This window comes from Rhinopithecus bieti, unplaced genomic scaffold, assembly GCF_001698545.2.
Source record: "Rhinopithecus bieti isolate Rb0 unplaced genomic scaffold, ASM169854v2 scaffold_53, whole genome shotgun sequence".
Taxonomy (NCBI): domain Eukaryota; kingdom Metazoa; phylum Chordata; class Mammalia; order Primates; family Cercopithecidae; genus Rhinopithecus; species Rhinopithecus bieti.
The window spans coordinates 600,154-672,242 of NW_016803161.1; the positions used below are offsets into that span (position 1 = coordinate 600,154).

General features: G+C 36.7%; 2 protein-coding genes across 2 annotated transcripts; both read right to left on the minus strand.

Moving 5' to 3' along the window:
- Positions 1-4,601: 4,601 nt before the first annotated feature.
- LIPN (lipase family member N) lies at positions 4,602-22,135 on the minus strand. The gene is given in 10 exon segments (XM_017867293.1): positions 4,602-4,839; positions 7,092-7,163; positions 7,713-7,784; positions 11,269-11,412; positions 13,319-13,455; positions 15,792-15,901; positions 17,562-17,760; positions 19,837-19,954; positions 20,649-20,764; positions 22,044-22,135. Coding segments are annotated over 9 exon segments (1,194 nt in total). The 5' UTR covers positions 20,757-20,764; positions 22,044-22,135; the 3' UTR covers positions 4,602-4,605.
- A 6,988-nt stretch (positions 22,136-29,123) lies between these two features.
- LIPK (lipase family member K) lies at positions 29,124-58,515 on the minus strand. The gene is made up of 9 exons (XM_017867298.1): positions 58,411-58,515; positions 56,146-56,263; positions 52,219-52,417; positions 51,118-51,227; positions 49,749-49,885; positions 44,283-44,429; positions 41,783-41,854; positions 38,482-38,553; positions 29,124-29,363 (listed from the first exon to the last, which is right to left on the minus strand). Exons 1-9 carry the CDS (start codon positions 58,513-58,515, stop codon positions 29,124-29,126), a joined length of 1,200 nt encoding a protein of 399 aa, XP_017722787.1.
- Between the last annotated feature and the right edge of the window lie 13,574 nt (positions 58,516-72,089).

Genomic DNA, 72,089 nt, shown 5'->3' on the forward strand with positions numbered 1-72,089 from the left:
TTTTGTGTTAAGGCAACAAAAAACATTCTCAGACATTCAAGGGTGCAAACAATATTTAAAACATTTCTTCCTAAAAAAATTCCTTGAAACATATCAAATAGCTAACAGGTATATCAAAAAAGTAGAAAACAAAGTTAAAATTATATAAATATAAATAACTATGGAACTATACATATGTATTATGCCAATGCCAAAAAACACACTTGAAGCTACTGAGTATCACACTATACTTATGATATGTGCATTTTATAATAATTAAAATACACATGTGTAACTTTGTGATATGAATACATATTTCATTATAACATTAAACATTCTCTGGTTCCATGCATACCTGAGACAAGTCTTGTGGAGTAGGTGGTCAGTCATTTTCCCTTGGCTTCACCCCAATACTGATTTGTTTGCTTCTGTTTTGAATGTTCAGAATGCTTTGAACCACATACTGTTGATGTCATATTTTCATAGACTCTGGGACCAGATTTTCATTACCTAGAGTTTCCAGGGATCTTTTCTTTGAGGTAGGGGTAGAGTGGTAGGATGTAGAAGGTATTTTTAAGTGGTTTTGTTTTAATTTTAATTTTCGTGGGGGTACATAGTGGGTGTATATATTTATGGGATGTATGAGATACTTTGATACAGTCATACAATATGTAGTAATCACATCAGGGTAAATAGGGTACTCATCACCTCAAGCATTTATCCTTTGTAACACAAAGGATACTATTTGTGTTATACTCTTAGTTATTTTTAAATGTACAATTAAACTATTGACTATAGTCATCCTGTTGTGCTATCAAAAACTATAAAAGTGCTTATTTTGATTAAAACTTATTAAGACCACATCATATCCCAAATAAATAATCTTTCTTAGCTAAGTTGACTGCTTTGATAAGGAAAGAAATTCACACACAAACTAAAATGGCAAATATGCATAGAGGGTGCAAAAAGAAGAAAGGTTTGACTCCAGAATTTCTCCATAAATGGAATTTATGGACAATCTTATAGGAAATAGAATGCAGGAGAATGATGAAATTTTCTTGAAGGTGCATTCCATAGAAAGCACACTGTTTTATAGAATTTACCTTTTATATCTGTATACTAAAAATTGTTCATGCTTTTATTTATATCAATACTTCACATAGATTTTTAATGATGGTACACTATTGTTATGATTATGATTATTTTCATTTGGTTTGGTTGTGTGGGAGATATGATGATACCGATGGCGGTTTGGACAGAGCTAAAGACATGTCACATCTTGACAATGGCTGGAGGAAGGCCTTCGTAGTCAGTCAAGGTATAAATACTAGCAATCTGTTTTCACTCTACTTCAAATCACTTCTTAAATCACATTAGAACTCTAAAATGTAATGAGAACCGGGTCACTGTTTTGCAATCTCTACATGTCAAATTAAAATATGAATCAGGGATTGTGTAGTCAAGTCAGTGGGAACTCTGGCTTAACATATTTTCCCTTGAGGCAGTGTACAGATTACAGAAGATGTTAACACAGAAAAGTTAGCTTTGAGTGGGACATGCAATTAATTCAAATTAAAGAATCTGAACTGCGTGTTCTTTTTATTTTCAAGACATGTCACTAAGCAGTGAAAAGCCAAAAAGATAAAGCCAAAACTTGGAAATAACCCACATGTTTTTCAGTGAGTGAATGGTTAAACAAACTGTGGCATATATACTGTGGAATGCTATTCAGCAATAAGGAGGAACAAACGATATAAGAAACAATTTGGATAGATCTCAAGGACATCATGCGAAGTGAAAAAAGCCAATATCAAGGCCACATACTCCATAATTTTATTTATAAGACATTATAGCGATGGGGAACAGATAAGTTGTCAGGAATCAAGTTCAAGGAGAGCTGGTCATGGTGGTAGTGGTGGTTGACCATAAAGGAATAGCAAGAGTGAATTTAGTGTGGTAGTGGAGAGTTCTATGTCGTAATTGCTTCTGTTTTCAAGCTACTTAAAATGTATTAGGGCGGTAGACTTACACAAAACTCTCCAAAAAGATAATTTGGAAGCATAATAAAAAGTGATGTAGGCTGGGCGTGGTGACTCATGCCTGTAATCCCAGCATCTTGGGAGGCTGAGACAAGGTGGATTGCCTGAGGTCAGGAGTTTGAGATCAGCCTGGCCAACATAGTGAAACCCCGTCTCCACTAAAAATGCAAAAAAGTGCTGGCCATGGTGATGGGCACCTGCAATCCCAGCTACTCGGGAGGCTGAGGCAGGAGAATTGCTTTAACCTAGGAGGCGGAAGTTGCAGCGAGCTGAGATTGCACCATTGCACTCCAGCCTGGGCAACAAGAGTGAAACCCCGTCTCAAAAACAAACAACAACAAAAACAACAATAAACCCAAGTGATTTAGAAGAAGGAACAGTAATTCTAGGGCATATAGTTCACGGAAAACATTTCAGAAATGGTGGTATTGTGGCCAGACCTTGGTAAATGTGGGAAACCTTCCTTTGAGAAGAGAATGCAGAGGTGATCAAAGTTGAACAAAGCCCTGATGGTGAAACATGTGCCTTGTTCTTTGGTTAATGAGTCTCAGAAAGGCCGTCACTTGAGCAAGACTTTGCCTCTCTGAAACTGATTATACCGTTTGCAAGAAATTCACCAAAGTTCAGAGTCAGAATTTACATGTGACATAAATTTGTGTTGAATGACATTAATGTTATTATTTACCTTGTTCTATTAAAAATAGCAATGAGATATTGAGGCTTGGGAAACTAGAGTAACCTGGTGAGTCTCTTTCAAGGTTGTGAGCCAAATTTCTTGGTTTGTATAAGTAAGAAAAATAAGGAGAAACATTGTCAACATATCTAAAAATTTGTATTACAACTCTGTGGCCAAGTTCCCCATCAGTAAAGTGTTGCTAGACTCCATTCCTGCTTGAAAGTTATCTTGGTATTCCAGACAAAATAATGAAATGTATTATAATTAATCTGACTGCACCTAGCTCTAGTATTAGGACATTTTCTGGACCCTAGAGTCCTCCAAGGCATGATTCTCCTCCTGAAAGTAAGCCTTTTATGGCTTCGAAAGCCATCAATTATTTAGCCTACATAAAAATGTATAATAAAATATGTATTCTTTTATGTTTATCTTCCTTTACTGAATATTAAATTTGTGAGATTTAGACAAGTTGTAACATTATATCATTACTATATTAAAAATTAAAAAGTATAAATAACTCATGTTACTACCCTGACACAACTAATTTTATTTTTTATATTGCTTCAGTTTTCATTATATACAAATATTTTATAAAGACATAATTGTTTTAATATTTGTATATATTTGCAATCACATAGTTCTACCAGTTTCATTTTCTTCTCTTCACACATAACATTATATCATGGGTATTTTTCCATATTATCACATGGTTTTCATAGTGACCATCATTCCCCATCAATACTTATACATTAAATTGATGAATGCTAGTTTTGAGAGAAGAATGGCTCCAGGGGCCAGCAGCTTGTGGATTTGCCAGCAGAGCAGGGCAGTATTATGGAGCTGGCTCTGGATTTTCCAAGGATCATCTCTGTTAGAGAGTACAGAAGAAGGATATCAGCCTGCATCAGAACACTTGATCAGATTTACAAACTTGCTCAGAATCTTTTGTTGGCATCTTCTAATCCATTTTCTATACAGCAGCCAAAGTGATCGTTACAAAAATATGGCGATCAGGTTTCCGTTAGGTAAAATATTTTGGTGGCTTCTCATTGCCTTTAATATGAAGGAAGAAAATGCTTAATGTTTAGAGACTAACTAGCCTAGTAGTTTCTGCTTCGATCTTTAGCTTAATCTTTTATTGTCAGTTTCCTATCTGTCAGTTTTTCATGGAATGTTCAAACCCCTCAAAGAACAAAAAGCCTGTAAAGGGGGCATTACATGCTAAACAAAGAAGCCTCCCTATGATTATAAAATGATATTGATGCTGTAGAATTTATTTCTGCTTAAATAAGAAAGATTTTATACATGTATCCTATTATGGGTTCAAGATTCCATTTACCCAGATAGCCAGGGATAAGATTATAAGAGGAGATGGCTTCTCTGGAAGAATCTTTGGGGACTTTTTTGAATTTTTCATGTTGAAAATACCTAAAAAGTAAAAATGTCTAGTATACCTTCAGGATAGCTAAGAAACTTTTATAAAGAAGTTACAGGCCCTCCTCCTAATCCCACACTCTGTCCATTGCCATAGCAACCCATATAAATAAAATGACAATAGAGGTTTCCATATAGGACCTTAAAGGAATTTCACTGTTCCTTTGAAGCTTTAGACATTTCCATACTTCATGGTATGCCCTAAAAATTACAATTTAATTAGACTTAAATATCAGAGTAGCAACTTACTTATATTTTTGCCCAATCTACCTCATTGTTTATAAGGACCTGTAGATGGTCCCATGCAAAGATGTCTCTAAACATAAATAACACTAACACAATTAACTTGGAAAACAGACTCCATTGTGCATCTCCCCCAGGGTGCTGGGGGACAACATCATTGTTGGTTACTATTTTTTTTTAAAGTCCCTTATGGGCTTGGAAGTAACTTGTAACTGAAAAGTAAATGCATTGCATTTAAGAGTATGCCTTCATTAAAGCTATGATTTCACTGTACATCCGTTGAGGGGCATCGAGGCCCCAGACAAAATCAAAGTGGTTCCAATCTGGCAATAGCTTAAAGTAACGAAGACTCTTGATTTGAGGGAGTATCCTGGCCACATCTTGGGGTGTTACAAGGACATCATGTCCACCAGCCCAAATAGCAGTAGGCACTTTCATGGCAGTCAGGTCATATATAGGCGGATGAGTCTGTGGGAGAGAAAGCAAGGGCATTCATGAGAGGAGGCTCCTCAAAGCAATAACTACAAAGGCTGCTAAATGAATATGGACGATGGCCATAGTTGTGTTAGGCACCAGTGACATAGGAAGAAAACATACAATGGTCTCTACCTTCAAGAAATTTGCCAAAGAGGGAGAAAGGCAAGATAGCTAAGCAAATATTTGTATACAAAGTAAGGTATGTTAAATGCCATAAACACTCCCAAAATAAAATGGAAGTAAGACAAAAAACTATTTCCACCTGAGGGCTTCATAAAAAGAGGGGTCCTGTGAAATGACTCTTGAGGGAAGGTTGCATTTTGACAGCAGAGATGAGGGTGGGTGGGAGGCAGGAAGAGTTTGTAGGCTATGATCAGGAATGGCAAGATTCCCAATGTACCTGGAGAACAGAATATGTAAGGGGATATGATAGGACATAAACTTGGAGGCAGATAGTCAAGGTCTGAATGTCAGGCTAGGAAATTTGGACATATTTTGGAAGTTTTGGAGACAAGGTAGGGTCATTTCTCAGAGGTCTGTCTTCAGACTACCGTGTGGGCAACAGTTAATGGAATCACCTAAAGAAAGAACAGGTTGAAGGCAAGTCCTGAAAAAATCTAGATGAGTAGTAGAAATGGTCCAAATTAAAGCTATTGGGATGGCTGACTTCTCCAAGGAAGAAGGAGAGTTTTGAAGAATCCTCCGGGAATGCTAATCATTTCAGAGTGGTGAGAGGAGGAGTAGCCAGTGCTTGGGACAAAGGCAACAATCACAAACAGAAGGAAAAGTCAGACATCACTGTGGGAACAGAGATAATGCTGTGAACTTGAGGACACAGCAAACTGTTGAGACTCGTTTTTTGGAGGGAATGTAATAAAAATTGGCATCAACTAAGATTAATTCACAAAATAGGACTGGCTTGGAGCAGAGTAGGACCAGCTAACTGTGGATAAATTCTAAGGACAGTAACTTTAGTACTTGACCATAATGATCTTGAATGTGTGTGTGTATTTTGTTTCAGGTTCTTGTAAACAATTTATAAATATAGCATGTTTATTAAAAATAATGGAAGAAAACAGACATATGTGAAGTCCAAAATGAGAGTCCCTTACTGTTTCATGTCCATCCACTTCTTTTCTTCTTTCTTCCTCTCTCTGAAGATAACCACGTTAACATTTATTTTTTTTTCTAGACCTTTTCTAAGCATTTGCAAATACATGTATTTGTGTCTAAAAATAGTGTCAGCAGCAGGGAAAAAACTTTTAGGGGTGATAGAAATGTCCTATATTTAGATTGTGGTGTGGTTACACCAATAGATATATTTGTCAAAACTCATTAAATGGGACACATAAAATTGGTAATGTTATTATATGTAAATCATGTCTTCAACTGATTTTTAAAAATAAAATATACATGGTCTATCTCTTGTAGTGGTTTTAAGGATTGGTAGAATTATTCCTCTAACAGACCAATTCATTACTGAGAAATTGATTAGTCTGATTGTTTTGGTCCTCAGAAACAACTTATTAATAATTGATCTATAGTTGCACTAGTAAATAGCTTAAAATATGATAGCCTGGGAAAATGCTTAAAACAATTTAATTTGTTTAGTTCATACTTATAAGCCAAGCCCCTGGCTATGAGAACAGAAAAGTGGTGACAGGATTAATTAAAAGTACAGTGCTAAACGAGTCTACATATTTTTATGTCTTAAAGCTATATGGAAAAAGATGCCTTATGACCCAAGTCTTCAATGTTGGGTAATACTTATTCAACTTTCATGTGGAATTCTAATTTTTCTGTTGGTATTAAAACGTGTATATTCATTTATGCTGTAAAGATTTTATGAAACAATTTCTATTATTATGTAGCCATTAAAATATATTTAAAACCCCTCAGTAATGTTAGTCATCTCTTACTATAGCTTAAGTAAAATAGAAGGATTAAAAGTTGTATAAAAGTGATATAATACTGAGAAAATTGGAATAAATACACTAAAATGTTAGTACATATAGTTATCTCTGGATGGAAGGATTACACATGAGCTAATTTCCTTTGTATATGCTTCTTTAATTTATAAATTTTCTGAAATAAATTAAAATTAAAATTAAACTTTTTTTTTAAAAAAAAGTTCTATCAGTATAAATGCCACCAAATGACAGGTAGGAGTCTTTCCACCCTCAAATAATTTTTTATTATTATTTATCAAAATCAGCATTCTGGGGTTACTGTAAGTAGCTCACCTGATTGTAATGTTTCATATTATCGGCTTCATTTCCCCAGTCATAAGCTCTGAATTCGTCAGATTGGTAAAGCTGAAACAAATGTTTTTTAGAAAAAGAATATTGAGGGTAAGAATCATGAGAGCTAACAGCAAATTTTAGAAAAATACTGTATGCTAGGAAGAAAACAGGGCTCCTAGATCACCAGAAGGATGTAAATACCCATTTTACAATTATGACAAGTGGAGCTCAACAGAAAAACGAGCAATAATCCCCCTTTGGTTTAAAGGAAAAGTTCATGGAAAACCAAGCCTCATTAGAAAGAAGTTAAATCCCAGATACTTCTCTCTGGAGAAGTTTCAGTTCTCCTGAGGCTTCCCTAGTTTACCTCTTGCTTCAGTTCAGGGCCTATTTTAAAAACTCTGATTTAAGATGGTGTTCATTTGTGTCATCTACTTGGTCTGTACCATAAAATCCTTTCTGTTAAATTCCAGAGAAATCAAGGCATACAGAAGGCAGCAAGGACAAACTGGAAACAAGCTCTTAAGATTCTTAGGGTAGGCCTGTTAACAGGGTCAATTCTGTCTTTTTAAATATATTGAAAATAAGGATTGGAATGGTTTTCCATGACTAAGACTCTACCTGTTTTATATGCAGAATGTTCTGTATTGATGAACCAGTAGGAGCATGTGACATATACACATCCATTCGACTCTAAAGGAGATAAAACTCATATTACAGCAATTGCCCAACAAAATTTTGCCTTTCACAATCAGAGAAAAATGATGCACAGAAGAAACAAACAAGACTGGGGCTTCGAAAATAACGAGGTAGAATTATCTAGATAAATTACCATTTATGTCAATACTTGAATGTGAGCGAACCACAGACTGACTAATGGAATGGACTGCTTGACAGCAAACCTGTACCAGCTCTGAATCTGTAGGATAATTTGCTTATTTTCAAGTAGAAGGAACAGTAATGGTCATCATGGAGCAAAGCCAATTAGGAAAGGTTCTATGCGCAAGTGTGGGGGGGATGCGTGCATGCGCACCCAGGTGCACTGTCACAGATTAGATCAGAAAACCAGGAGTTCAGGCCCTGTTGTTGTTAATGATCAGCTTCGTGAACTTGGCCACCATATTTAACATCTTTGAGTTTCTGTTTTTTCATCTATTAAATGAACATACTAAAAGTCATACTACCAATTTACTAGGCTTTTATGGGGATAAGATAAAATATTGCAAAAGTAAAGCTAAAAACCAATTTTTTCCAAAGGTTATTTCAATATTTGTAAACATTATAGAGATGAAAATTATAGAGATAAAATAGTAATCATAATTCTATGTCTTAGAAAATAATGAATCTAAGAGAAACTATTAAAAATCTTTACTTTTGAACAAGCCAACTTTGAACAATGGTTCCTTGTGGGTTTCAGTCTAATACAATTTAGCTTCTTAGAGAATAGGAGTACAGAACAATTATCTTGCCACTGACTTCACTGTAACAGCCTCATTGGCTGCTATTTGGAATGCTAAAGACAACTATTCAACCACACCAGTCTGCGGATGTGAACTCTTCCTCCTCCTTCTTCTTGAATTCTCAATAACAGAAAATGAAGAGGTGATAAAACAGCACTGCTACTGCTTCATAAAGAGGGGATGCCATCTCCCTTCCACCTGTCCTGTTATTTTGTAGGTTAAGTGGTGAGTTTCATTTCAAAACAAAAGTCACCCACAAAGGAAGGAACATGTGAAATAAGATCAAAGTTTATCTGTGCTTCTCTCCTTTTTTAGGATTTTATTTTTAATGCAATCTATTCAAATGTAATAAATTCAAATTGACTGTAGTAAGTTGTGGCTGACTGAGAATATGTAAGAAGCTACTACCCATTATAAAACATTCATTTTCCTAAATTTTGCCAGGGAATAGAAGAATGAAGCTGCCTATTCACTTCCCCAGTCTTCATATTCAAGGTTTGTTGAGTACTTAATCTTCTATGTATAGCAGACATCTACCTTCATGGTTCCGTATAAATTTTAGGCTTTTTTTTTAATTTCAATGAAGAATGTCATTGGTATTTTGAAAGGGATTGCATTGAATCTGTAGATTGTTTTGGATAGTATGGACATTTTAACAATATTGATTCTTGCAATCCATAAACATGGAATACCTTTCCATTTTTTAATGTCATTTTCAATTTCTTTCATCAGTGTTTTACAGTTTTCATTGTAGAAATCTTTCACTTCTTTGGTATGGTTTATTCCTAGGTGTTTTATTTGTAGCTGTTATAAATGGATTACTTTCTTGTTTTTTTCTTTTTGTTTTTTTAAAAATTATTTGCTGTTGGCATATTGAAATGCTGCTGAATTTTGTATGTTGATTTTGTATCCTGCAAATTTAATGAATTAGTTCATCAGTTCTAGCAGGTTTTTTGTTGGAGTCTTTAGGTTTTCTAAATGTAAGATTCTGAGCAAAAGAAAAAAGCTGGAGCCATCACATGACCTGGCTTCAAATTATATTACAAAGCTGTAATAACCAAAACAGTATGATACTGGCATAAAAACAGACACACAGACCAATGGAACAGAATAAAGAACCCAGAAATAAATCCACACATTCATAGTCAACTAATTTTCAACAAAGGCATCAAGAACATACATTGGGGAAAGGACAATTTCCGCAAGAAATGATGCTGGGAAAACTAGATGTTAGAAATTAGATCTTTATCTCTTGCTATATACAAAAACAAAATAAAAATGGATTAAAGACAAATTTAAGACCTGAAACTATGAAACTACTAACAAACAAAAATTGCAGAAACACTCCAGGACATTGATCTGGGCCAATTTGAGGTAAGCCCTCAAATGCACAGGCAACCAAAGCAAAGATGAACAAATTAGATTACATCAAGCTAAAAAGCTTCTGCAAAGCAAAGGAAACCATCAACAAAGTGAAGTAACAACGTGTTGAATGAGGGAAAATATTTGTAAACTACCTATCTGACAAGGGATTAGTAACCAGAATATATAGAGGTCATATAACTCAAGTGCAAAAAAAAAAAAAAAAAAAAAAAATCTGATTAAACATGGGCAAAATATCTGAATAGACATTTCTCAAAAAAAGACATACAAACTTCCAAGAGGTACATTAAAAACAATGTTCAACATTACTAATCATTAGAAAAATGCAAACCAAAACTACAACGAAATACTATCTTATTCCAGTTAAAACAGCTTTTATCAAAAAGATAGGGAATAATGGATGCTGGCAAGAATGTGGAGAAAAGAGAACCCTTGCACAGACTTGTTAGGAATGCAAATTAGTACAGGCACTATGGGGAAGAGTAGGAGGGATCCTCAAAAACTAAAAGTAGAACTACCATATGATCCAGCAATTCCAGTGGTAGTTCTATATTTAAAAAAAAAAAAATCCATGGAAGAGACATTTGCAACCCCATGTTTACTGCAGCACTATTCACAATAACCAAGATATGAAATCACCCTAAGTGTCCATCAACAGATGTGTGGATAAATAAAATGTGGTACATTTTGACAGTGAAATACTATTCAGCCATAAGAATAATGAAATTATGTCATTTGCAATAATGTGGATGAAACTGGAGAACATTACATTAAGTTAAATAAGTCAGGGTATAAAAAGACAAATACTGCATGTTCTCACTCATATAGGGGAGTTAAAAAAAAAGAAACTGACCTTATAGAGATAGTGAGTAGAATGATGGTTACCAGAGACTGGAAAGGGTAGTAGGGATGGGGGAAGGATAAAGAGGCATTGGTTAATGGATACAAAAGTACCATTAGAAGGAATAAAGTCCTGCATGCACAATAGGATGACTATAGTTAACAATAATTCATTATATATTTTAAAATAACTAGAAGAGTCAAATCAGAATGTCTCTAACAAAAAAAAATGATAAATGCTTGAGGTGATGGATATCCCAATTACCCCGACTTGTTCATTACACATTGTGTGCTTATATCAAAATATCACATGTACCTCATAAATATGTACAACTATTATGTACCCATAAACATTTTTAAAAGCAAAATAAAATCTGTCTTTAAGTGTTTGGAATATCATATGAATTTATACAGTAAATAGATACATCAAAATGAGTCAAAGGAAAGCTGGAATTTCTTAAGGTATCAAATGGCCCCATAATTATCACACATACCTGATTCATATTTTTCTTGTTGGATCCAGCCCATAAGGACATAAATTCACTGCATATCAACCAGAGTATCTTATTGTTGCAGATTTTGGTAGAAGATATCTTCTTTTCTTATCTTCTAAAAGAACCCTTTGGTACCAAAACAGCCTATGAAAGTAAATAATAATTACCTTTGAATGAGATAAAATATTTGCAAACTATCCATATTACAAGGGATTAGTAACCAGAATATTTAAGGAGCTCAACTCAATAGCAACAACAACAATGACAAGAAGCCCAAATAGCAAGAACAAAAAACCAGAATTCAAGAATCATCTTCAGACTTCTTGACATTTCCTTCCTTCTAGGAAAGAGCCATGCTTGGGGATCTATTTGTACTCCTGATTCAGTCAAGGAGACCAAATTATTCAGGAAAGGTGACTTAGGAATCTATCTCCAAATGAGGAAGATTATCAAACATTACTTACAAGGAGATTGCAATAAAGGCTCTCAATCCCAAATGCACTTCTCCATAGTGAAGCTTCCCTGTATTCTGCCCAGTCAATGCTTGCCAATATATTTTCTCATTAATTGGTACGAAATGTAAAACAGTTTTTCTTAAGGTCAAATAATACCTTGAATATGAGGGAAAATCGGGGTTTTCCATGTTACCCATGTGCACATTGCATTCGAGTACTGTCCCAGATTAGCCAGCTCTCAGGCTGAAAAATAGAGAATGGCGAACCAAAGAGAAGGAACCATTGAACAGAAAAGATATGATAATGTCGCAAAGGCAGCAAAATTGAAACTTCCAGCACTTGGGAAAGTAAACTTGGATGGGGATTCCTGATGGGGTCTTGGAGCTTCTGGGGGAAACTGATGGAAGAAAAGAGCAGGAAATGGGACTTAAAAGTAGCAGGAATATTGACAGTGGGAAATGTGAAACTGAGCTAACCCAGGAACATTATTTGCCTTGTAGCTGACCTATGTAGGAAGAGCAACACATACAACACATATATGTATTTACAGATAGATGTGTCTCTCTCTGAATTTAATTTAACAAATTAGTTTGCTCATGCTGCCCAAATATAGAAAACATTAAAAACTAACTGATGGCAACACATTTTGAAATAAACTAGAAAAGCTATTGAATAAGGAAGTTACATCATTTGTGCTCTCAGTAAACAATACAATGAAATTGTTATCAGACCAATCATTAGGCCCTATGGAAATTCTTCCTTGTGTTAGCTCACAAATAATTTTTTTTTTCCATTCCTACCACTCCACCCCAAACCAAGATCTCATTTTCTTATATATGAATTATTTTGATATTCTAGCTGGTCTCCTTGACTTCAGATTTGGCCCAAATCCATTTTATCCATCATCCCAAATTCAAAGGCCAATTTTGAATTAGATTAAATGCTATGTTCATTGTGGCAATGACCTTGTAAAGAAACAAAAGCAAAGAGAGAAAAAAAAAAAAAAACCTCTTTAATAGATAAAATTCCAAATCCACAATTGGCAACCAAATGACTTCTTCAACTCTTGAAAAATAACCAATAAATATTTGAATTAATACTTGAGTTGTAATACATTTAGGCTTTGGAATCTTAGCTTTAGTAAATTAGGGCAAGTTTCCATGTTGGAAGCAATATATTAATTAGGTTTTTTAAATGTCAAAATTGGACACATCAGTGATTATGGGTAACTTGAAGTGTCTTTCATTTGGGCAATATGAATTCATTGACCTACCTGACTAAATGGAACAAAAAATACTTGGGAAAACAAGAAAAATTTTTGTTGTCATACAGCACTCAGCTCAGCTAGAGATTCTGACAGATACTCAGCTCTGCTAATGACCTTGTAGAGTAAATTATATTACAGAACCTGCAGATACTATGACACAGATATGCGCACACACGGAGACACACATACACAAGCACATGCCCACAGAGTCTAAGTTCTATAGATTTTATCTAAATTTCCTACTTTTACTTTACAGTAGATTTGAAAATAATAAGGATTTCTGATCCAAAATGAGATCCTCAGGTACATGTTGGTGAAACGAGCCTACCTTGATTATGGAATTTGGAAGTAGAAAAAAACTGGTAAAAATGCCCGTGGGATATTTGAATGAGATCACAGGACCCAAGGCAAAATTCATTTTGATTCTTTGTGCCAGTTCAGGCATGGTGGAAAAGGCTACAAACCCTGAGAGAATAGGAGACAAGACAATCTTGTAAAATAAATACTTATGCAATGTTTCTAACAAAATGGGGCTCTGCTTAGTCATTTTTCCTTCTATCGTGATCATATTGGGGATGAATTGGAAGGCTTCTGGGTTATTCTACAAAGATAATCTGCCTTCAGTCTTCTCTGCTCTCAAGTCTCCAATTTTATTTTATTCTATTTATGGACAATTTGACTTGACTAGGGGAAATGGAGTAGCTGGCAGGGGAAAGGTGATGGTTAAGCTGTCAGAGTAGCTACTACTGTGTGAACTGAAGGTGACCTCACTTCCCAAGCATGGGGTAAATGCTGGCAACATTCTCATTTCATCCCTAACTCTGAGATGCCAGAACGAATCACAGAGCTTCCAGAAGCAAATACCCTGTCACAGGAGGTGAATTGATTTCTTTCTACAGCATCACCCAGTTATTCCAACAGGTTTTCTTTCTCACTATGGAGTGAAATTTCACTGCTCCCAGTGGCTTGCTGGGTATTTATCAACCCTCTAGACTCTTCCCTGTTTCCAAAAAGAAAGGAGCTTTCCCTAGCGTCCATGATGGCCCAGTAAGGACCGGGCGTCTCCATTTGCTTTGCTCTTTCAGCAGTAGCATTGCACCCCTTTGTATCTCTGTGAGGATGGAGATCAGCACGACACTGGGTAGGCTAGGAGGAATATCCATATAATTTGGTTTCCAGAGGTCCCTTCTTGGGCCTCCACTGGTGTGTGTGTGTGTGTGTGTGTGTGTGTGTGTACTGAAACACTTGTTGAAACATTGAAACTGTCTTGGCCAGATAAAGAAGAACTGAAATAATTGACTGAACAATTGATAAAAAGACTCTGAATCAGGAATAGTACTTCCCCAGAGGGTGTTTGGAAATGTGCAGAGGTGAAATTTTTGGGGGTCACTCTGACTGCAGAGCCCTGTTTAATGGGCTGGGACCTAAATGTCCTACAAAGAGTGGGTGCTCCTTATATAACAGAAATTGCTCTGTCCAAAACACAAACAACATTCACTAAAAAATTTTATGCCCTAAATGTAACACAGAGCACAGATAATCAAATTCTCCATGTTTTTTTTTTCTTTTTTTGCAGATCAAGTATAAGATCAGATCTAAGTCCTACCCACTTTCCAAAACCAACTAAAGTCATTCCTTCTCTATACCATTTCTCCAGAATCCTTACACACCCCATTGGTGAAATCAGATACACCTGGTTTGAATCTGTGTTCTGAACTTGTGTTTCTTCTTCTATGAGATGGAGATAATAACAGTCGGGTTGTTTTGAAGATCAGAGGGAGATACTGTGGGAAAGGTCCTGAACACAAGACCGTACACATAACGAATGCTCAATACGTGTTAGACACTATAATTATTTGCCTATTAGTGGCATTTTTGATCTCCTGTGAGTTCTTTGACACTTTTTTAGTATATGCTCTCTGATGCTAGCTAACTGCTTGTTCTGAGCTTGGAAAGTGCCTATCAATCTAAAGTACTAATTAATATATGTTACTGATGATCGTGGTGATAATGAAAGTATTTCCCTAAACTAAAATAATGCATTTTCACATGATTTATTCTCTTAAAATTGGAAACTTTCGTGGAAATGACAAATTCAAAGCTTTTATTAGTATGAGTTCCTTTCAACTTTTACTTGGAACTAAATTATTGATTTCTTTTCAAACTATCTGGAAAGTAAATTGTAAAGTAAATTAAGTAAAGTAAGTAAATTAAGAAGTAAATTGTCAATTTAAAAAACTTAAAAAATTTCTACATACTGCTTATGTTTACTTGTTATTTCATAAATACTAAATCACACACTAAATAGATCAGCTCAACTGATTTATTATAGTAAGCTTTTGTGTTCCAACAAACAAATATAACCATGTCTTTTCAGTTTGTTTAAATATAAGTATAAGCCCCTCCCTTTTATTTTTTAAAAATCCCATTTGGGTTGTGAGAAAGAGATGATTGATGCACATTCATTATGTTTCAGCCATAATCCATGGCATTAAATTTTACTTTTTCAGCTCAGAGGGAATCTAGAAACTTACTCTGCAGAATCATTTATTTGAATGTGGAACACACGTTATTCCTGGGAAATTGCATCACCATAGTCAATATGCTGCTGTGACCAGAGACCCAGGAAAGGTTTGCCCTACATATAGTCTGTACACTGCAGGCTCATAGCTACTCAGAGTATTAGGGTTATTCCCAGCAGAGGACAGAGAATTGAAGGCACTATAAATAGCAGTTATTTTATTCCAACATAAAGATGAACTCCTGTAAGACTCTGAGAACACTGACCCTCAAAAACATACCTATTGTAGTGCCAAGTGAATGTCCAATGAAATACAATTTCTCCTGACCAGTTTTATTTACAATGAAGTCTATGACTCCTGGGAGATCATATTTGGCCATTTCATCAAAACTGCAAAATAAAACAGGGGCTTTTATAAATACTTGCAAGTTTAAGTTTAAAACTCAGAGCACTTGCTCACTTCTTTTTTACACACAGATTCTATGCTGTTTACTTAGATTCAGTGTGTATTTCATTATTTATCCAATTATATGTAGGCTATTGTAGCTTTTTGTTTTTCTGCATATATACATTTTACTTCCTCATAAGAGGAACGCTTTCAAGACCTGTGTATGATGTTTGAAGTTCAACCTTATGATTCCTCCTCTTCCTTCCCTTCTCTTGCTTTTCTTTGCCCTCCCTTTCCCCATCTGGTTTGCACGCTTCTACTTTTGACTCCCCCATGAGGCTTCACAATTCTTAGGGCCATTTAATACCCATCTTTGGAAACAGGACTTTTGTAAATCATGATTCTACCATTTATGAGCTTTGCAACTCTTGAGAAGTTACTGAAATGCTCTGAGCCTATGTTTTCTCATTTGAGAAATAAACAGGGTAGTGCCTGGTTTACAGGGCTGCTAAAGGGGTTTAATGGTATGAAAGAAATGACTCTGGCTGCTAGTAAGCATTCATTAAGATGTTGTTAGTAGTATTCCTGTCCACATAGATACATATATATGTGTGTGTGTGTATATATATATTTAATATATACCATATATTCCAATATTCCATAGTACCAGTATTTTGTTCTTCAGACAGGAGGAGCAAAAGGGCCTAGATAACATTTAGTCAAATCAGGTATTCCATAAGCCAGAAGCCTGTTTATTAAAAGGACATGTGAGGAAATCTATGGATTGGGACTTCCAAGAATAGGAGAATTGTTGTGACACCTCCTAAAGACTAGTGATACAATACTTCCTGATGCTTGCCCCTGCCCAAGAACTCTGACCATAACATTCTATTCTATTCCTCTACTCTTCTCAAACTTTCAGTGGGTACTGAATGTTCTATTAATGTAATAGGAATACACACTCTGTTCTAGCAGCCGGTTTACAAACCAACAGGGAGCTTAGGCCTGAAGAAAGAAAGTCTATTGCAGGCATCAGCCTGTCCTCTAGTGACAGCGGAAAACTCTTCCATTAAAAGAAACAATTAAGATATCAAAAAGATTCTTCTTCATTGCCCATTAACAAGGTTTTAAAAACTTAATATTGGAGTTTTCGTGAAAATGGTACTATGTGCGATCTCAATCACAGTTTCTCTAAATCAGTACAGTCCTGGTCCTAATCATCTTTACACAGTTGATTGGTCATCCAGAAGAAATGACTTGCAAAATTATCACTAAAATGAACATAAGCTTTGTGAGGTCAGAGAGTTGGTCTGTTCCCTGTTTGAGTGTTCGGGGCCTAGAACAGCACATACAGTAGCCACTCAGTAAACATTGGCTGAATGAATGCGCACACTAGTCATGATAATTTCCTCAGCTGTCTCTTTGGACATACTTTTAATGCATAAAATTGATGGAATTGGATGAAAAAATGATCTTGTTGAAATGCCATGCTTTGCCTGTGAAAAATCAAAGCTTCTTGCTGTTTCCCTCCTTTGAGATGTTAACAGAAACTACAAGGAGTTATATGACTTCAAGCGTCAAATAGTATCATTAATAGCACCCATGTTATTTTTTAAAAATTGCCTCCAATCTCCCCGTTGAGTTTTCTTAGCTAATATTTACCTAAAGGCCCAGAATTTCTCATCTGTCTCTGAGAGTGTTTTGTGTCTTCTTGACCAAGTGTTTCCCCGACTGTTTCCCATCCATACATCATAACCTGCATCTGCTAGAAGGAATCCAAGGCTTCCATTGGCATAATTCTCAAGCCAGTAGGCATTGTCTGCAAACAGGGCATGCTGCATATACACAACTGGCCGGGGACCTAGGGGGAGAAAGGGTAAGATGAGAGAGGGAAGGAGAGAAAGAGAGAGAGAGAGAGAGATAAATTTATGGTAAATAGAGCATGTCAGAAACATTACAGAAATACACACACATGCACACATGGTAAAACAAAAACTGTTTTCACTTTTCCCTTGTCAATAGTATAGAGCATTATAATCAGGTAACTTCAGTTTCTTGAGCACATATTTTGTACCTGGTGCTATGTTGACCTATTTATATGTATTAGCTTACTAAATTCTTACAACAACTCTATAAACTAGCTGCTATTTTGAGAACTCTCATTTTGTAGATGTGGAAACCAAACTTTATGTAGTTAAGTAACTTTCCCAGAGGGCCACCCAGATAAGAAGGCCAGAGCAGGGACTCAAACCCAGTTCTTTTTATGTCAAAGCCTGTACTGGTAACTACTCTGCTCTATGTATTCGTATACAGAAATTTCCTGGTTGTGAAATTTATCGTGCTTACTCAAGTCCTATAGCTCTTCCAGAGAGGAAGAAGAGGTGAGTGTAAATGGACACTGATTAGTTCCTCACCAAATTTCTATTCAAATCCCCATCCTCTGCCCAGTGGACAGCATTTAAAAACTACAATAGTATACTCAGCTCAATGTCCCTTTGCCAACTTCCAGATTCCTGAGGGAGAGAGAGCATTCAGGGAGATGCAAAGAACCAGGGCGGAAGGTCAAGTAAGGCACTATAATTCCATGACTAAGAGCACAGGCTCTGGAGCCAGGATGCCTGGGCTTCAATTCTGGTCTGTCAGCTTGCTATTTGTGTGACTTTAGACTTCTTAACATAACCGGTTGTGCCTTAATTTCATCATTTGTGAAATGGTGACTATTAGTGGTACCCATCTCATATTGTTGATGAGAGGTTTAACTGATTTAAATTATTTAGAACATTACATCTAATGAATGACCTTTAATTCTAAATCTTTCCAAAATTATCTCTACTTAAGCAAAACCTTTCCCGTAAAAGTTTTCTCCTTTTGTATTTCACAGCTCCTTCACATCTGTGCCTGGGATTGCCAGATTTGGTAAAAAATAAAAACAAAAGTAAGCAAAATGATCCAGGACACTCTACAAAATTTTTATAAATAGTGATAATAGTGAATAATGAATAGTGTATCTTAAAATGAGACTTATAAAAAATTATTTGTTGTTTATCTGATCTTCAAATTTAACTGGGTGTTTCATATTTTAACTAGTAAAACTACTCATATCTCACTCTCATTTTTCATTCTGAAACTGGAGATATAAGAGAGAGAGAATGTCAAACATGACTTCAACTGGTACTTATTATGTGTGGTGGGAGAAAAGATGCAAAATGAACATGGTAAGCAGCTGCCAATAAATTATTTGCTTTTGAACCATTGCAGATATTTTGCTTATTCTTATTTCTTCTTCAGAGGCTTTGCAGTTAAATTTTCCCTTTTAAGGAGTATCATTCCCCTGCTGTGGCATGGCTGGCCCCTCATTCTAGAATTCAAGCCTTATTGACACCATACTCTTTCACTCCATGAACCATCTATCTCTTAGATCAAATGTATGTGGATGTTAAGGTTTTCAGTCCTGGAAAACTTTTCAGAAATGCTGTTGTCATTTAACTAAATTGTTTTTCATCCTGCAGAGGGAGGCCCCTTGATTTTAGTGGGGGCAGGAGAGGCTCTTCTTGGGTGCCCCACAGTCAATTTCATACAACCCAGCAAATCTCCTTCTGACAATGAGGAGATCCATTTTCCTGGGACAAAGCAATTTTCCACATGATAAATCAGTAATGAGGTGACAAAATGTAGGCTCTGCCTTCCTGTTTACACCCTAACAAGTACCTCTGGTTGCAGTTAGCAAGATCAGTCTTGCTGTCTATATTTTTAGGTTCTTGACTGTCTTCAGATAATTATCAGGCAAAGAGTAAGCCTCCCTGTTAACTATTTAAAGTCTAATCCAATAATTCAAACCAATTTTGATAAACTCGGTTGATGCATATCTAGCACTAAATTCCTCCTGAGAAGGAGGAGGTCAATGCAGTCCCCTTTTCAGGAGAGACATATCTTGTACCTGTGCTCCTAATGTGTCTTCGCCCATAGGGAATTCTATTGACAAGGAGTATATACCCATCTTCAGTGGTGACTTCATACTCTTCACTGGGATAGCCATTATAGATGATGATTTCACTCTGCCCAGTAAAAATACAGTCATTAGTAGAACTTCTCCAAAGGATATAAAAAGGAATTAAAACAAACCATCTATTGTGTGCTTATTAGGGTGAATTATCTGAAATTTATAACACCAGGTAACTGTAAAATTAATAAAGTCTTAATACAAAATAAGCAGAATGTTCAAAAATGTCTACTATTGGCAAATATTTTGGAGGGTAGGGGAAAATTTAGCATTGACCCATTCTTTCTGACAAAGCTATACAGCTTTGTCAAGTCAGTTGTCTTTTGAGGCCCCTCTTGGTTTAAAAGTAATAGAACTATAGATCAATAGAAGACAATCATGTATATCAGCAAATAGCTTGATATTCTTAAAACATAAATTCAAAAGAGGAGTTCTATCTATAGAGAGACAGATAGATAGATAGATAGATAGATAGATAGATGGATGGATAGATAGATAGATAGATAGATAGATAGATAGATAGATAGATAGATAGCACAATAGCACAATAGCACAATTTTGGTTTCCATTACTGGACAGTATTCGTTTTTCAGTCAAAGATCTAACTAACTTGACTCTTGCAGAGGTCAAAAACCATCTATATTTTATCTGTTTTATCAGAGATTTTATGTTATAACAGAATCTTTTGTAACCTCATAATCCATTAGTCCTGCTTTATTTGATGTTCTTCACAGTTTTCCATGACTTACAGTATTCATCCACACCTCAGGATTCGCTTCATTTTCCAAATCAAGGAATCCACTAGCATTTAAAGTTCCACAGATCAAGCAAGTTGTTGTTAAAAGCAGCCACATCATAGAAATGCCTGGCATAAAACATTTAATATTCACAGATTAATTATATCTATTATTGTTGATTAATGAAATAAAATGATTAATGAAATAATTAATAATTAATGAAAACTTGAATAACACTGAAAGTGGATAATGTATTAAAGGGAATAAATACAGTGAACTAACTTTGAGCACTATTAATCTATTTTTTCATATAGAAGTTGTCTTGATTATAATCCAATTCCTAAAATGAAATAAATTTAACCAAGTATGGAGGCATTTTTGGTCTGTAATCAAGACTGAATTGCTTTAAGTCTTTGTTTGCCTACAATTTGCCAAAATATCTAAAGATTCAGAGGACAGGTTTTCATACCATGGCCAAGTGAAAAGTGGAGTTATCCCCTAGCTAAGCCCCATATCCCACAAAGTAAACAAGAAAAATGGATAAATAAAACTTTACCCAAACAAAAAAGCTTATGATTAGTTTCTAGTGATGTGACTATTTCTCATGTGGCACCCAAAGGCAAATTTTGCATATTTCAATGTGCAGTCTCACTTCCTTGCCATGGTTTAAAAGTATGTCTGTTCAAAGGTAGACCAACACTATAACACTAAACAGCATGCTCATCATATAAGTGCTGCAGTCAAATGGTCTAAATTTGAAGTCCGGCCTCACCACAAAAGAACATGTCTAACCTCCGGCAAGTGTTTTAGTAGCTTTGTCTCTTGATTTCCTTGTTAGTAAAATTGGGACAATAATGTAACCTATCTCATACTGTTATAGTGAGGATTAAGTCATATAACAGTGCAGTGTAAGTTCTTAATAAACGCTTTAACTATTTTTCTTATAAAAGTGAGTGAGATATAAATATTAGAATTTATTATGACAAATTAAGATTTAACTTCTAGAAATGCAGAGTTTACTTCTGAAGCTAAATAGCTTTGCATACATTAGCTATGTGGTTGAAGATCATCTTATATCTGCAAATGTTATGAAACTTTTCAAATTGTATGAAATTAATAATAACCAATAGCTACTGAGTGTCCTTATGGTAGGCCTTGCTCTAAATAGTTCACATGTTATTTAAGCTCTCAAAATCTCCATAATTTTGGTACTATTATCCTCATTTTATCAATGAAAAAAAACAAAGGCTTAGAGAGATTTAAGACCTGCTCAAGGTCACAGAGCCAACAGGTGACAGATCTAGGATGGACACTCAGGCAGACTCACTGCAGAGCTCTTGCACCTGACTGCCGGTGCAACTGGCACCTTCCAACCTGCCTCCTGGTTATGATAGATCTTCATCTTACCTAGTTAGATGAGCTTCACCTGCTCCCAAGGACTCCTTAATGATGAAGAACTTCTGAACTTTTGCTTTTGACATCAGGCTGAAGAGTAAGAGATGATCACAGTGACAGTTAGAAGCTAGAGAGATGAGAAACAGGAAGCTTGTGAAAAGGAGGAAGCTTTAGACTGAGACACACACCCAAGGCGTGTCCCTGACACACCAAATGCTGTGATGCACTTGTAGGTTGGGAAATAGTGGTCTACATGATGCCAAATAACCAGTTTGACGGAATCCTTCATGTTTCCACTGAGTGTCTGTCATTGTTGGGAGGACTTAGCAATATTTTCAAACCAGTGTGTCAAACAGGGAAGTAGAACATACTCAAGATCTTAATGGGCTATTATCAGAGATAATAGTATCTCCCTTCCCCACTTGATCCTTCATGAGGATCAAACAGAGTAACATGTTTAAGGAACTAGTGCCAACCATGCAGTGTGTAGGGATATGTGTGACTGTAACTCGTTTGAGAAGATGAGGGAACCCTGACTCCAGGATCCTGAAACCAGAAGGAATTTGGAACTAGCAGTATGGCAGAGGAAACTAATTCACATGCCAAAGGGATTTAGCTTGCTGCCAACTTTGGCACAGTAACCTTTGTTTACACCAGTGGTTAAAGGCAGAAATGGAGGCCGAATAACAACAGTTTAGCTCTAAGCCCCACATGAGATACCAGATAATGGAGGTACATGTGCCTCAGTTTTCTACTTCACTTAGTATGCCTATGGAGCTTAAGCAGTAACCGAATCTCTTTCGTCGCCCAGCATGAAGAAGGGTAGGGAAAACTAGGTTGCTACCCAGCATCACATAGGAGTTTCAGTTCTATTAGTTTGGATTTATCCTCAAATCCTTAAATCTTTTTTAAAAAATGATATTTTGTATTGTCCAAATCGTAATATCTGTTTTAGTGAAGTGGGAAATTTCATGCCAATTAAACAAACGTGGAGTAAAAGGAAGTGTTTAGCTGGTCGGAACAGGGAAAAGTTATGTACCACTCCTTAATCATTTAGTCTTGATGAAAGACTCAAGCATGTTTTGCCCTGATTGATAGTATGATGGCATAGGTATGTGGATTTTCCTGGAATTTCTCATAGTTTTAACTTCAAAACAATCCTTTCTAATAAAACTTTAATGGTCTCTTTAGAAAGTTCTAGGAAGCACTATGTTATTATTATTAATATTGATTTGTTACCTTGACTTAATATGGAAATAGCACAAATATAGTTCAGTTTCACAGATCTTTACAGATTGTAGATTAGCTCAAATCTTAAAAGAGTTTCTACATCATTGACTCATTCCTTCCTCAACTTTGAGTTATTTGAATAATCAGGAAAATTCTTGTAATTCTTTTGTTTGTAAAGAAACAAAGTAATGTCAAAGAAATAAAGCTGAACTTTCTCCCAATGCTCCATCATTCTTCCTATATAAGCTTGCTATTTTAATATGTATTTATTACTGAATATTATATATGTTCTATATTATATATCATTCTACAATATTAATAATATATTCTATATTACACATTTTCTATATGATAAAAGTATATAAGAGATATATAATGTTATGTTTCTATTATATTTTTCAATACTCATACTGAAATTAATTTAAATGAATAAATTAAAACTTGTTCCTTGGCCCTGTGGGATACAAAATGGTAGCCCCTACTCTCTAGAAGCTCAAATTTTCTGGTTTTTTTTTTGTTTTTTTTTTTGTTTTAAATAAAATTAGATGATAGTGGAGCTAGAAAGGGGTAACCTCTCAGAAGGCATGTAGTATTTTTGAAATCTTGGTTCAAGTATCATATTATGGCCTAAGCTAACTGCTTAATGATGGCTACTCATTCAGTTATGAAGATGGTGCAACATACATGGTTGAACATAGATCCTTGACTTTGGGATCTATCTGTAAAAGTGATTACTATTTTTCTTCCAATGTCCTATTCAAAACACATTTGCTATTACAGTGTGGTTGTCTTTTTGCTTGTTGGATTGCTTCTTTCTCCTCAAAGGCTGCTTTTCAAATTTTCTCTTGAAAATAACTCAAAATTAAAAAGGTTAGGCCATAACCAGCAAAATAGAAACTAGTGAGAATTTTGAAAAAATAAATAATTTGAACCTCACACTTTTGAGACGAATTTCACCCTACAGTAAAAACTGTGCATGAACAAGAACCTGGATTTTGTCTCTTGCTCAGTAGATAATTTATCTAATTTATTTTGCATCCTAAAATTCAAACATTGCTCAATAGAACCATAAGTGTCCATAAGTATATGTGTGTGTGTGTAAAATTATTAATTAGCACACTTTTGCTTAAGAGAAAATACATTATATTTTAAAATTTCATCTCTTTACTCATAAAGCAAAGTTGGCAATGTTCATAATTTCTACAAGAAACAGTGTTGTTTTTGAGATTACGTATTAGAGTAGAACGTGCTTTCTTTTAGTGTCAGTGAAAACGAATCTCTGTTTCAGTGCCGTCTATACTACATCCATCTTTAAAAACACTAATGGCTATGATAGAGAGAAGAGAGAAGTGACAAAAAGGCCTATCAATCATAGTTAACTAAAATATTAAAGATTTTTGAAGAGGCCATAATAAGTGTATTGAACACACATCCATCCCAACTCAAAGTGTTCAAAGGAAAGATGACTTACATTTAAAGAGAAATTATTACCAAGAGTGCCGGCAGCTGTCCTTGATAACATCCATGTTCTGGAGTGGTAGGATCAGGACCATACACGTTTGTGACAAAGGTCAAATCCTTGTGAGAATGAAGAGGAAGGGCCATACCATTGAATATGAGGAAAATTATATCATTTTCCTGCCCCAGGCAGATTTACCCTCCTCACTTCCTGCTTAATATACAGCATGTATGTATGGTATTCTCTAGAGCTCATTTTGTATTTGAATTTCTGTAGGAGGTATATTCAAATGTAGATTCTTTAAAAAAAAAAAAAAGACAGGACACTTAGCTAGACATTCAAGTTGGATCTAGTTTTAATTTGTCTCATCCAACTTGCAAGAGTAAATAAATGGTGATTGGAATGTGCAAAGAGGTAACATTGTTGTTTTGATATATGCTCCTGTTTTCTTCCTGAGTTAATATTCTATTTTGAGTTACTATTAAATCACCTTCAAATCTCGCCAGCACCCCTGAAAGTAGATAAATGGTTTTTAGTGTTAGAGTTTCTTGATTTCATTCCTCCTCTAATCACCATCACCATCAAAAATTTTTGCTGAGTGAGTGAATGAGTGATTGAATAGATGATTCTGGAAGTCCAGAGAATGCAGCTTAGTTACTGAGGAATACTAATAATGTTATTATAAATAATAATAGTGAGTTATTTATTATTTATTAAGTACTTAGTATGTGTCAGGTATTTTACTTTGATACGCTACCAACTTGGCTATAAATTCCACTGGCTTTCTTTGCTGTTACAAAGGAAATTTTTCTTAACATTACCTGCTAAACTTAATAGAAAACAGGAAATTCACAGGAAAAATTAAATCTTGTCCTGTTTTTTAACTAAATTGGAAGAGATACATTGCTATTTACAGATTGCAAAGCACACGAATACAATTTAAAAATGCTACCTGATAGTTTTTCTCTTCTTCAGCCTCCAAATTATTCTTAAACTTAGTAACCACTGTAGCACAATCTGATATCTTTTATACAGTCTGTATTCTTGCATTTTTCCACACATTTAAAAAAATCTTATAAATGCAGAGTTATTGCATTTTCCTAGAAATAACCAGAATTTTTAGGGGATAGTTAACTTACTCTTTTCACTATCTTAGCATGGTCCAATAGAAATATAATGCGAATTAGGTATTTAATTTAAATTTTCTAATGCCCACATTTTAAAAGTATGAAAGATGAAATAAAATTTAAAAATGCATTTTATTTAAACCAATATGTTCAAAATATTATTTCCACATATAGTCAATATCATTATTAGTGAAATATTTTCTGATACGATTTGGCTGTGTCTCCACCCAAATCTCATCTCAAGGGAGAGACCTGATATGAGGTTATTGGATCTTGGGGGTGGTGTCCGTCATGCTGATCTCATGATATTGAGTGAGTTCTTATGAGATCTGATGGTTTCATAAGTGTCTGGCGTTTCCCCTGCTTGCACTTCTCTCTTGTCTGTCACCATGTAGGACGCGTTTGTTTCCCCTTCCATCATGAGTGTAAGTTTCCTTAGGCCTCCCCAGCCTTGTAGAACTGTGAGTCAACTAACACCTTTCCTTTATAAATTACCCAGTCTCAGGAAGTTCTTGTTTCTTCACATCATAGCTATTATCATCATTTAAAATCACATATGTGATCTTATCTTTTAAGTATTCTTGAGAATAAGACTTCAATGATTTTGTTTTCAAAATCCTCTGAGTGGCTAGGAGGGCCTAAAACCAGACTCTGCTTATCCCTTTGAGCTCATCTCACCCCATTCTCTCTTTGACTCCTTGGGCTTCTTTAATTTTCTTAATTTAGCCTAGCTCCTCGCCACCTGAGGTAGTCCCCTACCTGTATTATCTGGCAGATGTCATGGATATCAGCCAAAATTTCATGTCTTCAGAGAAGACTTCCCTGTCCACCCTGGTGAGGTGTACTTTTTGATGGATTCATCACACTTATTAAATTAAAATTAAAGGTTTAAGTATGTAAATTAGTATAGGTTGAACAGTCCTAATCCAAAAATCCCAAATCTGAAATGCTCCAAAATCTAAGACTTTTTGAGCACTGAAATGCTACAAGTGAAAATTCTACATCTGACCTCATATTCTACAACTGACCTCCACTTGGGCAGGAACAGTGTTTTCTTTATCATTCTTCTTGTTCTGAATGACTAATTTATAATATATACTTATAACATTAAAGCATAAAGGTTAAAAGCTTGGTTACCTAAAGTCAAGGTTTCAGAGTTCAGAGAACTAATATTTTAGAGCAAGTTGCCCAGTATCTCTAAACTTCAGTTTCCTAATCTGTAAAGAAGAGATAAGAATGATACCATGTTATAAGGCTATCATGAAGATTAAATGATACAATTCATGTAAAATGCTTACACTATTATTTCCCTATGGAAAAGGCTCAGCGAACTTGAATGATTGTGGAGGGGATGATTTTTGTCAAGCCATATACTTCTTTTTTTCTGTGTACACCAAGCAACAGTTTCATACTAGAATTTCCCATGTGTTTTATTACAGGAAAAGAAAACACTAGTCTGGCCAAATTACAGTTTTTGATAAAAATTATAAATATGTGTTTTGTTTTATGTTCTGCATCTCCTTGTACATTTCAGTTGCATGAATCAGCATGTGTAAGTGCAGTCATTTCTGGGGCAGTGACAAGATCAGTGTCGGGATATGCCAGTCTAATATGCCATAGTCACCAAAGAGGTGTCTCCCTGTGAAGCCTTTGGTGCCCTGCCAGCCAGCCTTCCCCTGCCAAGACTCAGATATCCTTTAATACCCTCCCCATCATGTCTACAGCCCCCTTATTTATGCCAGGAAATTCTTCATAAATGAGTCTTAGCCAAGCTTATGTTAATTACATGTTGTAAAATACCCCAATTTCTGCAGGGCCCAATCAAGTGCTTCATAACACTTGACACTCCCAGTCACCAAACATATATTCATTGATCATTGACTCTGTGCCTGAGTGATTGTTTTCCAACCCTATATAAAGAAATAAAAACAAATTCAGCAATCAGCAATGCAAAATTCAATGTCTGGCATTCAGTATAAAATTATTAAGCATGCAATAAAGCAGGACCCATAACCAGGAGAAAAATCAATCTATAGAACAAATTCTCCAGTGACAGAGGTGACTGAATTAGCAGAAAATATGTGAAAATATTTTTTAAAATATATTTACTCAAGAATTTAGATCTATCAAACTTTTAACCAAAGAGACAGAATAATAATTACCATCTTAATATTATATATAATTTTATTATAACATATCATATGCAGTATATTACATATTTATTATACATTGTTATCTCATCTTTAATACATCATAATTATATTTTAATATATTATATATAATATAAATTATATATCATGTTATATAATTAATATAATCAAATATATAATTAATGTAATTGTTATACAATAATAACAAATAGTAGTAGTAGTTTACTATTGCTGATAACAAATTACCACAAACTTAGCAGTTTAAAACAATATACATTTATTATCTCATGTTTCTGTGGGTCAGTAGTCCAGACATGGTATAACTGGGTCCTCTGCTCAGGATCTCCCCAGGTTACCACCAAGGTGTTGACCAGGATGCTCGTGCAATGGAGGGTTACTAGGGGAGAATGGGCTTCCAAGTTTATTCAGGTTTGGGCAGAGTTGATTTTCTTGTGGTTATGTGACTGAAGGCCTTGGTGTTTTGCTGTTTTATCAGCTGGAGGCCACCCTCAGGTTCTAAAAGCTATGCTCAGTTCCTTGTAAGGCAGTTTTCTCAACATATCTGTTTATTCCAGCAAGCTAACAAGGAGAATCATTTGCTCCAATCTGCTAAGATGATGTGCAGTGGCATGATCTTTGCTCACTGCAACCTCTGCCTCCCGGGTTTAAGTGATTTCCCTGCCTCAGCTTTACAAGAAGCTGGGATTACAGGTGTGTGCCACTATATCCAGCTAATTTTTGTATTATTAGTAGAGACAGAGTTTCACCATGTTGGCCAGGCTGGCCTGGAATTCCTGACCTCAGGTGCTCCTCTAGCCTCAGCCTCCCAAAGTCCTGGGATTACAGGCGTGAGCCACCAAGCCTGGCCGACTTCTTGTATAATGTAATCAGGATTGACATCTTATCACCTTTGCCATATGACATAACCTAATCAAGGGTGTGACATCTTACACCTTTGCCAGTTCTGTTGACTTGAACAAAGTCTCATATCCCACCCATGTTGAAGGGGAGGAGATTATACAAAGGCATAGATACTAGAAGATGGAAATCACTGGGGATCATTCTAGTGTCTGTTCATCTCATTATTATTATGAAAATCCACTTGCTTAGAGAAAGGAAAGTACATTTAATTTTGTAAATATGCCTTCATCAATCTAATTAAGTCTTGATAAATTTCCTGAGGTGCATCCTCTCCAAGGTAAAAATCCACATGATTGTAGTGTGGAATCAGCTTGTAATAAATAAGGTTGGCAATTTGAGGAAGTAAATTTTTGACATCCTTGGGATCAGCCACAATGTCCTGTCCACCATTCCATATTGCTGTTGGAACTTCCATCTTAGTAATGTTGTATAAAGGAGGTGTAAGCTAAATGCAATAAAAGAGAGAGAAAAAAGTTTTTACAGAAAATTACATTGTAGAAGTAACATTAACTATCAGCTGTTGAGCAAGTTCTTTAAATGCTACAAGTGTACAATTAGTTTACACTTAATGGTATATAAGCATTAAAATGTTAAAAATACTTGAAACCACTTTTGTGCACCAATATGAATTATGAATTGAAAAAACAATGATTGTGTTTCTGACTTGCACATTTGGGAAAATAAGAAAAGATTCTAGAGGAAGAGAGTTCTTTTTTCCATGGGGGATCATCTTTTAGTCAGCATTTGATCTCAGAATGTGACCTTTTCAAGCAAAATGTCGGATAGGATAAATATCCTTTCTCCTAGGCACAAATCTGGGCTCAGCGGCATTATTAATATTTGGGAATCAGCAGACTCTTCAGGGAGCATTGAGACCAATGCATGAAAGATATTTGAAGTATGATGTTAAAAAGGAGTCAGTCTGTTACAAATAACTAGTGACTATAGTACTCTATACACTCTCAACAAATTTTCCCTTACTGCTTCTTTCCTGTATTGATTCAACACAATCTCTGGTCCAGGTAACCAGGTCTGGCCAGTTCGTCCTCCATTCTTCAGGCCACAGTGATTGTATGAGAGATAGGCATGTGACTAAAACTGGGCCAGAGGCCTCTCTAGAATGCTTTGCCATAGCCATTGAGAATATAACATCTTTTGGTGGAGGTTGCGGTGAGGGGGCCATTGGAAAAATTATATGAACTAAGTACATCTAGTCATCACTGTTTCCTCACAAGAGACAACCATATTCTGAAATGGTGTGTGTGTGGCATATCCCCACCCCACTCCTGCTGCGTACATCTAACAATAGCAGCTGTGGAGAAAAGTCAGATGTTTCACATCAGTTAGAATTGAGTTATACATTTTCATTATTACAGTTGTTATAGTAGTTGTTATGGTGACATTAAAAATTCCCACACTAAAAATTTTTTGGCTGGGCATGGTGGCTCAAGCATGTAATCCCAGCACTTTGAGAGGCTGAAGCAAGAGAATCGCTTGAGCCCAGGAGTTCAAGATCAGCCTTCACAACATAGTGAGACCCTGACTTTATTTTTAAAGGTAAAAGAAAAAAGAAAGAAAGAAAAAATTTTTTCCCCAAATTTCTACATCCTAGATTTGAAAAACCCAAGTATCATTGATGACTACTTTTTCAGTTTAAGCTCAGTCTATTGGCAAGAAGCCAAAATCATTATTGGATTTCCTCACACACTTGGGAATAAAATAACAGTAACAATACACATTTCCCTTTAATATAAAACTTTCTCTAAAAGTTTTCATAGATCTGGTGACACACCAGATCGAAAGTAGTACTATTTGCTAGGGAATAGTGTGCCCTGGCAGATACTACTACTTCCTAAAAATGATACTTCTTACTTATATATTTAATGATTCAAATAATGGTATTTTTTAAAGTGGCTAGTAAATGACATCCTAAAGAACTATTAGGCAGTCTTAGTTATTAAACATAGATAAGAAGTCAGAGAATATGCTTTAAAATAAACATGTTTTTTGTTTGTTTGTTTGTTTTTGTTTTGTTTTTTTGAGAAGGAATAAGTGTAGTGGAGAAGACTAGACTTTAAATCCAGGAATCCTGGGTCATATTTTGGTTGATTTTTTTTCCCCTTCCAACTTTTATTTTAGGTTCAGGGGGTACATGTGCAGGCTTGTTACATAAGTAAATTGTATATCATGGAGATTTGCTTACAAATGATTTTGTCATCCAGGTAATGAGCACAGTACCCAATAGGTAGTTTTTCAATCCTCACTCTCCTCCCAGCCTCCATCCTCAAGCACGCCCCAGTATCTATTGTTCCCCTCTTTGTGTCCCTGTAAACTCAATGTTTAGCCCCTACTTATAAATGAGAGCATGTGATATTTGGTTTTCTGTTCCTGTGTTAATTTACTTAGGATAATGGCCTTCACCTGCATTCACATTGCTGCAAAGCACATTATTTCATTCTTTTCCATGGCTACATAGTATTCCATGTTGTATATGTACCACATTTTCTTTATTCAGTTCACTTCTTATGGGCATCTAGATTCCATGTCTTTGCTATTGTGAATGGTGCCACAATGAAATACAGGTACATGTGTCTTTTCGATAGAACAATTTATATTCCTTTGAGTATATACCTAGTAATGGGATTCCTAAGTCAAATCACAGTTCTGTTTTAAGTTCTTTGAGAATTTGTCACATTGCTTTCCACAATGGCTGATTAATGCTTTCCATTAATTTACATTCCCACCAGTGGTGTATGTGCATTCTCTTTCTCTACAACCTCACTAACATCTGTTATTTTTTTACTTTTAAATAATAGCCATTCTGACTGGTGTAAGATGGTATCTCATCATGGTTTTGATTTTCATTTCTCTAATGATTATTGAGATTGACCATTTTTCATATGCTTATTGGATGCATGTATGCCTTCTTTTGAGAAGTGTTTGTTCATGTTCTTTGCCCACTTTTTAATGGTGTTGTTTGGTTTTTCCTTGTTTGCTTAAGTTTCTTATAGATTTTGGATATTAGATCTTTGTCAAATGCATAATTTGAAAATATTTTCTCTTATTCTTAGGTTGTCTGCTTACTCTAATAGTTTCTTTTGCTATTCAAAAGCTCTTTAATTTAATTAGATTCCACTTGTCAACTTTTGTTGTTGTTGTTGCAATTACTTTTGGCATCTTTATCATGAAATTTTTGCCAGGTCCTATGTCTAGAATGGTATTTCCTAGGATTTCTTTTAGGGTTTTTATAATTGTAGGTTATACATTTAAGTCTTTAATCCATCTTGAGTTATTTTTTGTATACGGTAAAAAGAAGGAGTTCAGTTTCAATCTTCTGCATATGGCTAGCCAGTTATCTCAGCACCAATTATTGAATAGACAGTCCTTTCCCCATTGCTTGTTATTGTCAACTCTGTTGAAAATCAAATGATTGTAGGTATTCAACTTTATTTCTGGGTTCTCTAACCTGTTCCATTGGTCTATGTATCTGTTTTTGTACCAATACCATGCTGTTTTGGTTACTGTAAACTTGTAGTATAGTTTGAAGTCAAGTGGCTCCAGCTTTGCTCTTTTTGTTTAGGATTACCTTGGCTATTCAGGCTTCTTTTGGGTTTCATATGAATTTTAAAATAGTTTTTCTAATTCTGTGTCAGTTGTCATTTGTAGTTTGATAGGAATAGCATTGAATCCGTAAATTGATTTGGACAGTATGGCCATTTTAATGATATTGATTCTTCCCATCCATGAACATGGAATGTTTTTCCATTTGTATCATCTCTGATTTCTTTGAGCAGTGTTTTAAAGTTCTCATTGTAGAGATCTTTCATTTCCCTGATTAGCTGTATTCACATTTTATTCTTTTTGTGGCTGTTGTGATTGGGATTATGTTCTTGACTTGGCTCCCAGCTTGGACATTGTTACTGATTTTGGTATGTTGATTTTGTATCCTGACACATTACTGAAGTTATTTATCAGTGTAAGGAGCTTCTAGAATGAGACTATGGGGTTTTTTAGATATAGAATCACATCATCCATGAAAAGAAATAGTTTGACTTCCTCTCTTCCTATTTGGATGCCATTTATTTCTTTCTCTTGTGTGATTGCTCTGGCTAGGACTTCCAGTACTATGTTCAATAGAAGTGGTGACAGTGGACATTCTTGTCTTGTTTCAGTTCTCGAGGGGAATGCTTCAAGCTTTTGCCTATTCAGTATTATGTTGGCTGTGGGTTTGTTATAAATGGCACTTAATATTATTATTTTCTTTCTTTTTTTTTTTTTTTTGAGACAGAATCTTGCTCTGTTGCTTAGGCTGGAGTGCAACGGCGCAATTTTGGCTCACTGCAAACTCTGCCTCCTGGGTTTAAGCTATTCTGGTGCCTCAGCCTCCCAAGTAGCTGGAATTACAGGTGCCTGCCACTACACCCAGCTAATTTTTGTATTTTTAATAGAGATGGGGTTTCACCATGTTGGCCAGGCTAGTCTCAAACTTCTGACCTCAAGTGGTCCGCCCGCCTCAGATGGGATACAGGTGCAGAATGTGCAGATTTGTTACATAGGTGTACATGTGCCATGGTAGTTTGACGCTCCTATTGACTCATCCTCTAAGTTCCCTTCCCTCACCATCCAACCCTAAACAGGCCCTGGTGTGTGTTATTCCCCTCTCTGTGTCCATGTGTTCTCATTGTTCAACTCCCACTTATGAGTAAGAACATGTGATATTTGATATTCTGTTCCTGTGTTAGTTTGCTGAGGATGATGGCTTCCAGCTGCATCTGTGTCCTGGCAAAAGACATTATCTCATTGGCTGCATAGTACTATAACTGCATAGTATTCCATGGTATATAGGTACCACATATTCTTTATCCAGTCTATTATTGATTGGCGTTTGTGTTGGTTCCATGTCTTTGTTATTGTAAACAGTGCTGCAGTAAACATACATGTGCATGTATCTTTATATAGTAGAATGATTTAGATTCCTTTGGGTATATACCCAGTAATGAGATTGTGGGGTCAAATGGTATTTTTGATTCTAGATCCCTGAGGAACAGCCATGCTATCTTTCACAATGGTTGAATTAATTCACATTCCCACCAACAGTGTAAAAGTGTTTCTATTTCTTCACAGCCTTGCCAGCATCTATTGTTTCCTGACTTTTTAATAATCGCCATTCTGACTGGCATGAGATGGTATCTCATTGTGGTTTTGATTTGCCTTTTTCTGATGATCAGTGATGTTGAGCTTTTTTTCATATGTTTGTTGGGATGGCTTTTATTATTTTGAGGTAAGTTTCTTTGGTGCTTAGTTTGTTGAGGGTTTTTAACGTGAAGGGATGTTGAATTTTCTTAAGAGTCTTCGCTGTGTCTATTGAGATAATCTTGTAGTTTTTGTTTTTATTTCTGCTTATGTGATGCCTCAAACGTATTGATTTGCATATTTTGGACCAACTTTGCAACCCAGGAATAAAGCCTACTTGATTGTTGTGGACTAGCTTTTTGATGTGTTGCTATATTAGGTTCACTAGTATTTCATTGAGAATTTTTGCATATATGTTTATCAGGGATATTGGCCTGAAGTTTTCTTTATTTGTTGTGTTTCTGCCAGATTTTGGCATCAAAATGATGGATGCTGGCTTCAAAAAAATGAGTTATAGAAGAGCCCCTCCTCCTCGATTTTTTGGAATTACTTCAGTAAGATTGGCACCAGCTCTTCTTACATGTATAGTAAAATTCGACTGTAATTCATTCTGGTCCAGGGCTTTTTCTGGTTGGTAGTGTTTTAGTACCGATTCAATTTTGGAACTTGTTATTGATCTGTTTATGGTTTCAATTGCTTCCTGATTTAATCTTTGGAGGTGTTATGCTTCCCAAAATTTATGCATTTCTTCTAGATTTTCCAGTTTGTGTGTGTAGAGGTGATAATGATAGTCTCTGAGGAATTATTGTGTATCTGTGGGGTGGTGGTAATGCCCCCATTGTCATTTCTGACTGTGTTTATTTGAATCTTCTCTCTTTATTAGTCTAGCTAGCAGTCTATCAATTTTATTTATTCTGTCAAGGAACCAACTTGTGATTTTGTTGATCTTTTGTGTGTTTCTTTGCATCTCAATTTCATTCAGTTAAGCCGTGATTTTGGTTATTTTTTCTTCTGCTAGCTCTGGAGTTGGTTTGCTCTTGTTTTTCTAGTTTCTCTAGGTGTGATGTTAGGTTGTTAATTTGAGATATTTCTAACTTTTTGACGTGGGTGTTTAGCACTATAAGCTTTCCTCTTAACACTCCTTTAGCTGTGTCCCAGAGATTCTGGTATATTGTATCTTTGTTTTCATTAGTTTCAAAGAATTTCTTGATTTCTGCCTGTATTTCATTATTTACCCAAAAGTCATTCAGGAGAAGGTTGTCTACTATCCTTATAATTGCATAGTTTTGGTGGATTGTCTTGGTATTGGTTTCTACTTTTATTGTACTGTGATTCATGAGTGTACATGGTATAATTTCAGTTTTTGTTTAATTTGTTGAGAATTGCTTTATGGTTGAGTGTGTGGTCGATTTTAGAGTGTGTGCCATGTGCACATGAGAAGAGTATGTATTCTGCTGTTGTTGGGTAGAGTGTTCCCTAGATGTCTGCTCAGTCTATCTGGTTAGGTGTCAAGTTTAGGTTCCAAATATCTTTGTTAGTTTTCTGCATCAAAGATCTGTCTAGTACTGTTAGTGGGGTGTTGAAGTCTCTCACTATTGTCGTGTGATTATCTAAGTCTCTTTGTAGGTCTCTAAGGGCTTGTTTTATGAATCTAGGTGCTCCTGTGTTGGGTGCGTATATATTTAGGATAGTTGTCTTCTTGTTAAATTCAACCCTTTATCATTATTTAATGCCCTTCTCTGTTCCTTTTGATAATTGTTTATTTAAATTGTGTTTTGTCTAAAGCAAGATTAGCAACCCCTGGTCTTTTTTCTTTTCCATTTGTTTGATAGATATTTCTCCCTCCCTTTTCTTTGAGCCTACGAGTGTCATTGCATGCAAGATGGGTTTCATGTAGGTAACATACAGTTAGGTCTTGCTTCTTTATGCAATTTGCAATTCTTTGCATTTTAAGTGAGGCATTTAGCCTGTTTGCGTTCAAGGTTAATATTGATATATGTAGATTTGATCCTGTCATTGTGTTGTTAGCTGGTTGTTATGTAGGCTTGATTGTGTAGCTGCTTTCTAGTGTCAATGGTCTCTGTATTTAAGTGTGCCTTTGTAGTATCTGGTAACAGTCTTTCATTTCCATGTTTAGCATTCCATTAAGGATCTCTTGGAAGGCAGGTCTGGTGGTAATAAATTCTCTTAGCAATTTTGCCTGAAAAATATTTTATATCTTCTTCACTTATAAAGCTTAGTTTGTATGTGAAATTCTTGGTTGGAATTTCTTTTCTTTAAGGATGTTGAATACAAGCCCCTAATCTCTTCTGGCTTGTAGGGTTTCTGCTGAAAGGTCCACAGTTAGCCTGATGAGGTTCCCTTTGTAACTGCCCTTTCTCTCTAGCTGCCTTTAATATTTTTTCTTTCACATAGACCTTGGAGAACCTGATGACTGTGTGTCTTGGGGATGGTTGTCTTATATACTATCTTGCAGGGGTTCTCTGAATTTCCCAAATTTAAATGTTGACCTCTCTAGTGAGGTTAGGGAAATTTTCATGGACAATATCATCAAATACGTTTTCCAAGTTACTTGCTCTCTCTCCCTCTCTTTCAGGAATGCCAGAGAGCTGTAGTTTTGGTGTCTTTACATAATCCCATATTTTCTCCAGATTTTGTTCATTTTAAAATTCTTTTCTTTATTTTGTCTGACTGGGTTCACTGAAATAACCAGTCTTCAATCTCTGAGATTTTTTCCTAAAATTCTGCCATACTATTCTGCCATTAATACTTCTGATTATATTATGAAATTCCTGTAGTGAGTTTCCCAGCTCTATCATATCAATTTGGTTATTTCTTAAAATGGCTATTTCATCTTTCAGCTGTTAAATTATTTTACTGGATTCCTTAGATTCCTTGGACTGAGTTTCAACTTTCTCCTGAATTTCAGTGATCTCTGTTGCTATCCAGATTCTGAACTGTGTGTCTGTCATTTCAATCATTTCCATTTGGTTAAGAACCATTGCTGAAAAAGTAGTGTGGTCATTTAGAGGTCATTTGCCTTTTCAAATTTCCAGAGTTCTTGCACTGATTCCTTCTCAACTGTTTTGGCTGATATTCCTTTAATCTTTGAAGTTGCTGTCCTTTGGATGAGGCTTTTTGCTCTTATATTCTTTGAAGTCCTTGATATAAGTTGTGTTTAGTTGACTGGCTTCATTTCTGAATGACTTCAGGGTGCCAGGGCTCAGCTCAGCACTCCTGGGCTGTGTGCTATAACCTTGGTAGGTGGGACCATGTGCAAAGCTTTGTTCTCTGGCCGCTACTGTACTGGAGAGGCTGAGATGTTCCTCATATGCTGGCAACAACACTCTGATGGGAGGTGGGGCAAAAGCACTTCATCGTAGCAGTGGTGGTGGTAAGGTTTGCACACATGCATGCTTGCAAAGCAGTCATGGGAGACTGCAAGTATGTTCACACTGGTAGGGGCCCATCTGCAAAAGCTCTCCTATGGCTAGGCAGAATCTGCCAGTGAAGGAGGTATGGCAGTGACCACTGGGGAAGCACCCCAGTTGGGCATGTGAGGCTGTGCTGCAAGCAGGTGCAGCCAGGCAGGAAACCTGAGAGAGGCCAGCAGACAGGGATGTGCTGAGATCACACTGGCCCCATCCCATGGGTAAGATAGCCCTGTTCTGTTTAGGTTCAACAGTCAACAAAGGCCAATGCCACCTAGAGGAGCTTGGCAAGCCTTGGGGAATGGATGTCCCTGGCCGTATTTCACTGCAACTCTTCCTGCACCAAACTCTCTTGGCTTTGCACAGGTGAGAGTCCTGTCCCTGCCAACTCTCCAAGCAGCTCTGCCTACTAGCTCAAATGTCTATGGGGGTTGTGGGGTGTCCTGCAGCTATGTCCATAGTAAGAGCGGGCCATTGCACTCCTATTTAACTCACCTCTTCCCCAGGAGCTACTCAGGGCCTGGAATGAGTCCTGGTGCTCAGCAACCCTGGGCAGGCTTCCCAGTATCCTCCCTCTAGCCCAGGCTCAGCATCCTACCTCCATTCACTCTCAATGCCTTTCTTCTGAAGATCTGCTCAGAGTGTTCCAATCTTCTTGATGGTCTTGTCTCTTAATGGGAGAAGCTCTTCCTGGCTGTGTCTAGTTGCCCATCTTGAGCCCCTCTCTCTGGTTGTTTACTAGCTGAATAACTCTGGTAATTTACCTACCCTCTCTGAACCTCTGAAAAAAATAGGGATAATAATATTTATTTTGCAATGTCCTTGTAAGAATTAGAGATAATGATGTGGCACATGGCAAGAACCCAATAAGCAGCTTGTGAGAACAGCAATAAGCAATATCCAGTGTGGTAAATGGAAGTGGCAGGTGCTTAATGAGTGGATACTATTTTTGTTAGTTCATTTGCAGCATGGAACTGATTATGAGGATTATTTTTGTACCTGGTGAAAGTGCATCATGTTCTGATCAGAGTTTCCCCAATCAAAAGCTTGGAGCCGACCAGAATTAACAGCCTAAAATAAAATAAACACATTAAAATAATATAAGAAAATAGTGTACATTTAAAGACAGTACACAAGAAATTTACAAAGAAGATTAACATTATGCCCCACTCTTTAGATACGTAAGCTAAATTCCAATAAAGATTAAGAAAATAAGTAATAAAAAATGATAACTCTTACTGTAATTCACAGAATTGGTACAATCTTTTACTCATTCCTGTATCTTTCCAATGAAAATCATCAGATTTTTTTCATTTTAATCCAATGCCTTTAAATGTTATCATGCTACACACAGAAATATTTTTTAAAGATGCAAAATTGAATGATTCTTGAATATCTTTGCTTCAGGAATTTTAATAATTTTTTTAAAGGCATTAACTATAAATTTCTTACATTTAAAAATTACTGCTATTGTTATTATACAGCTTTGTACCTTATCCTCATGATGTGGTCTAAGCTGTTATGATTATATTCCCTATCCTTAAACATTGTTTTCACTATTAAAAGAAATATTCACCCACTGAGCTTTCCCAGTTCTGTGTGAGGTACATGGCTGCTGTCTGCCTCCCATATGCCAGGGCAAGCCGCCTACTGTGATGTGCATAACGTAGCCATGGGCTGACTGAGACACTGTGCATGACTACTTTTGCATTTTGGTATTGAAACTTCAAATATTAGAATATAAGGACATTCATGCATACAGCATTTCATTTATCTGTTATTTGCCACCCACGAAGGATTGATAAGGCAGATAACTTTGACATTTATGTCAAGCACTTCATTAAATTATTCTCAGACTCTTCGGTGTTTTTCTTTCTTAGCTTGAATCTCAGATATTTTTCTCACTTACTAATTTAGTCCTGATTTTTAGTTTAAAATTATTCCCATCATGATTTATATTCAGAGAGGCAGCAGTCTGCTGCTGTTGAAATTCTGCAAGCTTTTAGAAATGGGAGGCAATAGGATGTAGTACTTAGGAACTTGGGCTCTAGGATCAAATCTGGTGATTTGGTTTGCCTCTGTGTCCCCACCCATATCTCATCTCTAATTGTAACCCCCACGTGTCAGGGGAGGGGCCTAGTGGGGGTGTCCCCACCCAAATCTCATCTCTAATTGTAACCCCCACGTGTCAGGGGAGGGGCCTAGTGGCAGGCGACTGAATCATGGGAGCGGGATTCCCCTTTGTTGTTCTCGTGATAGTGAGTGAGTTCTCACAAGATCTGGTTGTTTGAAAGTGTGTGGCACCTCCCGCTTTGTGCTGTCTGTCTCCCGCACCGCCATGGTAAGATGTGCTTGCTTCACCTTCCTTTCTGCGGTGATAGTAAGTTTCCTGAGGCCTCCTAGCCATGCTTCCTGTACAACCTGTGGAGCTGTGAGTCTATCAAACCTCTTGTCTTCATAAATTACCCAGTCTCAGGTAGTTCTTTATAGTAGTGTGAAAGACACTAATATACCTTGTTTGTATCCAGGCTTAATAGACTACTGAATCTGTGATTCAAAGCAAGATATTTGTGAAATGAGAATGATAGTAACACTATTTCTTAGGATTGTGAAGACTGTGGTAACATCTATAAAGCATGTAGCACCTAGTAATACCCAACAAACAGCTTTTTTTCAGATTACTACCATCATCATGATCGTCACTTTTGCCTTAGCTGCTTATGTAACTTATAACCAAATATTTACCATGCCCCCACCATCCCCACTTATTTCTATCCTGAAGAGGACTTTCTGTCAAAGGGGAAAAGTTTGTCTTAAGTGAAGTCAATTGTAAAATGTATAAGGAATAGGCAGCCATACACAGTGCTCATGCCTATAATCCCAGCACTCTGGGAGGCTGAGGTGGGAGGACTGCTTGAGTCCAACAGTCCAAGACCAGCTGAAGCAACAAAACAAGGCCTCATCTTTGTACAAAGAATCAAAAGTTATCCGGGCATGGTGGTGCATGTCTATGGTGCCAGCTACTCAGGAAGCTGAGATGGGAGGATTGCTTAAACCCACTTGTCAAGGCTACAGTGAGCCATGATTGTACCACTGTACTCCAGCCTGGGTAAAATGATAGTACCACTGCATGCTTTTTTTGAGACCCTGTCTCAAAAAATAAATAAATAACATGCTATGACATTTGTAGAGTGGGGGGATATCAATGCCTTTACTAAAAAATTGTCATAATAATTCAGTGAGACTGAATAAAATCACATGTATGAGCAGCAAGAAGAGCATATATTAAGTGCTCAATAACTGTGAAATTAAATGTGTACTACCTGGAAGGCCATGCTCATAAGAGGACTTATCTGTCTCCTCATCAGTAGGAAGCCCTATATCCTGAACATCTTTCTTCTTAGAGGAACTTGAAGCCTTATCTCCTGGGGGTCAAACTCTTCCAAGCATTTCAGAAATCTTCACCTAGTATTTCAGGCTATCTATAGTAGTGATTGTCTAAAACAGGGAGCAAATTTGTTAGGGTATATATTAAAATGCAAATTCCTGGGGGGGCATCTCAGATATATTAAACCTTTAAGAAGACACCAGCCCTCTCCCCGTCATAGAATTATTTATATTTTGTTCACTTTTCAAAAGGCGTTGTGACTGAGCCATCAGCCAAGAATATAGGTAAATATTACATAATAAACAAAGGAATGTGCGTGCACATGTGTGTGCATGCACACACAAAGACACACACACACACACAAGGCTCAGAAAGTCAAACCAATTGAATTAGACTTATCTCTGAGCTTTCTGTATATTGAGTAATAAAATAAAACAAATAAAACTTTAACTGAGGGTAAAAACATAAGCCATAAATCCATTTTAGTTCTTCCCTGGCTTTCAATTTGCTCTGAATAAAGCATCGTTTCCACATTCTGAAATGCCCCATATATTGATTGGAAGATGAACAGCTCTTTCTGGAATAAGATGCATCATTTTATATAAAGTTCTATTAGAGCTGATGACTTTCTGAAAGAGGAAATAAAAGCCTTCCCTTGAAATGCAGTTTGGAATAATCTAAGGATCAGAACTCAGTCAGAATATCTGAGAACCATGCTCAAAACCCAGACACTGAGGACAAGGAGAAGAAATGAGAATGAAGTAAATAAAAATGAAGAGTTGATGCTGATTCCAAAAACATCAATGTGACAGTGGCAGGTGCCTGCAGAACCCTGCAGTGAGCTCTCTGAGAGCACTCCTTGAGGGTCTTGCAGAGGTATGTGTGCATCAAGCAGGAATCAGAAGCACGTACCTGGGCCCAGTGCAGCATATTCTGAACAGATGTTCCCGCAGGATTGTGTGACAAGTAAACATCCAAGCGACTCTGCAAAGAGATTACTTCTCATTTAGAGGCTAATCATATCATCATACCACAAGTAAACATTTGAGAGAAATTTAAAAAGTTTCTTCTTTTCCTCTTTTCCTTTTCTTTATTTCCTTTTTTACTTTTATTTTATTTTATTTTGAGATGGAGTCTCGCTCTGTTGCCCAGGTTGGAGTGCAGTGGTGCGATCTTGGCTCGCTGCAGGCTCCACCTCCTGGGTTCCATTCTCCTGCCTCAATCTCCTGAGTAGCTGGGACTACAGGCATGCACCACCACGCCCAGCTAATTTTGTTTTTGTATTTTTAGTAGAGACGGGGTTTCACCATGTCAGCCAGGATAGTCTTGATCTCCTGACCTCGTGATCCACCTGCCTTGGCCTCCCCAAAGTGCTGGGATTACAGGCGTGAGCCACTGCTGCCAGCCTCTTTCCCTTTCTTTAAGGAAAAAACATGTACCATATAATCTGAAGACATATTAACCAAAGAAGCCCATCTTAGAAGAACTTTTTCCTCCACCGACTCTGTCCTGTCCTCAGACCTACAGGGGCATCCCAATGGGCAAAGAAAAGGAAATCTTTTCCAGACTCAACTCCCATAGGTTCAAGGGTATAGGAGATTAAAGGATAAAAACCCCAGTGATCCTCTCCTTCACCCCATGTTAAGTCCCAAAGGACATTCAAAGAGAGCTGTTGACCCTAAGGCGCTAATAATAGATCTGAATGTTACCTTTTGTTTTCTGAATTTTAAAATGTAGTAAATATTCTACAGGACTCTGAAAGTTTGTGTGGCAGAATTAATTCAGTCAGTTTATTTAGATATCTTATGGATAAACAACCACACACACACACAAGAACAAAAACAAAACATGCACATAAACTCTTGATTCTCTCATATTTTCAACTGCACTGTTTTAAAATAAAAGAGTTATTTTCAACCAAAGCATCGGAAACATCTTAGGGCTTTAAAAATATATTTTTTTATTTTTTATTTTTTATTTTTTATTTTTTTATTATACTTTAAGTTCTAGGGTACATGTGCACAACGTACAGGTTTGTTACATATGTATACTTGTGCCATGTTGGTGTGCTGCACCCATCAACTAGTCAGCACCCATCAATTCATCATTTATATCATGTATAACTCCCAATGCAATCCCTCCCCCCTCCCCCCTCCCCATGATAGGCCCCAGTGTGTGAAGTTCCCCTTCCCGAGTCCAAGTGATCTCACTTATTAAGCTATCCAAATGTACTGAATACAAGTCAAAATCTCAAAGGTTGAATTCTGGACATGTGTATTTTACCAACGCTCCACCAATATTATTTATGCACCCCTGGTTATGGTTCTTTGAAACAAATGTCCGTGAAGGTACTGTAATGTTCTGTAAGCCTTGCTTTTTGGCAGAAAGACAAAAGGTGATCTGAAAAAAGGTGTCCATTTGGACAGCAAGAGCCAATGAATAGTCAAGGGAGTTATTTTGTGATGTCTTTCTTTAGCAAACTTTTAGGATATTGCTGAGAGGGTGCTTTTAAAATATACTCTTTTGTGTTTGTTTCAAGGTCTTTTTACTCAGCTCTATCTACATGATATGCTTTCACCTATATATATCCTTGCATCTAAGTGATAGGCAAGCATAGTTTCCACTGTACATTGAGAAAGCGAGAGAGGAATGTAGAAAGACAGTGGCTAAGACATGTTTGGCATAAAAAGTCTTTTATAAATCTTTCTTGAAAGCAAGAAAAATTTTAAGCGGTGCTTTCCACTGACTGGAAGAGTAGGCTCTGGGCAGAAGTCTGTGAGAGAGGTGGAGACCAACTTCAGCCTGATCCTACCTCTGGTTTCAAACACATCTCCTCTCTTTCCCTCCTCCCTCCCCCAACTCCTTGGGTCATCATGGAAAATATCTCAGTTAAGTTAGACATTACTTGACAAGAACCCTGACACTGATCCCTCTTGGTACCCCTTGAACAATAAATTTGTAGCTGTTGTTGAAGAACCATCCCTCCTTTTATCCCTTTGGGTTAAGGAAGTAAGTGGTTCATAAAATAACTTTCCAAATCAACTGTGAAAGTGGAAAATTGGTAAAAATAAAACTATAAATGTCTGGACTCATCCCCTGATATTCTACTTCAGTGAGTATGACATAAGGCTCAAGCACAGCAAGATAAATATCAAAACCATAGCCTTTATCTAAGTGAAGGACGTTTCAGGTTAAAGGAGATGAGAATTGTTGGCAGAAAAGCTTTCTTCTCAAATCCTCCTGTGAAAGCAAGTGGACTCTCAACCCTCACTGGAAGCCATGAATGTACTGATTACATTCCAAAAGCAAGAAGGAAACCTCGAATTGCAGTTGCCATATACTCCAGAATGAACTTTCATCACCTCTGTGCAACAAAACAAATGTTTTCCCAGACCCAATTACTTACACTTACCATATTTAAGTTTTGTGGATCAAATCCACTCAGAGTAAATAGGAAGTTGCTGCAAATACGATGGAATAGCTTCCGACTGCACACTTTGGTGGCAATGAATTGGTCAAACAATGTGTGAGGGTGGAACATTTTGTCACCAAACAACACCTACAAGATAATTTAAAACCATCAAATCTTATAGACGTGGATATCAAAAGTGGAGAAAGAGGTAGTTCAAAGAAGGACTGCACAGTATTAGGTGACATCTGCTCAGTGTTGGTCCTTAGTGAAATCGTGAGGCTTGTTATTAGGTTTGCAAACCTTCCAATGCAGCTCTTAATGGCTTTTCCCAAAAACCTTTAATTGGGGTGTTTTTTAGAATGCCCCTTGAGAAACTAGTTCCCACAGGAAATTTGTAAGGCTTTGAAGTGAGGCATACATGTGTTTCATTCTGGATTCAAACACATTCTATACCTTAGGAGAGTTTTAAATTTCTATTATTATAAATTTTCTCATCTATAAAATGGAAAAATGTTCTAATAGGCAGGGCTGTTGTAAAGTTAGTAGGTCATGTTTAAAAGACAATTAGTGCAGTTCCTAGCATCTAGTACACATGAAAATATTATTTGATTAAAGTATAAATTAATGTAATTTAATTACTGTCATAATTAGTGACTCATACAGACTTGAGTCATTCCTTCCGGAATCCTTTAATGAATTCTTTCTATAGACAAAAGCTTAACCCACATAAATGAATCTTTACTAGTGGAATTTCAGGCAGTGTTGCCAGCGAGTTCCTTTGCTTCACAGCTACTAGTTTTATAATCTTAGCATAATAAACTAGATATAAAGTTAAAAAGATATTTTTTAGTTCTTAAAACTTTGGAAACACCCATTTACAGTAAAAATAAACATACATTTCTTCTGGAATTCTTTATTAACCAGATATTACAACTAAAGAACAGTAATAACTAGCATTTATTCACTTAAAATCTAATTCACTTTAAGATCTTATACTACATCTAGAAAACTAGATCAAGTAAATTCCTACTGATCATAGCTTATTAAATTCTGAGTTTAAAAATGATTATCTTATATAGGCAGATACATTCTTTATTTAATGGAATATTTGATATTCCATGGAATATTAATGGAATATATGAAGTACCAAGATTTCATACTCTGCTTCATGCCCAAGAGAGGAAGAGAGGGATAGAGGCAGGGAAAGAGGAAGGGAAGGAGGGAGAGGGAGAGAAGATGGAGGAGGAAGAAGAAGAGAAGGAAGAAGAAAAAGGGAAGGGAAAGGAAGGACAACAATATGTTAAACTAGTTCAAACCACACTTCTCAACTCTTTAGGTCTGGAAAGTAATTATAAGCCTTATACATATTATCTAATTGATTCCAGACTCTTCTTCATTTTATCGCAATCACTAGGACACTTAGATAATACCCTAGATAATTAATTCAACTTGCCAAATTGTAATTCTTCCTGTGTAAATGTCCCCATAATAATTTAATAATAGTAGCAGCATACACTCATAAAATGAGCATATCTTTTAAAATAATGTTGACATTTACTTCATGTTTTCAAGTGTGACAATTTAAATAGATTGTCAAATGAATAAATGAAGTAAAAGGCAGGATCTGACTTCAACCAGTAAACAAATTTATTTTTATTTATCAATAACTTAGTCATCCATGCTTGGCAAAACAAATCCATGTGAAAGAAAATAGCCAGTTCATAAAAGTAATCAACAATGAAAATGTAGTGTTAAGAAACAGGTGACATCTACCGTAATGGATTCTTGGTTCTCTGTTCTGAAACCTGGAGTTGGCTTTCCCAAATACGGAGTAAATTAGCAGGACATTCTCTGACTCCACTCTACCTCAATATCCCATGACTCAGCAAAATTACTATGCATTTACCCAAAGGTGAATAATTTCTCCTTTACCCTAACCTAAAAGAGAGGATATTAATGAGGCCAACCAGTAGGAGAGCACCCATGTACAGAGTAGCAAACATGCCAACTTGTAGATGTAATTCCAAGTTGGCTCTGGAGGAGGCATGTTTGTCACATAACAGCAGGGAGCCAGTCTCCTTCTAGTAGCTTTTTTGGTATGTGTGAGAATTAGAAAAGGCACCTCTCTTTATGGCAACATGGCCCTATGCCAGGGCACATGGCTTGCTAAGCAGAACACGGGCTGGATTCAGCCCTCAACAGCCCACTGAGCGGGTCACCCTTGTTCACTAGCTTCTTCAGGTTGGCATTGAAAAAGCGGAAAAACCACCACATATAAAAAAGACCATTGGTTGGGTTGCCTGGTCACATCTGGGTTCAAATTCTGGCTCTGCCATCCATTAGCTGGGTGACTTGGGACAGGCTGCTTAGCCTCTCTGAGCCTCAAGTTCTTCTTTTAAGAAATGGAGACAGTACTAACAATCTTTAATGTTGTAGAGACATGTCAAAAGCAAAGGATCAAGGCAATCTGTAAGTCAGAAAGAAAGTAGAATGACAAGAACACAAAGGCATAAATGTCCAGGGGCAAAATGGGATGTGAGAAAGGGGAAATGGATGAATGAATTTCTCAACTTGACAAACTCTACTCATTCTATCAATGTGAAAATTGAGGCTTAGCATGGTTAAATAACTTGTCCAAGGTTACAACTGGCAGGAGGCGGAGGCAGAATGTGAACCCAGTTTTGTCTGACTTAAATCTTTATCCTCTATATTCAATTCAATTCAACTCTCATGAATTGAGTTGAATGTAATAGAAATGGAGCAATTGAAAATACTGGCAGCATCAATGAAAAAGGAAGTGCTAATCAGAGAGAGAAAAAAGGTTGTCTCAGTCCAGAAGCTCCTATAAAAAAGGAACCCTTTCACCAAGTATGCCTGTGAGCATCTGGCTGATGGGAGAGGAGAGGAGAAAGAAAGCCCCTTCCTCAAAAAGTCAAAAACATACCTAAACGTTGTCTATCATTTCATTGTCATATCTTATAGATTATTTTTTGTTGCACAGCTCTTGTTCCAATCCCCAGTATCTATCAACTGATGTGTTAACAATAACTCCATCATTATTCTCTTAATCTTTCACTCTTCTTGATGTCCTTTACCCCCATCTGCTTACGTTTGGTTCCCAGGGGAAACTTTCTAAAAAGGGGCATTATGCATGTCATTCCTCTGTGCAAGTATTTCCATGCTCCCCAATTACCTATAGAATACATTCCAAACTCATTAATTTGGCACTCAAATCCCTTTATAATCTGCCTCTACATTTCCAACATGATTTCTCATACTCTCCTTTACTAATACTAATATAAAACTCCAGTAAAGTGAGTTACGTGTGGTTTTCCATGGCCTGAGCTTCACCATTTCAATGTTTCTCATGTTTCCCTCTTGTTTTGGAAAGCCTTTCTATACCACACCGATATTGAAATGTTATCCTTAAGTGCAAACTAAAATGCCATCTTATCCAAAAAGTCTGTTGTGATTCCAACAGCTAGAAGTATTCTTGCTTTTCTCTGAGTTTACCTAGCAAAGTTTTTGCTCTGTCATTATAATACTGGAATTTCTAGTAGGAATTAGTAGGTCATATGTGGCAGTTCTTCTGTTGGTACTATAGTTACTCTATTGGAGTTATAATTTAGAAAGGGCTGAGAATGACGTTTTCCAGCTGCATCCATGTCCCTACAGAAAACCAAACACCGCATGTTCTCACTCATAGGTGGGAATTGAACAATGAGAACACTTGGACAGAGGAAGGGGAACATCACACACCGGGGCCTGTTGTGGGGTTTGGGGAGTGGGGAGGGATAACATTAGGAGACATACCTAATGTAAATGATGAGTTAATGGGTGCAGCACACCAACATGGCACATGTATACATATGTAACAAACCTGCACGTTGTGCACATGTACCCTAGAACTTAAAGTATAATAATAAATAAATAAAATAATAATTTAGAAAGGACAATCTTTCTACAATTACAAATTTGATCAAGCCACTTTTCTATTTAATATTCTTCAATGGCCTCTCATCGTTAACAGAACAAAGTCTAAACTCCTAGACATGACACTGCTTCCTTCCATTGTTTCCTAATACCTCCTTAGTTGAATCCCATTCTACTCTCACATACACCCTAGTTTTTACTTATACCAATGAGCTGAAAAGTTTCCTTGTAGACATAGCTGTTTCCTAATGCCAGGGCCTTGAAATAGGAGCTCTTAGATATCTTTTGGCTGAATTAACTTGTATACCACATCCTACACACATCAGGGAATGCAGAAGTTTGAAGACAGCTGTGCAAATGAAGAGGAATGGAAAGATCCCACTGTCCTAAAATATCTCTTAATTGTGTGGGAATACTGAAATAATTTAGCAAACAGTCTGACATTGTTTACTTAATAGCAGGAGCAGGCCAGAGTGAAGTCTCAATGGGATAAGAGGCCCAGGTACCAACAGGCAATGTAAGCATGTTTTGTTATTTTCAGGTGGTTTTTCTGTTACCTGTCTTTCTGGGATGTATAGATAGGCACTTCAATCACCACAGACTAATTTGCTTAGCTCTCAACAGGAATCTTCTGTAAATCTTTGGGCTTCTATCAGAATTGTTTCACTTTCATCTGCTTTCATTGAAATCACTGAACTGTACAATCACCACCATGGGAGTTATTACCATGGGAGAAGCCCATGTTAAAATACAAGAAGAAAACACACCAACCCATGCAATGCAATTCACCTGGACTAGATAAACGATCAGATTAGTTAGCTGTCAACTAGAGGAGATCGGGGGCCCAGAGTTTTGCCTGGGTTTTCGGAATTGTCAGAATGACAGCCTGTAAAGTGTCAGGAAATGCAACAAGGTTGGGCATTTAGTGATGGAGGAGGGTACGTTCTATAAAACTAATGATAGCCAAAACAATTGTTAACATTTATTAGAGGTTTACAGTATGCAAGACATTGTTTTAAAGGATATGCTGTATTAATTCACATTGTCCTCATGGTAGCCCTATGAGTGAGAAGTTTTATTATCCCCACATTACAGATGAAGAGCACTTAAGGTCTTGACCAGATTTACTCAGCTCGCAAATCATACAAATGAGATTCAAACCCACACCATCTGATTCCATGCTGTGAACTCAACTGCTACTGTCCCTAAAAAATTAGGGATCACCAAAAATATTTAATCCACTAAATTCAACAAACCAACCAATCAAATAAGCTCTCTCTACCTGTGGTTGAGGAATGATACAGGAGACACGTTTCTAGACATAGTTGAAGAAAGTAGGGTAGATTAGCAACAGGGGGAGTTCCCTGAACTCTGCTAATAAGATTGCGTACATCATCAGTGAACTTACACGGATTATCTTGAATACCTATTATTTTCTCAGAAGTTTGTAAAATGTCATTGGTTTTCTGTTGAAATCAGTGGAAATAAAGCTACTTTTAGTTATTTCAGATTAAAACTTGGGAAGTCACATACCTTGACTACTTGCCTGGAAAGAGATGTTAGTTTTTTCATAGGACTTCGGGTGTATTTCAGTGTGACAACTGGAGCCAGTGCAAAAAATATCTTAATCCTTTTAGCCAGTTCTGGGTTTGTAGAAAATGCTATAAAAGCTGAAATGGAAGAAGACACTAGTTCATAGTTTTCACATAATTATTTGTTCATTGTAAGTTGTAGTAAATGTAGCCATATTAAAAACAAAACAAAAAACAACATAGAATTATTACCATTTGTAGAGAAGAATTTCTCAATTTCTCAAGGGTGGAATTGGCTAATTCAGAATAAAGTGTTTCCTGTCCCTGGGGAGTGCAAGGAGAGAGGGTTCAAATATCTACTGTGGGGCATGTCTAGGTAAACTCCAAAGCCCATTCCAGCTTGACGATAGTCCTGGTATCAGACAAAACTGGGCTGTAAATTTGGCTTCCTATTTAATTCCTATTTCCTACTTCCTATTTACTCCCCTGTGTGAGTCTCGGTTTTCTCAGTCTGTAAGTGTGAATGGTAAAATCCTTATAGGATGATTTTTATAAAAGTCAAATGTATGTAAGTTATATGCATTTGACCCTTTATAAACTTTGTGTCTGTAATCTTTATTAAATATATGAAATGTAAGATGTTACTTGGGAATATCACCATTAGAACAGATTCCTCAGTTCAACCATTTATGGAGCATGGATGATAGTGGTTTCAGATGTTTGCAGTTTCCGATGAGAGAATGTATGTAACATGTGTGATACAGTACAAGTATGTACAAACCTGCTTTACACCAGAATCCTGATTATAATTAAGATGTAGAAAACAGACTGATGGAAATTCTGTTGGTAGTGTTAAGGCCTCTAGCCAAAGTGAGAACAGTAAGGGGACAAATGGGCCTCATAACACTGCCAAAATAGCCCTACCCACATCTGGCCTACTCCAATGCCTCCCTGGCGACTACAAGTCATACTGATTGTAGCATACAATCGCTGAGTTTTGTAATCTCTGCTTTCTTTCTAGTGTCCCTCACTAGACTGTGAGATCTTCAAGGAAAGAATGAATACCATATTTATCTCTGCTTCCTCAGCATATAACAGTGTCTGACAAATGTTTGTCGGTCACACAAACGAGTATATGAATAATTCTCCCTCTTTCAGGCTTATCTCTCAACCTCCAAATTTAGTATTGAGGGAAAATTCCCTATTGTCATTCTTATTTTATTTACTCTTCAGAAATTAGACAGAGGAAATGGTTCCCAAGTCAAGCCCCCAAGCTAGAGATTGCACAGACAGAAGAAATACTGACCCCCTTCCATGAATATGCAAGAAGAGCCCCTGACATTCTCTGATCACATCTGCCCCAGACACACCTATGGTGGTGCCTTGTGAGTGACCCACGTAGTAGAGTCGCTTCTGTCCTGTTTTCTCTATGATAAAACTGATTGTGGCTGGAAGGTCATATTTAGCCATCTCATCCAAACTATCAAAAAGAAAGAATAACAAATTAGAAAAGTCATCTCATTGTTAGGCCTAGAACATTTAAACACATTCGGTGAAAACATAAATACTTTGATTTTGTTAAATATAAGAGTAGTGTCAATATATGATATTAGGCATCTATGCAACTATAAAGGGTGCAACACCTTGATTTCAAGTCAACATTTTTAAGAAACTGAAATCAGAAAAATTTGATTTGTCAAGGCCTACTCATGCTTTTCTTGCAAGGCTAGTCACATTCACTTAATTCTATAACAGATTTACCAAGCTCCTCTGAAAAGAGCAATTACCTGGAATGCTTATCTAAAAGAATAATAAAGCAAACAGATTTGCAGACCTCAGCCAACTGACTGAATCAGAATTTCCTGGGAAGAGACCCAGTAATCCGCATATTTAACAATGACCTCAGTTACTTCTGATCCTGTATATAGTTTAATAAATACTTACCTAGGAAATGTTCTAGTCATTTGCAAGGGTGCAATGGATTATGGTATAGAATTAGGAAATGCCAGTGCTTTCCAGAAAGAAGGCTGGCAATGAAGCCAAGGAACACAGGGTTTTCATGACCTCCAAGGCGTGGTTCTTAGCTCCTATGCCAGTGCATGGGTTTGCTCCTGTAACCAGGTAGGCATAGCTTCTGAAGCAGACAGCAACCCCTGGCACTGCTGCTGGCAACGCTGTTGCTTAGCCATTCTGTAATCAGGCTCTCTTCTTACTTCCCCCAGAACATACATATACACACTCACCCACACACAGATACCAGGAAGGAGGCAGGAATTCTAAGACAGTCATGCAATAATAATGACAGTTCTTTAGAGCCTGTGAAGAAAGTCTGGGTAGAGAAAGAAAGGTTTGTTTCCTTCTTGTAGATTCCACTGGGTGCATTTGGACAGAAAAAGGGCAAAAATCACTAGGTGTTCATACATATACATGAGCAAAGTACACACTGTATTCGTTAATAGGTTTCTCCTTACCTGAAGGCCCAGTATTCTGGTGATTCGGGCGACAATTTAAGGTGTTTTCTGGACCAAGTGTTTCCTCGGCTGTTCCCCAACCACACATCATAGCCACTATCGGCCAGAAGGAAAGCCAGGCTGTTGTTGGGCAGGTTGCAAATCCAGTTACTGGCAGATGCAATTAAGCCATGCTGCAAATACACAGCAGGCTTTGGAGCTGCAAAACACAGGCAATAAGAATTTCATGTCTGAACTTCCTCAGTGTCTACAAGAAAAATCTCATTCCTGAATTTCTGTAGTATAGAAGAAAGGGTAAGAGGTACAATTTGATGCCAGGCAAATCTGGGATCTAGTCCCTTCTGAGCTACTTACTTGGGTGAGTTATTTAAGTTCTCTCTGTCTTATTTTCTCATTTGTAAAGGGTTATATATAATGTATTGTATTATTTACGTGTGGAAGTTAGATTGCCCTAGTTCAAAATCCCTTCTGATATGCATGAACTCCTTTGTGCCTCAGTTAACCTATCTGTATAATGGGAAATAATAACAAATGCTATCTCCTAATGTATTTATAAGAATTCAGTGAGAACTTAAACATATAAAAGGCCATCTGGCACAGTAAATATTAGCTCTATTACTGTTATTTATATTAATAGCATTATATTTTCAAGACTCATCTGATTAAAATTTAATTTTTTTTCAAAATAATAAAAGTAATTAAAATGCCATTTGTTGACTGAATGTCAAGCACTATGGTAAGTTTTATAGGCACTGCTGCATTTCATTTGAATTGTTAGAAAGCAAAAAACAAGGATATAAGTAGAACTTTATAGTTTAAAATTGTTAATATGATACAAAAATCCTATTCCCAATGTCAAATAGGGACATTTTAACTAAGAAAGAGAAAGGAAAAGAAGGAAGTGAGAAAGTGTTGAAAAGAGAGAAGAGAGGAAAGAAGTGAATAGGTTTTTCCTCTGCTTTATAAATGGTTTCTGATGCTGTGTTGGTATCTCAGGACCCTACCTCAGGTCACTTTTGGAGCTAGAGTGGCTTCCTGAGAGTAAGTTGTACTCTCAGAGAGCCTTCAGCCACCGGGACCAAGGAACTAAGAGTCTATGTCCATTTTTCCACCTTTTGGAATAGAGGGAAAGAAGAGGTGTTACTGACTTTGCCAAAGTTAAGTACCATTAAATAGTTAAGTATCATCAGGCCTCTGTGATCTGAGTCTGAGACAGATCCAGGGATCTCAGATTAGAGAGACAGTTTCTCATTGTACAGCTTTTTGTCTCATGCATTTTGGCAACTATGTGATAGAAATGACAAGAGAAAAGCTTGGAGAGACTTAAAAGTTCTCTCGAGTATTTACGAAGTTATTTGTAATTATGGAGTTATTTTGGGAAATGATTGGCTCTGTAAAGCCAGCAACACCATTATATCTTCCACTCTTTTTAAAAATCTAGTTTTTCTTTAAATAAGTAGTCTTTCTGATATTGAGAAGTTTTGTTATTCGACCTGCCAAAGTATAAAATGAACTAAGAAGAGAGAGAAGAAAACAAAAGCAAATAGTTTCTGGAGAATGAAATGCTCACTTTTTTCCACCTATGGATAGCCACCTGCATTGTAGGGAGCTAAAATTGACCCTTTAATGAAGTTTAAGCACAGAACTGATAGGAATGAATAGGGTCTTTTTTGCAGAGATTCCTGAGGATACCTGAGGCTCTATTTTAGAAAAAAAACAACAAAAAAATAGAATTGATTTTTTAATTGGAGGCAAGGGCAAGTGGTGTACTCTAGGCAGTAAACTATCCCTCTAGGCTGAGAGCTAGGGCTGAGCGTCAGGTGGGTGGGTCACCAGTTGCCCATGCTCCCCTGCACAGCTGCCTCCCCAGCAGGATGTGGGGCAGCCACAGGAAGGGTAAGCTGAGAAGTGCTGCCGTGGACATTCACTTGGGCAGGACAACAGAGGACTCAGATACCAGCTTCCCATTACAGGTCTCAGTCTTCTTCACAACTATGGCCCTGCAGGAGCTGGTGCGGCTGAAAGAGCCGGAGCCCCTGCCAGAGCCAAAGCTGGACTGAAAGGAGTCCAGGCCACAGCTAAAGCCAGAGCTTGTGAGGCCGCGCCCAGTCCACCTGGGTAGCCGCTGCTGGTACTCCTATGGATACACCTGCTCTGCGTCCCAGACTCCAGCAGGCTCTCCTTGCCCTCCAGCAGCTTCCTGTAGGTGGCGTTCTCGATGCCCAAGGCCAGCTTGACATTCATCAGCTCCAGGTTCCGGTGAAGCTACGGTGCCCCGTCCTGTTTGATCCGCTGCAGAGCGGCCTGCAGCTCTGCAGGCTAAGCGTTGAGTCCTTAAGGGCAAACTCCCCACGCTGCTCCGCATTCTCTGGCCTTTGAGGACTTCAGTCTCATCCTGGAATTGGCTGATGTTTCGGTTCATCTGAAAGATCCTCTTCCTGCGATACAGCTCATTCTCAGCCTTCCCAGCCAGGGCCTGCAGTTCCTCATACTCGATCTGGTGGTGCATGCTGTCAGACTTGGCCCAGCTGCGGCTGGCGATCTCCTGGTACTGGGCGGAGACCTCGAGATGATGCCGTCCATGTCCAGGACTCGGCTATTGTCCATGGACAGGCCCACAGATGTGACCGAGATCTGGGACTGCAGCTCACGGATCTTCTGTTCTCCTGGGGCAGCCCTTCTAGGCGAGACTACTTGGTCTGCGTTGTTCTTGTAAGCTTTATCTACATCCTTCTTGATGAGGAAAATTCATTCTCCATCTCTGTATGCTTATTGATCTCATCCTGGTACTTTTGAAGCCCTCCACCAGTCCTTGCATGTTGCCAAGCTCCACGTCCAGCTTCAGCTTCTGGTCCCATGTGTCCAGCTGCCACAGAAGGTGGTTGATGCAGCTCTCCATGTTGTCCACGTTGCTCCCAGCTGTCTTCTGCTGCCGCAGGCTCCACATGGTCTCCAGCATCTTGATCTGCTGCTCCAGGAACCACACTTTGTCAATGAAGGAGGCAAAGTTGTTCAGGGTCTTGATCTGCTTCTTCTCCTGGGTGTTCACAGCATGGATGTTGGGATCCACCACCAGCTTTAGGGAACTCAGCAGACTCCGGGTCACAGTGATAACTGTGATGCCTCCCATACCACCAGCCCCAGCATAGACCTCACCCAGACCCATACTGGTGCCCAGGCCACTAAGAAAGCTGCTGCCCACCTGAAAGAAGCTCGAGGAACTGATGCAAGCACTGGGTATGCTCCTGTACCAACAGCTGCTGAAGGCGGACTTCTAGGTCACCCTGATGGACATGGTGGAGGCTGGAATGAAGGCAGGTAGGCTCAACTAGATGGAGATTTGACAAGCTGAGAAGCTGTTGCTAGGTGGGAGCTAATAGGGTAATATTTACTTTAAACCATGAAATCACACAGACTTGGGTCCAGAACTGACTACAAATAGTTTAATACCAGTGAGAAGGCATCATAGTAGTTGAAGACATTATATCCAAGCCTGGGTTTGAATAATTATTGAAGCTGAAAGTTTTCAGACTAGTGAGAAATTTAGAAGGCAAAATTGATAGATGGCAATGTTAGGTTGCAAGTAGAAGGTGAGGGAGAAGGTGGTATCAAGAATAACCCCTAGGTTTCTGATTTTCAAAATGGGACAGTGGTATCACTAGGGTAAGAACACAATGTATTTTGGTGTTTGCTTGGTAGGAAGACAAAGTCATGAAGAAAAGGAGTGACCAAATAAATAGTGTATATAAAAGTGACTTAAAACTTCAAAGTTACACTAATTAAACAGAGAGGTGGAGGGTGATGATTTTTCTCCTCTAATGGAAAGGACAGCTAAGGATTTCAGAACAGAAACTGTTTGACTTCTCCCAGGACATTTAAGTACCTCTACTTTAAGTATTTTTCCTTTCATAATAAAATAAATAATACCTGTACTCCCTGGGCATCCTTTTCCATCTGGAATCCTATAAATTCCAAGGATATAACCATCTTTTGTTGTGACATCATACTCTTCATAAGGATAACCCCAGTAAGAAATAATCTGGCTCTAAAAAGAGGAAAGGAAATATATACCTTCATTTTATAATCTCTTAATTTTTACACATGCATTACAATATAGTACTTTGTTTGTTTGTTTGTTTGTTTGAGACGGGTCCCACTCTGTTCCCCAGGCTGGAGTGCAGTGGCGTGATCTTGGCTTACTGCAGCCTTCGCCTCCTGGGCTCAAGTGATACTCCCACCTCAGTCCTCCAAGTACCTGGAAGTACAGGCACCTGCCCCAATGCCCAGCTAAATTTTTTGTATGTTTTTGTAGAGATGGGGTTTCACCATGTTGCCCAGGCTGGTCTTGAACTCCTAAGTTCAAGGCATTCATTCCCCTGCCTTGGCCTCCCAAAGTGCTAGGATTATAGGTGTGAGCCTCCACGCCTGGCCACAATGTAGTACTTTAAATTGCACCTACTGCTTATCACTCTGTGTGCTCTGACGGCATGTAATATTCCTATGAGTATAATTTAAAAGGGATTTCTAGGAGTTGCATAAAGAGGCATAGGTAAGTCTGGGTGGGGTGACCTTACATTCTTGTTTGCTCGGGACACTTTCTGGTTTTGCCTGTTGGCCTGGTATTATTAAAGCACCCTAGTTTGTTCTGATGAAAAGCTATATGGTCATCTAATGAGGGAAACCACAGGGAATTGTGGAGTACCCTGTGGCTAATAACAAGTGAACTATTACCAAACAGACTTAAAAGAAGAGGGGAGGAAGCAGTTACCGGAAGCCAAAAGGAGAAAGTCAAGCTGAGATAACCAAATTAAGGAAGACAGCTTGTCTAAGTTGACTTCACAGGGAGGAAGCCAGGGCAATAAAAAATCAAACCTTACTGGCCTATTTCTTTCCATCTTCTGCTCACAATGTCCATTGGCTGAATTGAACTGAAAACCAAAAGACAAGGTTGCTTGTTGACCTGTCCTTACAGTTCAGCCTCTTGGCAGAGAGAAAGGTGTTAAAGAACAAAGAGTGAGCCTAGAGGGGTCAGAGAAGATACCCCACCCACAGATACACAAAGAAGAGGAGAAGTAGTGATTATTAGTTATCTTCTGCATAGAGGTTTACATTCCTTGTCTCATTAACTTTATAAGAGGCCTTTGAGATAGAATTGTACCATTTACAGTTGAGAAAACTGACATTCAGGTAGATTAACAATTTGTCCAAGATTATATGCTAGGAAGAGATAAAAATAAGATTAATGCTAAAGTAAGTTTAACTCCAAAGCTTATGCCTTTATCAAAGGATTATGCATTTTCCCAAGTCAGAAACAGAGATGCATGTATAAATTATGGGCTACATAGAGCAGCGGGGAAGAGCCCAGGCTCTGGAGACAGACTGTGATATTGTGAGGATTATATGTAATATGTGTAGAACAATGCCTAACATAAGTGCTTTATAGATGGTTGTTCTTATTATCATTATAGAAGGATTAAAAGCTAAAAATCACTTATACTAGAGAGAGAAAAATTATGTGAGTTCAACAGTGTGGTAGGAGATCAACAGTACTTGCTGGATACTTTGGAGAGAGAAACAAGAAGAGATACTAATGAAAAAAAACTTTGGCAGTTTCATTATTTTTATGGTTCTAATACAACTTGGGTATGGTATAGGAAAGCAATTGTGCGCTGTTTATATAGGAAAATGGAGTATATTATCAGAATGAATTCTGTAGTAGATATTTGTCATTTGGCCTTTTTTTCTTTGCCTAACACTATTCCATTCCACTTCTGATATGAATTCCTGAATGTTAAAACACTTCGGTAATAAACAAAAGAAACTAACACTGGCTTATTAAACCAAAAAAGTGCATTGGAATAGTTCACAAAATCAAAGAAACTTCTCTATGAAAAACCTCAGGGAAAACTCAGAGATACTCTATAGAGATCATCCGTATTAAGTCATGAACCTTCTCTTTAGGAAGCCACCACTGGATGGTAGTTCAAACTAGGAGATGGAATATTACTGCCCCAACTTGGGTCAGATCTTTTAATTCTTAGATTAGTTAGCCATATAAAGAAACAGGAGAGGAAACACAGATTTAGTCACTGGAGGAATTGTTGAAAACTGAGAAGGCACCCCACTTGTATTTCAAATGCTGAAATATGAATAATTCCTCATTTTAGCATTTTTTCTTAATAAATGACTTACAATATTCATATTAGCTTCAGGGTTTGCGTTGTTTCCTTTCTTATCACAACCATACATAGATCCAAGAGGAAGCATCCAGCATGCTGCTACTAAAAGCTGCCACATTTGGGATCTGCCTGGGAAAGGAAATTTAATATATTTGTCATCAAAGATAAATTCTATGAAGTGAAATTTGGTGTAATCTTTTTATAACACTGCTGTGAGAGAGAGCAGAAACATACTTCTAGGCTGTGCTTTAACCAGTAGAATACTGAATTATACAACATTCATTCCGTGAAAATCTAAAATGACTTTTAGTAAGAAAAGAAAAGATGGAAGGAAAGAAGAAAGGAGGGAATGAATGGAAAGGAACAGAGAAAACAATCAATCAAGTTTCCAGTAGATAACTGGACAAAAGGGGGAATAGATAATTTGTAGAAAAGAAATATAATGGCCAATAAATTAATCAAAGCACATTTAGTATCTGTAGTTGTTAGATAGATTGGTACTTTTTTCTGATGGTGGAGTTAGTCATTGGCAAAACCTTTATGAAAAAAATTTGTTAACATGTCTTATAAATTTAAAAGTATTCATAACCTTCACTCAGTAATTTTGTTTTCAGGAATCTATCTAAAAGAAAAATGATGTATATATAAACACTTGGTATAAAATTATTTCTTATTGTATATATTAAGAGAGTAAAATTTCCCAAAGTAAGAGACTGGTGACCTAAATTATGGGTGAGAAAAATGGAATTATTCAGTCATTAATATTATGTTTATGTGTGATATGTGAAAATTCCTGCTACATAATACATACGGAAAAACAGAATTCAAATTGTGCATATATTTTGAGTTCAATGATGACACGAACCATAATAGAAAAAAAAAGCCTAAACATCAAATTTTAATTATAGTTAGATGATTATTTTCTCATTTTAAAGTGTTTTCACACTTTCTAAATTTTCTATATCCAATATTACTTTATCATAAGACAGACATTATTATTTAAACTTTTAAAAAATTGTGAACATTGTAGAGAGAAAAGATTATGAGTATTTCTTATTTGTCTTTGAAACTACTTAAATTTAAAGCAAAAAACAACTTTGCAAAAACAACCAAGGGGAACATTATTCAGGAGGGCTTCCTTTTACAGTTACTTATAAAATACAGATCTTCAAATTATTTTAGAAAATACACCCTTCCTGCTAATCTGTTTTGTTACTGTATAGTAATATAATATATTGATATCTAAATTAATACAGATTAATATAGCTTAGTTCTGGTGCAACTCTATGGCAGCAATAATAATATCACCTTCAGAAGCAATAATTATTGCTATTACAACTATGTATTGAGCACCTATTCTGTATCAAATAATGTGCCAGACATACATTATTTCATTTTATTCTCAAAATAATTCTAAACGATAGGAAATATTGGACTGGGCATGGTGGCTCATGCCTGTAATCCCAGCACTTTGGAAGGCTGAGGCAGTCTGATCACTTCAGTCCAGGAGTATGAGACCAGCCTGGGCAGTATGGAAAACCCTGTTTCTAAAAAAAATACAAAAAATTAGCCAGGCATGGTGACATGCACCTGTAGTCCCAGCTACTCATGGGGCTGAGGTAAGAGGATCACCCGGGCCCAGGAGGTTGAGGCTCCAGTGAGCTGTGATAGCACCACCACTGCATGCCAGCCTGGGCAACAGAGTGAAACCCTGTCAGAAAGAAAGGAAGAGAGAAAGAGAAAGAGAGAAAGAAAAGAAAAGAAAGAAGAAAAGAGAGAAACTGAGAAAGAAAGAGAGAAAGAGAGAGAAAAAGAAAGAAAGAAAGAAAGAAAGAAAGAAAGAAAGAAAGAAAGAAAGAAAGAAAGAAAGAAAGAAAGAAAGGGAAGAAAGAGAAGAAAGAAAAGGACGGGAAATATTGTCCCCATTTTATTTAAAATAAAACTGGGTCTTACAGAAGTCAAGTAATTTGCCCAACATCAAACAGATGGTCATGGAGGCAGAATCTGAACTCAGGGTGCCTGACTCTCGGAAATGCACACGAAGACTATGCTCTTAACCACTCAATCCATTCAGGCTGGTTTTATGGGGGCCCTCTGGCTTCTGTGTGTCTAATTAGTGTTTTTCTAAGTATGGCCCATAGACCACAGGCATCATAATCACCATGAAAAATACTAAAGATTCTTAGACCTCACACTGAAAACTCTTAGACCTCACCACTGCCCAGCTGAAGAAGAATCTATTGTGGGGTGCGTGGCCCAGGAATCTGCATTTTAAACCATCATTACGAGTGGTTCATACACATTCTAAAGTTTAAAAAACAGCCAGACTGGTTGGATTCTTTCAAAAGAGAAACTTTCTCATTTTCATTTCTGTTTCTCTGAGACCTAGCATGGAGGTTTTTATAAATGCCAATAAAATGGATGGATGAAGGAGTAAATGAATACGTTATTTAATTTTTTTTTTTTTCCCCGAGACTGAGTTTCACTCTTGTTGCCCAGACTGGAGTATAATGGCGCGACCTTGACTCACTGCAACATCCGCCTCCTGGGTTCAAGGGATTCTCCTGCCCCAGTCTCCGGAATAGCTGGGGTTACAGGCACGAGCCGCCACACCTAATTTTTTGTATTTTTGGTAGAGACGGGGTTTCACCATTTTAGTCAGGCTGGTCTCGCACTCCTTACTCCTGGTGATCCACCCGCCTCGGCTTCCCAAAGCGCTGGGATTACAGGAGTGAGCCACCGCGCCTGGCCATGTTATTTAATCTTAATGACTAGCCAAATTGACTCACTATTTTATATTCCATATTGCTTCACTGGTTTGATTTTATTCCACTTCATCATTCCTCACTGAGAGTAAGCTTTGAATGTTGATCAGGTCCTTACCTCGGGATTATATTTTATGGCAAAGTAGTAGCGAAATGTGTAAAATTTGGTCTTCTCTCTCAAGGCTTTGACAGTTTACATGCTCTCATTTCTGCTGAGTGGTTGGCATTTTGAGGCTCTGAATCACAATCACCAGTAAATAAACCTGGGGCCCTTGTGCTGGAGCAGATCCAGCTCTCTTCCGAAATGGCTAAACCTGTGGGTGTCCTAATGTTGCAGGGGAAGAGGGCTGTGAGCTAGCACAATGTGCTCCTTATAGAAAGAGCTGGGATCCAACCCCAAGGGAAGGCACAAGGATATACTAGCCATGACAGATTGCCTTTTGTAACCATGACATACAGCCCATCAGCTGCCTTTGTTTCATTGCCCTGCGTTATATGGATCTGGATATAGAAGGATGACACACCCCAGCAAGAGGAGTCTCTACGTGTTCCATCTAGGAAGGAGTGTCAAGTCCAATCTAAACAGCCTGTCTTCCAGCACCTCTTATGAGGGGTGTTCTTACCTGCTTTGCCTATCCAAGCCTTATAGTAGTAACTATAATTGTTGGGTAAGGGTGCTTGATTCAGGAACCTCTCTTAATAATACTCTGAGTTTTTTAATTTATTTGACCTGTTTCTGTGACAGCTCCCTGATGAATATTACCTTCTCATGTGTCCCACATCGACATTCTGCTGGTTCATATATCCTTACATTCTATATAATATCATATATCCTTATATCCTGGTTCACATATCCTTATATGCATTAGCATACTAGACTAAGAAATATAAAGATATTAGACTAAGAAATATAAGGATATTAGACTAAGAAATATAAGGATATTAGACTAAGGATATGCTAATGCATATAAGGATTTTAGACTAAGAAAAAAGCAGACATGATAAATTCCAGGGGCTTCTCAGTTTGTAAAGGTGAGACCCTTGGTTGCAAGTACTCAGATTAAATCACAATAGATTATATTTATTGTATATTTTATTATAAATATAATCTATAATAGATTATATTGATTTATCACTCTAAATCCACTTTTCACATTGCTGTCTTACAAAACATGACTCCCATAAAATGCTATCTGTATAAAGAGACCATGGGTAAATATATGTTAAACTATATATGTGTGTGTACATATTATATATATGACTTCCTTGGAGACTCATAGACTGTGTGTGTGTGTGTGTGTGTGTGCATAAAACTTGCTTGGATATTCAGACTACACACACACATACATGCACATGTATGTGGATAGACTTATATAAATGCTATAAACAATAAACATCACTTATTTGGAGAGCCTTAGTTTATAATTAAGGTTCGCTATAGTCCTGCAATCAAGACTCTATTTAACTTTATTTAACCTACTTTTCTGCAGTCTTTTTTTAAACTTTTATTTTGGATTCAGGGATAGACGTGCAGGTTTGTTATATACATAAACTTGTGTCATGGAGGTTTTTGCACAGATTATTTCATCACCCAGATCCAAAGCCTAGTACCAAATAGTTATTTTTTCTGATCCTCTTCCTCCTCCCACCCTTCACCCTCAAGTAGGCCCCAAGGTCTGTTGTTCCTTTCTTTGTGTCCATGAGTTATTAAATGCTGATTTAATATTTCTTTCTTTATTTACTATACCAAAAAAATCTCTATAATGAAGGAAAGGCTAAAATAAGTGGGCAAAAATTGGAAATTTCTCTTTCAAAAGTTTCTTCAGGCAGATGCTCTACATGACTGTGGAGACAGCTGCTAGTTTTACTCAAATTTGGTTGGAATTTGGTTGGAAAAAGGTACATTACTTGCAAGACCCTCTTCCTATGCTAAAAAATCTCGCTTCTTCAATAGTTGCTTTTTGTCCGCTCCCCACCCCCAACGCCTCTAGCTACTGCAGTCATTAGGATATATGAGACTTTCAAGAGAATGTTGCCTTGACGCATGTTTGATTTTATATTGGGTTCATATATTGTACATCAAATGCATGTTGATTATATGTAGGCAGTTCTCATAAGTAATGCATTTTGCACTGACAAATACCTTGATGGTGAAATCAAGTATAGCAATTTCTCAACTAAAGAATATCAGAAGTAATAGAGACCTTAATTCCATTTTTCTTATTGCCCCGTAATAGGAACTATCAGGCTCATCAAGCAAACACTTAACAACAACTTATGGCAATGGTTGGAGAGCATTCTTAACCAGTCCCCACCCTAATTCTTCACTATATTCATAAATGGAGGTGAGAATTGGCCAGAGTGTTCAGGTACAAAAACCCCACAGAAAACTCTAAGCTCTAAGTTTGGAAAACTCTTAAGTTTAGAAAATGCAAAGAGGTCAGTTTCTACAGATGAATTTCAGTTTGATCAATGGTAAAATAAAGCTAATGATGAATCCCTGAAAGCTTTGTGGAGAATTCAGAGTTAAAATTCTAACTCTGTCCTTCAGAAGATATGGCAGCCATGAGAATGCAGCTATCAGAGCTTCAACTGTGGGGAGCAAAACTGGCTATGAGCCACAGCTCCTGTGTCTCAACTCCATCACTACCTTCCCAATGAAGCCACACATTGTAGACATTTCCTAACTATTGGCTATCACTGTTTTATTATTAGTTGTGTGATTGCTAGGCAATTAAACTTCTCTGAAACTTAATTTTCTTATCTGTATAGTGAGGATAACAACACCTACATGTAGGGTTGGCTTAAGATGATAAAGATGTGATAAATAAGATGATAAATAATGTCTATAAAACATCTAACAATGCTTGACTCTTAATAAATGGTAGCTATTGTTATAACATGTCTTCTATTTCTGTGATTATTTCAGTTGTATGTGTTGGTTCTCCAACTAGTTCATAAGCTTCTTGTGGGCAAGAACCACATATTATACTTTATGTTATAAATACAAATGCTTCATATTTATAACTTTTTAAATCTTTTGTGTCTCTAGTTTTGCTCATACTGAATATGGCACAATTATTTCAATTGACTTACGAAAAATAACAACATATTTTGTACCAACACTTCTCAAATAGAATAAGAGCAGTCAAGAATTTCTGTTTACTTGTTAATTCTACTAATAATTTTCGTTCTTGACTGTATAGAGTACTTTGCCTATTTAATCTATAATTTATATACCATGGACTGAGCATCTATATGCTTAATTATTATAATCATTATTTTTCCACCGCTAGCAAATGTAAATGTCAGTTTAGAATTTGAACAATATCTGTTTTACTCAATTTCTTTTCACTGAGTCTTACTCCCCTTATGAAAATATTTTCAAAGTATTAATAGAGGTTAGAAAGTTTGGAAACAGTGTAACTCACTGGAAGATTACAAGAGAGGAACAATTTTGTCTTAACAAATTTGAGTGACAAAGTAAAAAATAGGGTAGGGCCCAGAAAAGTGAAAATAGAAAATATCTTGTATATGCAGGTTACCTGGTAAACAAATAAAAGACACAAAACAAAGCTGATGTCAACATGCACAATAAAATGTAAGCAAAATGTGTGACATCCTCACAGCCCAAGGAAGATGTGACAAATGGGATTAAAATTTACACATATATATAATTTTCTAAAGTGTATATATATATAACATTTTCATCCCGTATTATATTTGGCTTCCCTCTATATATACACATATGTATACATCTATCTATATATATATATAATTTTCTAAATAATATGTATGTATATGTATAGAAGGAAACCAAGAATAATATTAGTGAAAGACATGACACCATATCTTGCCTGTCATCAGTTATAGCATACATTTTTTATTTCATCTTTTCTTGATTAATGAGCTTAGAAAGATATGGAAAAGAAATGTGGGAATAGAGAATGTATGGGAGGAAGAAAATGATTGTATAATAGATCATTATTTGGACAAAAGAATAAAAGGTCCATATTTACAATGAATCAATATTATGATCTTAAGCAGGCTAAACAAAAAACTGAAAGAGCCAAATTCAGTTCTTTGAAACTGAAGGATCTTTTTCTTCAGGAGAGGGATCTTTCTGTACAAGATTGCTTTAATTCTTGTTGTTTGTAATACAAATTAAAAACATGACTTCAATTACAAGAGGATTTTAAAATAAACTGTGATGTATTAATTTAATCTTGTAGATAAATCCATTAAATTATTTTTAAAGACTATATAATAACATGAAAACATACTCATAACATGATTTTAAATTGAGGAAAAAGTTGTTGGGCAAAAGAATTATATATATCAATAGTCTATAAAGTATACAATAATTTTCAAGAAATACATAGGCACATATGTAGTTTTAAAAGAATGAAATTCTAGACCTTTGACTCTCATCTATACTCTTTTGTAATACTAATTTGGCCTGAGAATTTCTGGTTTGAAGCAGGTTCTCCTTTTCTAACTTTGCAAAGGAAAAGCTCAACTCCTTTCCTGAATCTTACAATGTGAAGTGTTCCAGACTGAGACTCCCTAACAAGGGAATAATTGACAATATTGACATTAGTATTGGGAAAGGAACTGACTTTAATAAAATAGCAATCCCTTTCCAAGGGCATTTAACCTCTGCAAGTCAGTTTCCAATACTTTGCTTTGAAAAAAAAAGTAGAAAAAGGATGTACTTGAGTGGTTAGTAGATAGATCATAAAAAATAATTTTTGTGTCTTGGCTGGAAACCATAATTCTCAGCAGACTAACACAGGAACCAAAATCCAAACACTGCATGTTCTCAGTCATAGGTGAGAGTTGAACAATGAGAACACAGGGAGGGGAACATCACACACCGGGGCCTGTTGGGGGCTGGGGGATAAGGAGAGGGATAGCATTAGGAGAAATATCTAATGTAGATGACGGGTTGATGGGTGCAGCAAACCACCATAGCACGGGTATACCTATGTAACAAACCTGCACATTCTGCACATGTGTCCCAGAATTTAAAGTACAATAAAAATAATAATAATTTTTGTTGATGCATCACTATGTGATTTGTGACACAGAGCTTCATAAAGAGCTCAAAAAATTGTGGCATTATGTAAACATGGTTTCTCAGCACTACTCACATCTATTCAAAAAATGAAAAAGAATTAATGATGAATTTTGTGTCATTCTGTCAATAAATAATAATCATCAATGGATGCAGAAATTAAAAGGAAAAGATATATTTGTGTCATTAAGAAAAGCATTGCCAATCCAGTTTTACTCCTAACGCTTAATCACTTTTCATTAAACTTTTAATGTGTTATGATCCTTTGGACAATTATATACAAATAAAAATTAAAACAACACATCATTAAAACTTTTTAAAAAATGCAACCTTATGGTCACAGGAAATGAAAACAATTTAAGTTTTAATGTATATGGGCCTTTTAGTTGCAGAGAATAATCTACTGATCAATAAAAGAAATAATAACACAAATATGTTATATAAAAATATATTTGTAAGAATACGTAAAACATCTGTAAAATGACTGGAATGAGAATATGAATAGAAGGAGAAAACAAAAGATGTAAAACTTCAAATTCATTAAATAAGGGAATTTTAAATGGATGATATTAGGCATCAAATCATTATTCTATTGGATGTGTTTTGAAAATTGTGTAACAATTTAATTTTAAACTATTAATATTTACAATGTGCCATAAAGTGCATCCTTAGCAACAATTTAAAAATATGACACAAATTTAATATGCCAACCTAAAACTTTGCAGTCACTTACAGAGTTTTGTGAACTTTGGGGCTATAGAAGCAAAAATAATATTTAAGGAACTGTTATATATTTTAAATTTTATTGCTTTTAAACTTCTAAAACAAATTAAAAAAAAAAATGGTCTTCAAAAGACTAGAAAAATTACCCCAAAATGAAAATGCTTATATTTGGTCACTGGGAATAAACATTTTCCCTCTTCCACTAATTTGCTTATAGGTTATATATTTTCCTTGATGAATTTATTAGCTTGAATTATCCTCATAATAATAGCAAAGGTCATTATGACATTTATAAATAATTAGGTATAAATTTAAACTCAATGACCTCTGAGTAAATGTCCTAGATGTATTCTTAGGGGCAAAGTTCAGAAGTTTTAGTACTTCCATCTTGTAATAATCATTTCAGCAGTATCCCATAGTTTTTGTTTATTAAAAGATTCTTGGCAGCCATACAAATGACCAGGTTTGCCAGAAGACTGTTGTTTATCAATTAGAATGTTTTGTCATCTGCCACATTTTTCCGTTTTATCTAACATTTTAAATCTAAAAACCCAATGGGTGTTCACAATGATTTAGGATCTGTCTTGCTCCTACCTCAGCGTCCTTCATAAAGCTCTAATACTTTTAACCTCTTACCAAAACACAGTAACTCACAACTATTAGTGGTCAGGTTTGTTAGAAACTAGATTTAAATGGCTTCCCTGTTTTCCCCCACCCACAGGGTGAAAGACAATGAATCAGGAAGAGTGAGGAGACTATTAACAAGTGAATGAAAGGAAATCTTTACACAACAGGATATCCAGTCCTAAAAATTGTAGATTTGAGAATTAAACACCTAGCACATTTGAATCAGGAAAAAGGACTAGGCAACTTTGATGGAATTTTCAAATAGGTTAAGACGCCAGTAGCTCCGTGCTCTAAGCCTAGAGGCAAGCAGAAAAGAACAAGAGTCTTAGGACGAATGGGAAATAAAATGCCAAGGCAGAAAAAAAATGAATAACAAACATATTTAAAGAGCATTGTATTTCACATGTCTTCTATAATGTGAAAGCACTTGTCCTACCTGGCAAAATAGGCTCTGAACGATTGTTGCTTCAAATTGAAGGTAACAATTAAATAAAATAAACCACAAAGGAAGAGCAGTGAAGGAAATAATTTTTTCCTCAATGTTCTTACAAAATAAAGGAGAGACAGGATAGGCCAGCAAAGGAATATGAAATCAAGTCATATTAGAGTAAAATGGCACTTTAATTTCACATTGTTATTCCAAAATTCAGCTCTATACTCTCATATTTACAGTCTGAAGTGCTAAGTGTGCCAAGGTGCTATATATTTGAGTTGGTTTCTGTTTTCAGACATGAAGAAAGCCTGGTAAAACCTGCTTTCTTATTTCTAGAAAAGAAAATAAAGGATAACTATTTTGTAAAACAAACAAAAAATAATAACAGTTTGGCTTTGACACATAGAATTAAAGAATAATGATTTAATCTCTCTATGTCTAGAGGGGATATTAGTCTATCCAATTGACTCCTCTTCATCTTTCTAGCTTCCAATCAGGTCTGCAATTAAGAGGGTGACAGGAGCATGTTACTCTTAAATATCGTCTACATTAATGTGAACCACATTTTCACTCCTAACCCGGTAAAGCTATTTATTACAAAGCAGCAGAAAAACAGAATTGTGTGTCCTCCACAAATGATTAATTTCATAACAGTAGTGTCACTCTTGACAGTCACTTTGCTTCATATTCCCCTGCAGATGACCGTGATCATAAAAAAGAATATTCATACTCAAGGCCATTGGAATGAGAACATTAAGAGCTTTCTAAAAAACGATAAATGGTTTTGAAAACATTATCCAGACATTATTTCCCAACCCCCTAGAGGCAAGACTCAAAAGAGAGGTTCATAAAAAGTATCTATTGTTAGATTTTTCCAGGTGTAGGCTTGTGATACCTCCTCTCACTGAGATTCAAATATGGTGATGTCTGCTTTCTAAATGCCACAGCTTTCTGAAAGGGAAAACTTGTCATAACATGCCTAGAAGACTTTCCATCTGAAGTTGTCACATTACACTCTTGTTATGTCTTGCTTAACCTGATAGAATCAAAATCCAATATTCATCATCAACATGTAAAGTTCTGTCCCTCTGAAGGTTTCCCGTGTCTCACTAATATACTATGATCCAGGCTCTGCAAATAGATGAAAAGCCATTACCTGATCCAAGTCTTTGGAGGTCTGTCTTCAAGTCCTGGGAGCTTCAGGTGCATTCCAGATTCTTCCAGAGGCAACTGTCAGTGGAACATGCTGTGTTCTAAACAGCTCAGAAGATGTCGCAACTAGAAATTTCTCAACTGGAAGCAGATTAATCATGGTTTCAAATATGACAGATGCTACTAAGTTAACCTTGTCAGGTGAGTTCTTAGCCAGTGATGAAAAAGAGTGTGATTGAGACTAAAATTCTCACTCCTGCCAAGCCAATCCTCGTGTTCCATGCCTCAAGGGTCAGCTGAATTGGAAGATTCTCAGCAGAATCTGAGACTCTCTACTTAGAAAATAATAGACTCTCTACTTAGACTCTCTACTTAGACTCTCTACTTAGAAAATAATTTCCACCAAGGGTGGATGAAGTGACCCCAGTCATATGAACATCTCTATAAAATGCCACATCCTCCTGCCTCATCCGGCTGCAACACTTCTAATGCCAGCACATTCCCAATTATTGCTTTGGCTTTTCTAAATTTCTTTTACCTTGGTATGTAAATTGGGCATTAGAATTGGCAGGAAATAGTATATCCAATTCTTTCAAGATCTCTAGCTAGCTAAAGGCAAATAAACACAAACAAAACAGGCTTTTATTTTTTTTCTACTCTCAAACCAGTCTCTTTCTTGCCATGCAAGCAGTCTTGTGTCTGCACTCCATGAAAGTTTGAAATCAGATAATCTAGAATTTCAGAACTGCATACAGTTCTATTTTCAGTCGAGGGCCTTCATATTATGGAAAATTACAAGGGTAATTACAAGTCCAGTTTGGGTAAATTACAACAACCAAATTTCTAAAATGATCTCAAAACTAATATTTTACATGCTTCAAAGTCATGTAAAATATGACTTTGAAGAGTAAGAGTATTCCTGAATTAGTTCCTGAATGTTCATCATTGGTTCAGACATGTCTATGTATACTCAGAGCATAGGAAAGAATTGCAAACACACTTGTATCAGAACATGAATTTTAGTCAGGCAGGACTTAGTGGCATGAGGTTAGTTTAAATACCTTCAAGTTTCTTTGTATTGTTGTCAGTTGCTAATTAGATTCCATTAGAGTCAGTTTGATTGGAAATTGTAGTTGGAGTTGGCTTTGCTTCCGTTACTGTAATAGTTTCAACCACTTAATTAAAATTATTTACAGATTTACTTGATTTATTAGAAAAGTTTGATATTCGTATATTTTTAATGTGTAATTCCACTTACAATGTAGTACATTCTACTGGCATGCCATTTGTGTCTCTGAAATAAAACCTAACAACTGGAAAGATAGTTCCTGTGTTGGCAATATACAGACTGCTGGAATCTAGTCTATGCTAGCAAATACAGACATTTCCATACTAGAAAACACAGATATTCTTGGGGAAAAAAAAAGAAAAAACGATGGAATTTTCAACTATTACATAGTTGATCTTGAACTATTTTGCCAAACGTTTTCTGCAATGCATTCCTACCCACAGGAAATCCAAATCATTGTAGTTAGGGGCACTTTTACACTGAACGGATTATTCATCCATATAAGGGCCCCTTATTGCTTTGTTTACTCTTATTTTATTTAATTTATTTTGACCTTTGTCCCTGATCCCACTTTCATTCAATCTCCAGTTTATCCTAAAGAATGACTATATTATTGTAAAGTGTATAGCATATATTATAAACCTCATTGTTTCCTACTTTTCGTACTGTACACTATGCCTGTGAACTGGATTGGCTGCATAATTTGTGGGGCCCAGTGCAAAATTGTAAATATGGGACTTCTTATTAATAATAATTTAAAGATGGTGACAGCAAAGTGGCTAAGTGTGAGGGCCTTCTAACCACACCTTCTAACCCTCTGGAGTTGCATATTTCACACATCTATAAAGCAGGCTCGACTTGTGAGAATACAACATGTTGCATTAAGCATATGTTGTTTGTTACTTCTTACTGTAAAACCTCCTCCTTTAAACTATCCTATTCCCCGATGACCGATAATTTTATTTGCTTAAATTCTACACCATTAAAAATGTCAGCATTTATATGCTCCATGATGGAATAGTGTGCATGTCATACATCTAGGAATGAGAATTTTTTGGTCATAAGTCTATATAGTTGCTCAGTTTTACTATATATTTCCAGATCATTCCAGAAATAGGCTATGCACTTCCATCAACAGAGCTGAGTATTCATTTCCCACTCAGTTTGCTAGTCTATTTCTGTCAATCTGTCATTTCTCTTTTCTTTTTCCTTTTTTTTTTTTTAATGTAGTTTTGCTCTGTGGCCCAGAGCTACTAGAGTGCAGTGGTACAATCTTGGCTCACTGTAACCTCCACCTCCCAGACTCAAGCGACTTTCCTGCCTCAGCCTCCTGAGTAGGTGGGACTACAGGTGTGCGCCACCACGCCCGGCTTATTTTTCTGTGTTTGGTAGAGATGAGGTTTCGCCATGTTGGACAGGCCGGTCTCAAACTCCTAACCTCAAGTGATCTACCAACCTAGGCCTCCCAAAGTGCTGGGATTACATGCGTGAGCCACCACACCTAGCCATTTCTCTTTTCAATTATGATTTAATTAGTTGAACAGAAATCCATCTCTGTTTACATGCATACTTGTATAGTAGTATTTATGATTTTAGGGTCTTAAAAAAATTATTTCTCCAACCCTAGAACACAAAATAAAAGGGCAAAGGGGCTTTCCCTTCTCTGGTCTTGGTAGTGGCTTTAGGGCCCTGCAGAAGGGTGGGGCCCATCTTCTCTTTCACTCCCTCTCCCGGCCTTATCATGTGGAAGGGGTAGGTGTTTTTCCATGAAACACTTCATCTCCTACTTCCATCAAGGCGTCCAACACCCCCAAAGTATTTGGGCGAAGCAAGAGAAAGAACCTTG

Coding starts and splice junctions, on each gene's coding strand:
- LIPK (XM_017867298.1), bottom strand. CDS start 58,515: ATGTGGCAGCTTTTAGTAGCAGCATGCTGGATGCTTCCTCTTGGATCT. Junction 56,264..58,410: donor CTGAAGCTAATATGAATATT/GTAAGTCATTTA, acceptor TCCTCTTTTTAG/AGCCAGATTATTTCTTACTG. Junction 41,855..44,282: donor ATCCACAAAACTTAAATATG/GTAAGTGTAAGT, acceptor ATCTCTTTGCAG/AGTCGCTTGGATGTTTACTT.